Genomic DNA, 71,613 nt, shown 5'->3' on the forward strand with positions numbered 1-71,613 from the left:
AGCCACCCACCACCACCACCTGCCACCACCACCACCCACCACCACCATCACCCATCACCCACCTGCCACTACCACCCGCTACCACCACCCACTCGTTACCACCTATCACCCGCCACCGCCACCCACCCACTCACCCACCACCCGCCACCTACCTGCCACCACCACCCACCACCCGCCGCCACCACCACCCACCACCGTTACCCACCCACCCACCATCACCACCCGCCACCCACCTGCCACCACTATCCACCACCCGCCACCATCACCACCACCACCCACTCGTTACCACCCACCACCCGCCGCCGTCACCCACCCACCCACCCACCCACCATCACCACTCGCCACCACCTACCACCACCCGCCATCCGCCGCCCACCTGCCACCACCACCCACTTGCTACCACCCACCACCCGCCACCGTTACCCATCCACTCACCACCACCACCCGCCACCTACCCGCAACCACCACCCGCCACCACCACCACCATTACCCACTCGCTACTACCCGCCACCATCACCCACCCACCCACCCACTACCACCACCACCACCCACCACCCACCGTCACCATTTTCCACCACCGTCTTCCACCGCCACTTGCCACCACTCGCCATTTCTCACTCTTTTTTATATTTTAAATTTTTTTTAAACATTTTGTCAATTACCAAACACGTTTGTAGTTTATGTTTTTCAAAAAATAAACAAAAACCAGTTTATAAAATTTTTGTAAATATAAACTGAAAACGTAAACGTTACCAAACACACCCTTAATTTATTTATTTATTTTTTTATATATTTTCATTTTTATAAATATGGATCAACACAAATAAATAAATATGGGCTAAACATACATAGGCCCAATAAAATATTTTGGGCCTTTCAAATTAATCCTAAAAAAATAAAAAAATAAATAAAAATTGGGCCTATAACATTTTTTTAAATTTAGGGACTCTATTTTTGGGCCAAGATTGTGGGGCCTAAGGCACAGGCCTTACTGGCCTTAGGCCAGGGCCGGCCCTGTCCATATTTTAGAACTCTTCAAAATTTTCAATAATTTTAATGATGTATTCATCTATTTGATAAAGGCTCTAAGAAATGGCCCTTAGTTAAGCCTCAAATTGACAAAGTTCGAAAATTTATAATTTCTTTACGTTCCAAAAATAAAATATGTCAAATCTCACGTGATTAAGGCCTCATTTCGCAACATTATTTTTTAGCTTAAAAGCTAAAAAGTCACAAAAAAAAATTAAAAAGCCAACGACCTATATTAAAAAGTCAAAAATTCTCTTTTTTTTTTTTACTTTTTGCACATCTTTTCGTAAAAGACTAAAAAGTCATCACAAACATACTAATATTTTTATCTCATATTTTAGTTAAAAAGTTATTAAAATAGCCTGTTCTCAAAAGAGGCCTAAATAAAAAAGAAAAAAAAATCTTTTTATTTATTTATTTTTTAGAACACCACTACCAGAAGACTCGTGTGTTAAAAATTTTCAAATAAAATAAAATACCTTCTTTTTTTGGCTTAGAAGGGTGGTTGGGATTTCGCCTTGGGTACATATACACTCTCCCTATGTAGCATATATCATATTATAATGGAGCCTAACCCTTTGGGTGACCTCAAGGGGAATAAGTAATAGAACTTGAAATTGTTGGTCCACCTCTGGAGGTTCAAACTTATGATTTCACAAATGACAATCATACATCTTAATCAATTTGGACAACTCAATTGATAAAATTAAAAAATCTCTTCTTTTTAAAATATATATATATATATATATATATATATAAATTATATCTTATTGCCATTTCAGAAAATTAAAAACCAAATTTGTATTTGTGGGGGAGAATGTCTAACTCAGAAAAACAAATTGTTGTTGAAAATTCTTTTAAAATTTATTATTTCGTACATGTTGAAAGTAGGTTAGAACAATTTCAATAGACATGTTTAGTTTTAAAAATTATCGATTATTATAATTGAGGTAGTAAATAAAATTTTATTTCATTTACAATTAAATCAAATAAAAATAAAATTTTATTCAAGTCCTTATACGAGGAACTTCATTACAAAATTGACAAAGTTGTCTTTTTCGCTAGCATTTCCCTTCCCACTACAACCATCATCCCTTCCTCCATGTTTTCCATACTACTATACACAAAATGGGAATAAATAAATAAATAAATAAGTCTTATCTTTTGGAATCTTGTTTTTATTTTTTTGACAAGTTTGAACACATGAAAAATACTTGAATATACGTAAGTGTTTTACACAAGCCTAAAAATAAGATTAAATTCCTGCTGTTCAATTGAAATACAATTTTCGTAAAAAATTAAATGAACTAGCAACACTAACTGCCTTCATAAAAGATTTTGCCTAAGTCCTCAAAATGATTTTTCCATTTCTTGCTATAGTCAGGTCTTGTGTTTGTAGAACTTTTTTCTAAGTTAAAAATTGATAATCATAAAGCAAAAATTAAAAGTACTATTTTTCCAACTTCTAAATAATCAGTTTTTTTTTTTTTTTTTGTAAGCTTATTTAAGCTATTTTTATCTAATAAATTATAAGTAAAAGTTGTATTAAACAGTCTGACACAGGTTCTCAAATTAAAATAAACAATAATCATCTCTAAGAAACTATAACAAACAGTTGTTAAGTGTCAGTTTGGCAATTTCGCTTTTTTAGTAGTTTTTTAAACTTTTTGATTTTTTTTATGAAGGGAAATAAGTTAATGTGGAATGAGTTTTTTAGTTGAATAGATAATTGTAAGAGAAAAAATGATTGAATGATATATATGATATGGCATTTTAACTTTTTTAAATTTTTTTCTTTTTTTTGTGGCTTTATAAAAAAAATTTAACTAAAAAATCACAAATCAAACGAGCTCTAAGTAAAATGTGACTTTTTAAAGAGTAATTATATGGTCTTTCGAAAATTCCAATGTGATAGTGCGACCATTCAATTGGTAGAAGTTGTGTACTTACATTATTACATAGCCCCAAAAAATAACAACAATATGAGAAAATGATAAAACATGATTAGTTAGGCACACAAATGCATAATCTTTCCGAAACACAGGTAAGTTTGGGAATTAGCTAAAATAATCAAAGAGTCAACTCTTCTTTCTACTTTTTTTACACGTTTTTCATATAAAGCTAAACAATTAATTAAAATAAAGGGGTTTTTATGAGTTGGTCCCAATAATTGAATCTATTACCCATTAGGTCTTAAGTTGCTATCTCATGCACCAGGAAGTCCTATTATACTTTTTTATCTCGATTTTGCCCCTACTGTTGTACTACCAGAACCATTGATGAATTAGTGGTGTTGGTGAACATGAGAACTACCTCTGTGGCCCTTGGATTTGAGAGAGATGATGTTAGATCTGAGAGAGATCAAAAAAATCGACATGAATGGAGATGGGGTGTGTCGACATTGACGAGTTCCAAAGCCATTGATGAATTCGTTGGTGTCAGTGAACATGAGAACTGTCTTTATAGCCCTTGGATTTGAGAGAGATGATATTAGATTTGAGAGAGATCAAGAAAATCAACATGAAATAGAGATGGGTGTGTCGACATTGACGAGTTCGGAACTATGTATTGTTTAAACTAGTAATAAATTTGTTTAAACCAGTGATAAACCAATGATAAATTTGTTCAAACCAGTGATAAATTTATCACTGATGAATTTGTTAAAAGATTTACAAATAATAGACTTGATTTGAGAGAGTGGGGGGGCATTTCAACAAATTTATCACTAAATTAAGTAACAAGTTTATCATTCATAAATTAAGTAAAAAATTTATCACAGAATTAAGTAACAAATTTATCAAATAGCTACATGTCTGTAGAAGATCAACAACACCTTTCAATGCACTGATTGGACACTTTGCATCCCAAACTGGTGATGGAGGAAGATGGTGACAACGACGATGTCGAAGATGGTAGATTGATGATGGAGGGTTACGGTGTTGAAACTAGTAGATGAATGATGGGGGAGAAGCAATGGTGATGGCAACGAATGAGAAGGAGATGATGGTTTGTGATAGAGGAAGAGGAGAAGGAGAAAGAGGAAATGGTGTGCCAATAACAGAAATAAGAGAGAGAGAGAGAGAGAGAGAGAGAGAGAAATAGAGATAGGGATGTGTTTGAGTTTAGAGTAAAATCACTCAACTAAATGTAAGGGGTAAAAATGGAAGATGGACTAAATTATTTTGGGTCAAAACTTCCTAGGAATTAAGTCCGGTCCAAAGGACCGACCCGTAAATCTCTCGTAAAATAACTAGTTCTCAAGACAACCTTAATTTCTGCTTTTGATGTCTTTTATGAGTTGATAATAGAACACTAACAGCTGTACGATATTTTACAAACATACGTCATAAGGTCATTTGTTAATAAATTTCAAATAACCCTATATAACTTATAAAAATGAATAAATAAAGACTAAAAGAATTGATATTTTGTGATATATTTATATATATATATATATAATTCACTACAATAAAAGTGGGCTTAAAAGACGGAAGCATTTGTGACGACACACTTGCCATCTCAAAAAGTGACTTTTTGCGACGGCACAACTTGCTGTCACGAAAAAGGTGAGTTTGTGCGACGGCACAATTTGCTGTCGCTAAAAGGTGATTTTTTGAGATGGCATAATTGCTGTCGCTGAAAAATAGAGTATTTGCGACAACAGAAAATGCTGTCGCGAGAGTATTTGTGACGACACCAACTGTCGTCACAAAAAAAAAAAGAAAAAAAAAAGTGAGTTTTTTGCGACTGCAATAGGTATCGTTGCAAAAAAAAAGTAAAAAAAAAAATATTGTGACTTTGAGACGGCTTCATATATATACAGTCACAAAAAAAAATTTAAAAAAACGACGTTGTCTTACTCTTTTGATATAACATGCCTCTTTTCACCAATTATTTCATCTTTATCTTTCTCCGTCTCTCTCTCTGTTACTCTCTCTCTCTCTTCTCTTTCTCTCTCTTACTCATTCCTCTCCTCTCTCTGTCTCTCTGTCTGTCTCTCTCTCTCTGTGTCTCTCGCTCGTCTATCTTCTCTCTATCTCTCTCATTTCTCTTCTCTCTCTATCTCTCTTGGTCATCTCTCTTGCTCTCTATCTCTCTTGCTTATCTCTCTTCTCTCTATCTCTCTTACTTATCTCCCTTCTCTCTATCTCTCTCATTTTGCTTCTCTCTCTGTCTCTCTCGCTCATATTTCTTCTCTCTATCTATCACACCCTAAATTTTGGACAATTAAATATTAAATTAGGACTAAACACCAATCAATATTCCATCATCCAAATCCTAGGGGTGAAACAAAAAAACTGAACGCCAATCAAACCATCCACCATAATCTCATAACTAAACAATACCTCAACATTAAAGTAACAATGCATAGTCAAAATAACTTAAATAATGTACGGTTACAAACCATGCCAAATTATCTCAATACTAAAGTTATAAAAAAAAGAATAAAGATTGGGACCCCCTTTCCCCCACCCCCTTTTGACCCCCTTTCTTTTTTGATTGGTCACTTTTTCTTTTTGTTTTTCTTTTTTTTCTCCTCCTCCAATCACCACCCACCACGTGTGTGTGGGGGTGGTGGGGGTTGAAGTTTGAGGGGGTCTGAATCACTACTGTAAAAAAAAATAAGAAATACATAAACTAATATCAACCCTAAGCTCAAGAAAACAAAAGAAGTCCAAACGACAAGTTCAACACTATAGTAATTCCACGTCACCACCGTAGCCTCAACTAACCCTGCAAAGGAAGCTCGGCTGCGCTCAAACAGAACGCACCCGAGTTGCCAAGAGACAAAACAGGTCAATATACAAGTATACTGGTATGAGTACAAGATTTAACACCCACATGTCCACCAGACAACAAACAAAAATACATTTAACTCTTGTTACAGGACAAAACAAGTAGTTCCAACCGCATCGAGACGAATGGGCAGTTTCCCAAGATATGGTGGCATTTAGTTTCTTGCCGGTACACAACAAAATATAAATTGAGTATAAAATAAACAAAATAGAAATAAAAATATGGTGGGTCAGCCCTGCATAAAAAAAATTAGTAAGACCCACCATCCTGCAAAAAAAAAAGTTAGTATAATTTAATCATAAGTAACTTGTTGAAGAAGTATAAAAATACACCGTTTCATGCTTAAATAATTCGAATTGACCAAAACTTAAAAACAAAAGTTGTACAGAATCAAATTTCCTAAAAGGTAGTGCGGACGAATTTAGTAGAAATTGAACAAGTTGAGAGAAAAACTTAATAGAAAATCCTAAACGAAATTCGATCAAAAAATCTGAAACTAAAAACAAAAAGAAACTGTTATAAGATAAATTTTTTTTGAAAAAGTTCAAAACACAAACCAATAAAAATGAACTTGTTTCGTGAGTTAAAACAGCATCTAAAGCCTGCATTGCCAAAATGAATTAAAACTACTATAATCAAGATCATCCGATTATAAATTCTAATCGATCTTTTTAATAAAAAGTTAAAACACAAAAGTTGTCTAGAATCACGTATACATGCCTCTGCTCAAATTTCATAATTTATCGAGGTCGTTTACTATTTTTCAACCTGTACAAATCAATACAATACACACTATAACAATAAACTCATAATTAAATTCTTTGTACCTTAACTCCACCACTTCGGCCTACACATATATCCCATGTGCCTCCCGTATACCTAACACTGCTCTAAAGCCAAACTTGCACGGGGATATCATCCCTAGTTTGACCCACACTCCCCGGATGGTTAGAATATACGTACGCGCGTAAATTAAAGCACTCGTCTACTCATGAGAATGAGGCAACAATATACATATATAAAACATCTCACTCATGATAACGTACATAAAAATGCCAAGCCTAAGGCATTCAAATAAATCTCATAATCCTCACTTTTTTTTATACACTCTTTCTCACCAACACTCAAATAAAACAACAATCTATGAAGTCATGGTGGAGTATAATGAATTTATCTATGGGTTCTTAATTAATTTTAATTTCATATAACCATAAAATAAATCCATATAAAAATCTTAAACCTGGCATACACAACTAATCAAAATAATTAAAATCAATCAATCAACTAAAAACCCTAAACCTTACATACACAACTAAACAAAATAATTAAAATCGATCAATCATCTACATTCAAATATGAAATCAATTCAACATCAAATAAATATAAATAAATAAATAAAAACAAAGAATTAAATATAAATCAAGGGAAATGGGTTTTGTACTCACAATATTTTTTTGAAGATTAAAGAAATATTTAGAAGATTAATAAAACCACCAAAACAAAACTATAGACGTCCCCGAACGCCCCGGGAGGAACGAGCTCCCGTTCCGTTCATATTGGGGTCACTACAGCTCAGGACTCTCAAATTTGTCACGGTTCTAAGTCTGAACCAAAGAGTCCAAATCCGGCAAATCGTTTTGAGAAAAAACAGATTTTTGAAAGAAGTGCCAAACATGGACTGCTTTGCCAGATACAGAGTCGCCACCTAAATGTTTTTTTAATAGGAAATTTAGGAAACCCTGACTCGGTGCCAAAGGCCACGTGTCCGTCATCACCAAAGTTGCCTCGGCTCGGGAACTTGGGTACGATTGGGGAAGGTCACTTCGTGAGCACCCCCGCTCGCCCGATCAAAGATCGGCCTCTACTAATCATGATATCTATTTTTGAAAACATTGTGAGTTCTTATTCCGGTTATTAGCCTAGGTTACTATGTGATGCACACGGCATATAACTATAGACTGAGTTGCCTGAATTGGAACAAAACATTTCATGTTTGTTTATTTGAAAGTGGTTTGATGGTGCTACCCGCAAGTAGGCTAAGACGTGGATTTGCCACCCTCGGGTGGGCTTAGAAAACATGATTTTGCCACTATCTAGTGGGCTTAAAACTCGCAGTCAATGATTTGTTCCAATCCAAACAACCCAACCTTCACCCACAGGCACTCAGGCAGATATATCACATAAGCAATTAGCCTCATGGTAAGCATGCTATTCATGGCAGTCACTTACACGCATGCAAGGATGCTACAGCATAAAAACTCACCGAGTACTCCGAGCCAAAACAGAAACTACATTAGAAATCATGTATGATCCTAAGTATACAGAAATGTCTAATGCAACACATGCAAAAATGCAAACTATAGCAGGCTCGGCTATTCTAAACATGGCATATGAAATGCTACAACTAACATGTATTCAATTTGGAATTGAAAGTACGATGCAGTTAGTATGGTGCGCCGAGCCCGGTGCATGCAAAACAGATGAATGATGCAAACATGCTGTCATACTGTATGCTAATTGAAATATGCCCTAATCTAACCATTATAAGCGGGTAAATAAAAGGGAAGAAAGACGTGGGGTTGGAAGACATACACCACACGCACGCACACTTATTACAATTATGCCCTCGCGCAAAGGGTCCAAATAGATATACAGTCTCGAATAAAAGAATATTACAGTCCAAATATTACAGTCCGAATAATATACAAATTCCTAATTAATTAAAAAATTAACTAAGAAAGCTGTAAAACTGGCGTGCAAGCCAGGGACCGCCTTGCTTCTAATGGATGATGCATGTTCGGGTTGTCTTGCGCGGAAATCCACCGGGATGCCCCGATTAGCCTCTGTTTGCCTTTTTCTTGAAATACGCGCCAAACTCCGGAAAGTTGCTGATTCTTGATTTTTGCTGCAACAGAGAGCAGGAAAGGGGCATAGCAATGTATTTCACAAATATATGCATGCCTCGATCCTCGTGCCACCAATCACGCATACCGATGCATGATGGCAGAGGGGTCGAAATGTGCGACTCAATATAGAATGAATGCACGTATAAACACAACAAACCCTAACTCCATCATGGGTAATCCGGAGTGTCGGTGACTAGGGAATTGAGACACGTTCCGTCACTCGGAGTACGAAATGCACCTCGTTTCCCGTGCTCGGGCTAACTCCTATTCCGAACACGATGCAATATGCATGACATGCATGAAATGCGACTAAGATACAATCCTAACATACATAATGCTATGAAAATGAGATGCCTCGAAATGCGTGCACACGGGCACGCAAACCTAGAAAATGACAGAATGCGATCTAAGATACAACCTAGTATGCACTATGCTGTAAAAATGAGATGCCTCGAAATGCGTGCACACGAGCACGCAAATCGAGAAAATGACAGAATGCGATCTAAGATACAACCTAGCATGCACTATGCTGTAAAAATGAGATGCCTCGAAATGCGTGCACACGGGCACGCAAACCGAGAAAATGACAGAATGCGATCTAAGATACAACCTAGCATGCACTATGCTGTAAAAATGAGATGCCTCGAAATGCGTGCACACGGGCACGCAAACCGAGGCGATGGCATACGCAATGCAATATGGCTAAAATGGCATGGAAAATGTAACATGGACTTATACTAACATGAGAGAGCCTCAACCACACTCACATAAGAGGCCGGTAGATGAAAATGAAGTGCCTCGAAGTGCGTGCACACGGGCACGCAAACCGAGGCAATGGCATATGCAATGCAATATGGCAAAAATGGCATATAGAATGCAACATGGACTTATACTAACATGAGAGAGCCTCAGCCACAATCACATAAGAGGCCGGTAGATGAAAATGAAGTGCCTCGAAGTGCGTGCACACGGGCACACAAACCGAGACAATGGCATATGCAATGCAATATGGCAAAAATGGCATATAGAATGCAACATGGACTTATACTAACATGAGAGAGCCTCAACCACACTCACATAAGAGGCCGATGGATGAAAATGAAGTGCCTCGAAATGCGTGCACACGGGCACGCAAACCGAGGCAATGGCATATGCGATGCAAATGACATGAGAACATGATATGGGCTTATACCAACATGAGAGAGCCTCAGCCACACTCACATAGGATGCCGGTGGATGAAAATGAAGTGCCTCGAAAGGCGTGCACACGGGCACGCAAACCGAGGCAATGGCATACGCAATGCAATGGCATGGAAATTGATATGCAAACATGCTAATGGATTTTCAGCAATGAAAAGTGGGGGAAAACGGCCCCGAAATAAGGCGAAAACACACCCGATGCAGGGAATAGTCCCGAAATATGAATTTTGGCACCCGAAATGGCCTATAGCTATACCAAACATACAAAATTGGCACATGCAATGAATAGACAGAAGCAAGGCAGACCCTAAATAAGCACTTTTCCAGTTTATAGCATGGCCAAACAGCAAACCAAGATAGGGCAAAACTAGCATGCAAGAAATGGCCCTAAACATGAGATTAAGAAGCAACTCACATCTGCTGTCCTCAAACAGGTTAGGGCCCTTCAAAAAAATTGAAGAGGGGCCCAAAATAAGCATATTTTCAGAACTGTAAAAACTCTAAAAACAATCATATACAAGGCTAAGTTCTTATGCAAGAAAAAGGGCCAAAAGGTGGCCAAAGAGGCAAGTGGTATATGCAATGCCCAAACTGAAAAATTCCCTTCTACAACATTGAAGAGGGACCAAAAATAAGCATATTTCCAGAATTGTAAAAACCCAAAAACAGTATACAAACATGCTATAAATGCAATGCAAAATGAGGCTCAAAAGTGGCTACAACACAAAGTATGCAAAATATTCCACAAACAGCAAAAGACCCTTAATGAAACATGTTAATAAGGTCAAAATAAGGCCATCTCTAGGCCTGTAAATCGTCCAAAAATGGAAGCATGATAGGCAGCCAAAGCATGCAAGAAAACGGTATTTAAGGAGGATATTGAAGCAAGTGCAATATGGAGGGCTCAAACAGGGTTGAGCCCTTAATGAAACAAGAAAATGAGCTCAAAAAAATGACCTTTTCAGTTTTGGTCGGAGCTCAAATCAATAAGCATGTATGGCTTACAAATGTTGCAAAAATGAGCTAGAAAAGAGGGAAAGTGGACTTACCCTTGAAGACCAATGCTTTTGTTGCTTCTTGGACCAACATTGATGACTCTAAGCTGCTGTAATTCCTCCCCTTGCTGCTGGAATGGAGGGGTGGTGGTAGAGCTTGATGATGATGAAGAAATGAGGCCAAAACTTGGAAGTTTTTTGAGAAAATGAGAGAGATAGAGGGAGATTTGTATGTAAAGCCTCAAAGCAATTTTGTTCCAACCCCTATAATGCATGTTGGCAGCTGGTTATAAGGAACAAAAAGTGGGTGTAAAGGTGGGAGAAAAAGGAGGCAAGCTTTCCCCCACAAAATATCCCCCGGATTGGGATCTTTTCTGGGGGAAACAGCTGCACAGCTGTAAAGTACCAAGCATAAGGAACATGGCCGGCCCCTTACTTTTGCTGCAGGTGGCCGGCCGGCCACCCCCCCTAGCCGGCCAGCTAGGGGTCAAAAGGGTCAACTTGAAATAGTGGCCGGCCACCACATATTGGTGGCCTCCCAGGTCTCCTCTTCACAACCCTGTGGTTCGAATTTGGAAATTCTAAAACAGGAGAGAGAACAAGCCAATTTTAGGAGGGGTTCAAAAGGGTCAAAAGGAAATAGTGGCCGGCCATATGATATTAGGATCCTCCCATGTGTGTACAACACAAATATGTGGTTGAAAGTTCAAGAAAGTGGCCCCAAGGTGTTCAACATTGGCCCGGAAGGAGGGGTTCAAAAGGGTCAATTGGAATTAGTGGCCGGCCATGAACTTTTAGGGTCCTCCCATGTGTGTACAACACAAATATGTGGCTTGGGTTTGAAGAAAATGGCTCCAAGGTGTTCAACATTGGCCTGGAAGTGCGAAAAACGGGTGTCGGAGGGCGCCGGAGGAGTAAAAACTGGTTGTTGAAACAATTGCTGGCCTCCCACCCTTCCATGACCTTCCTAGTGATGAAACAGAGGTACCTGCCAAAAACGAATGAAAACCGATGCAAAACGAATGTTCGGGGGCCAAAACACGCAGTTCGGGGTCCCGAAAATGGGCTGCCAAGCACCGAAAGTGGCGTTCGGCCACGAAGTGGGTTTCTCAGGCCCCAGTGTCCCTTGAAAGGGAGAAATTAAGATGTATACCAAAAATCAGAGCAAACGGAGATGGTTAGGCGGTCCCGAACCGAGGCACACGGCAACGGTCCCGAAAAACCGGAAACCGGACTCCGAAATGGGAAAAATGGCCTACGGCCACAAAATGTAGCCCACGGCCACTGAGAGATGGTCTACAGGACCTCTCTCTCCCCTCAGGAAAAGAAACAAAGAAAACCGAGCCTGGTTCGCAAACCGAGGCAAAGCACAAAAGAGGGTTCGGAAGTCCGGAGGCAGGGCTCACGGCCGCAACTCGGAAACTTCTGAACGAGCACATTATGCAACATCACCAAGCGCTCAATCGGTGACGTCTGAGTCTTAAGGTCGGTCAAAAATGGGGTGTCTACAAAAACCCCAACTCTTTTCTTCCTCTCTTTCCCTCCAGTCCCCTCTCTCTCGGCTGAATCTCTATTTTGTGATTAATCTCCCCCCCCTCCCCGCGCGTAGCTGCTGCCTCTGCTTCTCTTTTTCCTTAATTTGGTTTATAACCTAAACACTTGTTATACAACCTAAACACTTGTTATAAAACCTAATAGTTATTATATTATATAATACAAATACAATATAAATACAACCTAAATAAGTATGATATATATTTTATGTTATTAAATAACTACAACATATATAAATATATTTTATAAAAACAATACATGTAGCACCCTCTCTTTTTTTTTTGTATATATGAATATATAAATATAAATATTCTGATTAATTATATACAATTAAATACCACATTAAATTAATTAAATATCACATTAAATTAACTAAACAACACATTAAATTCTCATGTAATCACGCAATTAATGAAGTCCAAAAATAAAATAAGGCAATAATAATAGATAATGAATTACGAAAAATCAGGGTCGCTACACTATCTCTCTCTGTCTCTCTATTTTTCTATGTCTCTCTTTCGTTTATCTCTTTTCGCTCTCTTTCTCTATCTCTTTGTCTATCTCTCGCTCATCTCTTTCTCTATATCTCTATCTTTGTCTCTCTCTCTCTCTCTCTCTCTCTCTCTCTCTCTCCCCACTGGTTCGCCTTGCTCACTCTCACTCTCACTCTCTCCCATCCCTCTTCTCTATTTACCGAGCTCCCCTTGATTTATCGATCCACTACAAGAAAATGCACTTTTAGCGACCACTTTGTCTCTTTCTCTCTCTTGCTCATCACTATTTCTGTCTCTTTCTCTCTCTATCTCTCTTCTCTATCTGTCTCTTACTCATCTCTCTCTCTCTCACCACCTATCTCTTTTACTACCTTCACCACTACTACAAATGTCATTCCACTACCACCACTACTGCCACTGTTGCCACTCCACCTCTACGACTACCATTCAGTGTATTTGGTTTGAGTTTTCTGGATTAAGTTTTTTAAAAATTAAGTTTTTTGGTTTTCGTATTCTTTTGTTTTTAGTGAATATTTTTTAAATTTTAAACATCTTTTTTACTTTTTTAGATACACCTTAGTTAGATGTATCTTAAAAGTAAAAATTTTGCGAAAAAATATTTTAAAAATTAATAAATACATAAAAATATATAAAAAAATGTACTGAATTCTTATATTTTTTTTTATATTTTTGGTATTTAGTGAATTTTTAAAAGATTTTTTTTACAATTTTTTTTACTTTTTAGGTGTATTTATGTTACGTGTGTCTAAAAAGCAAAAAAATTCTTAAAATATTAAAAAAATTCAGTAAAAACAAAAAAACACGAAAAATAAGAAAGTAAAATTTTCTGAAAAGTGTTTTCTGAAAAATGAAAACAAGCAAGCTGATTACTACCACCATCGTCACCACTCTACTACCACCACCACCACTCCTGCCACTACTACTACCATTACTTCTCCTCCACCACCGCCACTCCATCTCTTTTACCACTACCACAACTTTACCACTAATCTCCTTCACCATCACCACCATCACCCTCATCATCACCTCTTATCCACCACCTTCACCACTACTACCGTTCTCTCTCCTCTACCACAAAAAATTAGTTCTTGATTTTTAGTAACCAAAAAAAATGGGCCACAGAAAAACATTTTTCATTAATCAGAAAAAATTAACTTTATTTTGACTGAAAATATTTTTCATTAAAATATTACCCCTACTTCTACCAAATAAAAAAAATTCATTAAAATAAAAATGAAACAAATAAATTTTTAACTTTAGTAACTAAAAAAATTGAAAAAAAAAATTCATTAACTACCCAAAAAAAAATTATTTAAACAAAAAATAAATAAAACGACCGCCAATACCCTTTTCTTCTTTTCTTCTTTTTGTTTTCGTTTTCCGCTCTTTCTAATTCTCCCGGTTTCTTTCCCCCCTTTTGCTTTTCACGATCTCAAATCCCTACCTAATCCCTTAAACAAAAAAATCCCCAATTTCAAAAATCCCCAAAATACAATACTAAGAGAGAGAGAGTTGATCGGAGATTCAAAAATGGCAAACTATCACTTCGTGTACAAAGACGCGGAAGGAGCTTCGACTCAATGGGACGATATTCAGAGAAAATTGGGAAACCTCCCTCCGAAGCCCCTTGCATTCAAGCCCCCATCCTTCACGCCTGCCGAGGATGAAGCCTCTAAACACAAAGACAAAGCTCGAACCGATGGTAGGACCGAAGAACAACTCCAAGATCTCGAGGACGATCCCGATCTCGACGACGATCGCTTCCTTCAAGAGTACAGGTATCATTTTCCATCTTCTGATTCTCCTAACTATGTGTTTGGTTTCCCAAGAATCCGAAGGATACGCAAAAATAAACCCAGCTGTTTTCACTCATACAGTTTCTTTCTTTGATTTTTTTTTAAAATTTAAATTTACATATTTATTTTTTGGTTGTTAGGCCCTGGGTTTTTGATTGATGATTCAGACCTCTTTTTTTAGATGGTTGTATTGTTGTAGATGATTTTGATTCATATGATAAATTTGAGGAGTATAATGAAGAATTTGTTATAGATGATTTTTAGATGGTTGTATTGTTGTAGATGATTTTGATTCAGATTCAAATGATAAATTTTGATTGATGATTTTGATTCAGATGGTTGTTAGGCCCTGGGTTAGGCGTTGGGTTTTTGATTGATGATTCAGACCTTTTTTTTTTAAATTAAATTTACATATTTATTTTTGAGGAGTATAAATTTGAGGAGTAAATTAAAAATTTCAAATCCAAAAAGCTTAGAGCATCTCCAATCCTTAACTAAGTTTTTCATCTAATTTAATTCTAAATTTGAGTAAAAAACTTGATTTGATATCAACTATTTCAATCCTTAATCAAATTTTAGTGACTAAATAGACGAAAGTGATAGCTTAGGGATGAAATAGAAAAAATGGTGATAGTTTAGGGACGAGAGTGAAATTAACCTTCTTTTTTCCCTTCCTTTCTTTAACATGATAGATAGAGTTTAAATCAATTTGATTGTTACAATAATTAAGTTTCCTTAATTTTGAAAGATGGACTGTCGAATTTGAAATTTAATTAGATATATTCGGTCTTTGTGAGAACCATTTGAATCAAGTAATGTCCCAAATACTAGTTGCAACTGAAAAATTCGAAAGCTTTTCTTTGTGGCGATGATGCCAAAATATCAAGTTGGCTTAGTTGTCTTGTCTTTATCTTGATCATGGTCCTTAGAGGCCTGTCCGCATCTATGTGCTCAGAAAGAATAAAGGATTCATTGATTAAGGGGGGAGCCTCTGCCTTTACTCACCAAATACCCCTTGATTTCTAGTGGTTTGACTTTCCTTAGTTGTGCTTAGATTCTCTTGTCAGAAGTCCAACTTTCAAATCACTACTAGGATTGAATCTAGTGTTTGTCAAACTCCAAGAGTCACACACGCACTTTTATCATGGGATCTATGCTTTTCACATAATGCATCACTTTCTTTCATGAGGAATTTTCCACAGACTGTGCACATTGTGTTTACTAGTAATTGTGCTTCTTGGATAATCTTGTGTGTTTTAAGGTACAAATCTGAAATTCCTTGCTTGCTCCACCATATTATTTTTGTTAAGTGTTTGTGGTTGCTTTTAGTAAGAGGGAGTTTGGTTAATCTTGACTTGGCTTGGTTTATGATCTTGCTTTTATTGTTTGAGTTGTTTTTCATGAGTCTTAGTTTTTATCTATTCATGTTTTCCATCTCATGTTTCAAGATAATCGTGTCATATGTCTATTGCTTTTTCATATACTCTTGTGGGACTAATAGTTGTTTTGGAGATTATGGCACTAATAACTGTTTTACAGATCATGACCTTAAGGAAGAAGTTAGCTTTTGTTGGCTGTTATGGGTTGGGGTGTTTAGGATTTTATTTGTTAGGTGTGTTTTGTCACGGCATTGCCAAATGGGGAGATTGTTAGGTTTTATTCTTGGCAACCCCGTTTGACAAAACTCCTTTCAGTTGTATTTGTTTTTGCACCTTTTATTTCAGTGAGGCTATGAGTTTGTTAGATGCGAATCCAACCCGAATCGTGCCTTTGTCAATTTCCATGGATCAAAAACGAGGTTCTAACAGGATCTAGTTTTCTAGATTTTCCAATTTTGGTCGTCCCGCTCGAGCGAGAAAAGTGATGCTCGAGCGGGGATTGCAAGTTCACAGCATCTCTGTTTCGCCTGAAAAAGTACTGGATGGTGTGATTATCCGCTCGAGCGGGAATTACCACGCTCGAGCGGACCACGCGAACACAATTTCTTGGATTTCTATAAAGAATTGGTTTTCTTTAAGAACTAGGATTACTTTGGTTTTCTATAAGTAGTTGGGTTTCTCCCAAAACTTGGACAACTTCTCCAGATCTTCTTTTTGGGTTCTAAGGTTTATATCTGGGGATATTTTGCTAGTTTTCTTTGATGTTTTCATTGAGTATTCAACTCATGGTTTAAGAAGCATACATCAAAGGTTTGTTTGTTCATTCTACACAAAAGAGAAAGTTGTTCTTCGGTGGATTCTGAAGAATTTGAGCCTGAAGCTTTGGTGGATTCCGGAATGGCTCATCGTCAAGACAATTCCGAGGTGAAGACGGGGTTGGAAGAGACACATCGAGGTTAGTTCAATTTGGGCGTGGATTCGCTAGGTAATTGAGAGTATACCTGTGTAATTCCTTTATATCTTCTTAGTGGATTGTTTTGTGGCCATTGCCCGTGGTTTTTTTATCACAATTGGAGGTGTCCAATTGTGATTTTTTCACGTAAAATCGTTGTGTCGATTTGTCTTGATTGTTTGATTGGGATTGTTATATATTGCTTAAAATTGATACATAATCACAAATCAGCATCTAGGGGATTTCTAGATTTTTTCATGCTCTTTAAATTGTAACATGTTTTGATTCTCTTAAAGCTTAACAATGATTCTGTTACTTAAAATTAGTTTTTTTATGGTTGATTGTGTTAATTTTTTCCCCTGAGAAAATTACTTTTGTTGAATTTTTTGTTTTTAAAATTCACATGTTTGATTTTCACAAGTCTGCTATGTTTGGTTGTTCAACTACTATTTAATTTTGTGTCTTTATGGATATCTTTTCTATACTATTTCACCCTCTTAATGTTGCTTTTATCTTATCCTGGATATGAGTAAGTTTGAATGTTGTCAGCTTTTGTACTAATTTTCTTGCAATATTAATCATACTTAATTTGCACTATGGTTTATTTTATTGGTTAGGGAGAGTCTTGTTTGAGGTGGTAGTATGAGAGAACCAGTGGAAGGTAGTCAGCTGCTTTGACTAAGAAGTTTTGCATGACAGCTTGGGGATTTTCATATGGACACTGGTTCTCATGTATGTAGGTATGTTAGTTTCTGAAGATGTTAATAGGTCTGATGACTTGAAGCAGCTTTATCCAGCGCCATCACAATGTACTTGTTATGTCCTGGAAGATGTTTCTCTCAGTGAGCTTGGGAACAGTCTGACTAAATTTCTACATATGTAAGATGATAAAAAATTGGCATCATGCTCTGGTAAGAAAGCATCCCCTGCTGTGTCTGCAAATTGGAAGATGACATAAATGCTGCAGTATTGGAGCAAAATGGCCATGAATCTGTTAATCCTGCATGCCCTCAATCCATATCCTTGCCTGTAAGTTTGTACTATATTTGTTTTCATTTTATGTTTTTTTTTTCCCTTCATATTATTACCAAGTCATGATGCTTGGATTCCTATCATGTGAGTTTGATGATGGATCAATTCAAGACATAATCAATTGTCTTAAAAGTTGCTCGTATCATTTGCAAGTACTTGGGTAGTAGTTAAGAAACTAGTTCCTCAAGAAAAACTTAGAATTCGAGGTGTTGACTCCCCAAAATCAACCAACGGCGTTGGATTAGCACGAAACTTGGCACACACGACCGCTTAGGAGCGAGAGACTTGTGGGAGAAGACGGGACTTGAATCGGGTTCCCGGTTTGGGAGTTAGAGCTGGATTTCACTCTAAACAAACTAGTTTTTTAAAAAACTTAGAATTCGAGGTGTTAGCACACCAAAATCACCAAACGGCGTCGGAGTAGCACGAAACTTGGCACACACGACCGCCTAGGCACAAGAGACTGTGAAAGAAGACGGGACTCAAATCGGGTTCCCGGTTTGAGAGTTAGAGTCGGATTTTACTCTTAAAAAACAGACTAGTTTCTTAAGAAACTTAGAATTTGAGGTGTTAACGCACTAAAATCACCAAACGGCGTCGAAATAGCACGAAACTTGGCCCACACGACCGCCTAGGCACGAGAGACTTGTGGGAGAAGACGGGACTCGAATCGGATTCTTGGTTTGGGAGTTAGAGTCAGATTTCACTCTAGACAAACTAGTTTCTTAAAAAACATAGAATTGGAGGTGTTAATGCACCAAAATCACCAAACGTCGTCGGAGTAGCATGAAACTTGGCACACACGATTGCCTAGGCACGAAAGACTTGTGGGGGAAGACGAGACTCGAATCGGTTTCCCAATTTGGGAGTTAGGGCTGGATTTCACTCTAGGCAAACTAGTTTCTTAAGAAATTTAAAATTCGAGGTGTTAACGCCCCAAAATCACCAAATGGCGTCGGAGTAGCACAAAACTTAGCACACACGACCGCTTAGGCACGAGAGACTTGTGGGAGAAGACGGGACTTGAATCGGATTTCCGGTTTGGGAGTTAGAGTCGGATTTCACTCTAGACAAACTAATTTCTTAAGAAACTTAGAATTTGAGGTCTTAACGCCCCAAAATTACCAAACGGCGTCGAAGTAGCACGAGACTTGGCATACAGGACCGGCTATGCACGAGAGACTTGTGGGAGAAGACGGGACTTGAATTGGGTTTCCGGTTTGGGAGTTTGAGTCAGATTTCGGTCTAGACAAAATTATTTACTTAATTATCTTTGTAATTGTAAAGTAATTAAAATTTTATGTTTTTTTGTAATTAACATATTAACAGATAATTATATTGTCATTAATTATATTTATTTTTTGTTTTCAGATATTTCTCAAGTAGGAGTTTGTTTCTTGTGGATTGCATGTCTGTGAAGAATGTGACCAGCTTTTGTTTTTGTTACCTACGGAGAATAATGAGCAAAACTTGTAATTTTGGTTTATGTTATTTTGAATTATAAGCAACATTATGTATTTAAACATTATATATGTATTATGGAATATTATGTAGTGGGGTAATTTTGTTGATGTGTAGTTATGAATGAAAGAATATTTTTATTATGGAGAAATTGTTTTTTCTATACTGAAATTTTTATATTATTATGCAATTATTGGTTTCTCTTTCAATTGTTTTTCATTTAATACAGATAATTTTAATATTTTTAATAATTAATTTGTAGTTTTTTTTTTTTTTTTTGCGACGACACCACACCGTCGCAAAAAATATTAGAACCATTGGTGACAGTGGGCATGCCGTTGCAAAAAAACGAAACTATTCGTGACGGCATTTTTTGTCGACTCAAATAAAACTTTTAGCAACAGTAAAAAGGTGTCGTCGCAAAAGGTCTGACATATGTGACAGTAAGTTGCCATCACAAAAGGTAACAATTGCCGTCGCAAAAAAAAAAAAAAAGCGACGGCACGATGCCGTCGCTAAAAGGTTTTTGCAACGCTCTCTATTGTGACCTCCCTTTGCCGTCGCTAAAAGTTATTTGCCGTCGCTAAAAGTTTTTTGAAATGGCATTAAGAGTATTAGCGACGGCACCGTGCTGTCGCAAAAAACCGAGTTTTTTGTAGCGATTCTTTTATAAAATGCCTTCTCTTCTTCCTTCTTTTTATTATTTTTTGGCCTAGAAGGGTAGTTGGAGCCTAACCCTTTGGGTGGCCTCAAGGGGAAATAAGTAATAGAACTTCAAATTGTTTGTCCACCTCTTGAGGTTTAAATTTATGACTTTTCAAATGAGAATCGTAGACCTTAGTCAATTTAGACAACTCAATTGATAAAATTAAATATCTCTTATTTTTTAAGAAGTATAAAAAAATAATAAAAAAATTATATCTTATTGTAATTGCAGAAAATTAAAAATCAAATTTGTATGTGGGGGAGAATGTCTAACTCAGAAAAACAATTTGATGTTGAAATTTCTTTTACAATTTATTGTGTCTTACATGTGGTAGGTGTGCTATTTCATCAATTGAAAGTAGGTTAGAACAATTTCAATAGACATTTCTTATTTAATTTTAAAAATTATCAAATATTATAATTGAATTTACGATTAAATCAAATAAAAATATAATTTTATTTCTAGTCTTTATACGGGGAACTTCATTACAAAATGAACTAAGTTCTCCTTTTGGCTAGTATTTCCCTTCACACTACAACCATCATCGCTCCTCCATGTTTTCCATACCACTGTCCACAAAATGGATTTTTAAAAAAATATCTTTTCTTTTGGAAACTTGTTTTACTTTTTTTTTTTTGGCAAATTTGAACACATGAAAAATACTTGAATATACATAAGTGTTTTACACCAACATGAAAATAAGATTAATTTCTTGTTGTTGAACTAAAATACAATTTTCGCAAAAGTTAAATGAATTAGCAACACTAAATGCCTTCCATACAAGATTTTGCCTATGTCGTCAAAATGATTTTGCCATTTCTTGCTATGATGAAGTACTGTTTGGTAGAACTTTTTTTAAGTTAAAATATGATAATCAGAAAGTAGAAACTAAACCACCACTTTCCCAACTTCTAAATCATCAACTTTTTTTAAGCTTATTTAAGCTATTTTTGTTTAATAAGTTATAAATAGAAGCTATACCAAACAATCTGGTACAAACCCTCAAATTAAAATTAGTTATAATTATCTCTTAGAAACTGTAACAAATAGTGCCTAAGTGTCGGTTTGGCAATATCTATTTTTCAATAGTTTTTTAACTTGTTTGACTTTTTTATGAAGTGAAATAAGTTAAGATGGATTGAGTTTTTTAGTTGAATGAAAAAAATAAAATAAAAAAAAATGATTGATTGATATATATAATATGGCATGTTGACTTTTTAGATTTTTTTAGTTTTTTTGTGGCTTTATAAAATTTTTTAACTAAAAAATCACAAACCAAATGAGGTCTAATTATCTTATCTAGTCTTCCAAGAATTTCAAGGTGATGTTGTGCCCATTCAATAACAAGAAGTTGTGTTCTTACATTATTACATCCCCAAAAAATAACAACAATATGAGAATGATAAAATATGATTAGTTATGCACACAAATACATAATCTTTCCAAAACACAGGTAAGTTTGAGAATTATCTAAAATAACTAAAACGTCAACCATTCTCACTACTTTCTACACATTCTTCATATAAAATTAAAAATTCAATTAAATAACTAATTCTCAAAATAATCTTAATTTCTACTTTTTATGTCTCCTGTGAGTTGATAATAGAACATTAACAATTATGAGATATTTTACATGCACACGTCATAAGGTCATCTGCTAATAAATTTCAAATAACTATATATAAGTTATAAAAATTCGTAAATAAAGACAAAGAATTTATATTTTGTGATCTATTTTTGTGTATAATTCTTCTATAAAATGATGTATTTTTTTGTGAGCTTCGTTCTTTTCAATCAAACCGCTCATAATTAGGACTCGTTTGAAAATAGGCTATTTTAATTTTTTAATTTTTTAGTTAAAATATGAGGTAAAAAAATTAGTATGTTTGGGTTGATCTTTTGGTTTTTTACAAAAAAAAAAAAAAATGTGCAAAAAGTAGAGAGAAAATAAAATCTGATTTTTTTTGTATAGTTTGTTGGATTTTTTATAATTTTAATAACTTTTTAACTTTTAAATTAAAATATAATTTTGTCAAACAAGGCCTTATTTTCATAACTAAAATGCTTGGGACCCCAAAGTAAGGGACTCCCATAACCCCTTAAAATGATGTGAACCAATCATGTTTTTTTTTTTTTTATGTTTTCCGGATCAATCACAAGTGAATGAGGATGGTGGGGTTATGTTTTTTGGCGTCTGTAGTCATAATTATCATTGACTTCGACACATTATTCTAAGGGAAAATTACCATGTAGTCCTATGTAGGAGATCTATTTCCCTTCTAATCCCAATTTATTTTTAATAGTTTAATAGGTCCACAGTTTTTTTAGTTTTATACCCAGAGGTCCCGTTTTTTATTTTCGTATTTTTAAATGACTGTGTTACCCTTTGTTTTGAGATCTATATGTACGTGAGAAATCAAATTTTTGCTTCGTTGAAAAAAAGGAAATCAAATCTTCGTCTCCGCGATCTCGATTTCTCTTCGTTGTGGCGATCTCATTGTGCTGTGTGGTCGATCTCATTGTGCTGTGAGGTGGATCTGGTTGTGCGATTTGAATCTCTGTGTACAGGCGATATCTTCGTACGTTGTCTCTCTCTCTCTCTCTCTCTCTCTCTCTCTCTGGTGATAGATATATGTATGTGTATGTATGTATCTGTCGATACATAGATATACATATATATGTATATATATATATATATATATGTCTGTGTGTGTATGTGGTTTGTATTTTGTCGACATATTTGTATGTATATATATATAAGCAAATTTGCGTGATATTTGGTTTGTGTTTGGCGAATTTTGTTTGTTTGATTTTGATTTTGTTGATTTTGTTTGTCGTATAGTGTAATGTGTTTTGAAGTTGTATTTTGGAATTGTGAATTCTGGTGTTTTGATATTGATATGTCGTAAGTGTATAATTTTGCAGTTTTGGAATTGTAAATTGTGTACTGTTGTTATTGATATGTTGTAACTGCATAATTTTGCAGTTTGGAATCTGTGAACAATTGTTTGTTGGTTTCTGATTTTGTAGTATGGAGCGGTGTTTCATGTTAATGTGCAAATACAGTAATTGTTGTGCTGCTATTAAGATTAGTGACGGATGTAGTTATGATGAAGTTGTTGAGAAAATATGTGCGAAGTTCAAGGAGTTGAGTGTTGGTAACTTTTGTTTGTTTTTCTCTGTTCCTGGATATTCTAATTGTATTGTTGAATGTGATGATGATTTGGGGAATATGCTGTCAATGGTAGGTGGTAGTGGTTGTCATGTTGTTGATGTTATTGTGGGGGATAAGAGAGTTGTGGAGGTTGATGATGGTAATTCTTGTAGGATTGATTCTGTAACTTGTGAGAGTTCTTTTGTGAATGATAGTGATGATGTTGGTGGTTTGTTGCGTAGTTTTTATCCAGAACCAGAGAGAGTTTTGTTGTCTGCTAGTTGGAAGGGGATTATACATAGTGTTGGTCAAGAATTTGAAGGCGGAGTGTCGGGGTTCCGCATTGCATTGGCTAAGTATGCGGTTCAGTGTGGTTTTGCAGTGAATTATTTGAAGAATGATGCAACAAGAGTAACCGCTGAATGTATGATGAAGTCGTCTACGGGTTGTAAATGGTTTGTGCATGGAAGGGTGTTGATGGATTCTGGTGTTTTTTTTATAATGAAGTTGGATAATGTGCATACTTGTGGGGTTGTTGCTCGTAGATCTTGTAGCAAAATGGTTGGTTCTAGACTTGTGTCTGATATTGTGCAAAATGATATTAGTGATAATCCGTTGACTCGTCCTATTGAAGTTAAAAAAAAGTTGAAGAAGCAATATGGTATAGATGTTTCTTATCGGGTTGCATGGTTAGGAGTTGATAAGGCAAGAGGTGGGTTGTTTGGTGATTTTGCAACTTCTTTTGACCAGCTTCGATGGTACCTTGAGACGGCTATGAGAACGAATCCGGGAAGTGTGTTTGAATTAGATGTGGATGAAAGTAGTGGGTGTTTTCGGAGGTTGTTTGTGGCATTTCATGGATGTTTGTATGGCTTTCAATTTTGTCGTCCGTTGTTGTTTGTTGATGGTACATTTTTGAAGGGGCGTTACAAGGGGCATTTGCTTGCAGCAACATCAAAGGATGGTAATCAAGGTATGTATTTATTTGCAGTTAGTATTGGTTTAGTTTGTCAGTGTGTTATTGTATTGTGAGTCTGCTAATTTTTGCAGTTTCATGTGGGTTTGTTTGCAGGTTTGTTTCCTTTGGCTTTTGCGATTGTTGACGCTGAAAATCAAGATAATTGGATGTGGTTCTTAAGTCAGTTGTTGAAGGCTGTTGGTTCAGGCCGGAGATTGACTTTTGTGTCGGACCGTCAACATGGATTGCTAGACGCTCTTTCAGTGGTTTTCCCCAATGTACATCATGCTTATTGCTTGAATCATTTGAAGAGAAATTTGATTGACAAATTGGTGGGACTTCGTACTAACTATAAGCTGTGTTTGATGAAAATATTAGTTAAATGTGCTTATGCGCCAACGGTTGCTTCTTTCCAACATTATATGGAGAAATTGAGGCGTATTGCTGGGAATGGTAGAGTTGATAGTATGTTGGATGGTTTGCAAAATGATAAGTGGGCCAATGCATTTTTTAGAGGGAAACGATATGGTGAGATGTCATCTAATGCTACCGAGTCTTATAATAATTGGATTGGTGGGGCCCGTGAGTTGCCTATTACTTGTATGGTTGATATGATTAGGGTTCAAATCATGACTCAATTGTCGGATAGAAGAGCTGAATCTAGAAGATGGACTACGAAATTGTGTCCAGTTATGGAAAAGAAGTTGGTGGACTCTTTGGAGCTAGCTAAGTCTTGGGATGTGATTGTTGCGAGTGATACTGTGCTTGAGGTTCATTCTTCTATTTCTTTTTATGTTGATATTGGTAGACAAACTTGTTCTTGCCATGAATGGCAATTGAATGGTTTTCCTTGTTGTCATGCTGTGCATGCTTTGCGTAGTAGTGGTAGAGATGTGTATGGTTTCATTGATCCTTTTTTTCATGTAGATTGTTTTAGAGAGTCATACAAGGAATCTGTTTATCCAGTGCCTTCAAGTGAGAGATTTGACTTTGATGGTGCCAGTAGTTCGGTTATCAAACCTCCTATAACGAAGAAGCAGCCCGGGCGGAACAAGAAGAAGAGGATACCTTCAAGGGGTGAGAATGTGAAGCAAATCAAGTGTGGGAGGTGCTTGAAATATGGGAATCACAATAAGAAGACGTGCAAGGCTGCTATTTGAGGCCGCAATCTATTCTTTTGGATTTGTATTTGAATTTGAGGAATTATGATAATAAAAAATGTGATACTTGGTATTATGGAAGTAATGAATAAAGTTGGTTGAATTGTTTTTTGTTTGTTGATGTGTTTTTTACTTATTGAAGTTGTTTTCTAATAGTCTGGTTTTGTTTTTTATTTTTATGGAATGCAGAAAAGGTTGTTGAAAATTTCTTATTGAAACAGTATAATATGGAAACGCAGTTCATATTTCATAGCGATAAAACTGTATAATTTTGCAGTTTTAAGAATTATTAGAAACAACCTGATGAAACCGCATAATTTTGCAGTTTTAAAAATTATTAGAAACAAGCTGATGAAACTGAAAAATTTTACAGTTTGAAGAATTATTAGAATCAACCTTTACTGTATGAAAATATATGCAACCACAAACAGGTAGACAAACAATCAAAAGAAGAACCACAATAATAATAATAATAATAAGAAGAGCAACAACAACATCAATCATTTTCACCATAACCATGATAACCAGAAAAAGATCATTCCCAAAAGTATATAAAGTACTTGTCACATGTTAAAAAAGAAAAATAAAAAAAAATAAAAAAAGGTTCAAAGATATGTTCCCTTGAATATTTGTATTGTTAAGAAGTTTGTTCATTGTTTCTATGGTTTGGTATGTTTTGTCAACATTTGGTAGTGCTCGAGTTTCCAGGATCGGTTCTCATCATTGAGGAATTGATTGATGATTTGTGCTCGAAATTTGACCCACTCAGTTGGACGAAGTTTTTTCTGCACAGGTTGCCAGTTGAGATATTGGTTGATAACATTGCAGACGGCAATTGCACAATCATTCCTGCAATGTTTGAGATGAAGTTAATTAGTTAGGTGAAACTGCAAAAATTAGCATATTGGAAGATTAGTTTATGGATTTTGTATCTTACGAGTGTGGGGTTTGTTGTGGGCATTCCTCAATTGATGCAATTTCTGTCTCGCACTCTTGAGATGAAAACATGTTTCCCTGTTTGCTGAGTAATGCTTTATTCCACCTCAGTTGATGTTGTTGCTACAAAATAGTTAGTGGGTGTTTTTGTTAGTTATAGTGATGAGTTGAGATGTTTGTAAAGGGATGGAACTAAGTATGAAATTTTATTTTAACTTACAATTTGCTTTGCAATTTCAAAGTGCTTGTTATGGCAATGTTTTGCTGGTCTCAAAGAGTCATAGTGTCTCCATATTCCATCAGCATTGTCAAAGACCACAATTGTCCAATGGTTGTCGTGGTTGATTGGGAAATGGATATATCTGTTTTTCATTGCTTCTGGAAAATGGCTGTCCATTAGTTTTTCTCTCAGTGCTTGATCTTGGTTTTGTAGTGGAGTCTGTAAGTCATATATATGTTTGAAATATGTCATAAAACTATGTAGTAATACATGTTGATAAAGTAGAAAATTTTGCAGTTGTAAGGTATGTTAAGTTTTGCTTACATTGATGAGTGTTGAGAAAACGTAAGATCTTCCTGCATATGGATTGCTTGCAAAGACTAGATCGTTTTTCTCAAATTCTTCAATGGTTGGTTGGAGTGCCAATTGCTTTTCTGAGAAGGCATCAATGACCTGAAACATGTTATATATGAGAATGTGTTAGGTTTGTGGAATAGGTTATTGAATATGTACAGAAACTGTAAAATTGTGCAGTTGGAGACCTACATTCCCATATAAGGGTTCCCTGTTGGTCAATCTGCATATATCTGAAAAGTATACGCAGTTTTCATCTTCGCTGCCAGACCAGACACAAGCAGTTGATTGTGTGTTGTTGATGAGTTGAATTTGGTCTTGGTCTTTTTTGGATAGGCTATGCCAAACCTTGTTTGTTTTGCGGCATGAAATGGTGAGTGGCTTGTTTGGGATTGATTCTTCCTGGAAATCATCATCACTTTCCAATACTTGAAGATTTGTCTTCTTTTGATTGGCATGCTCTTTTGGGTTTGTTTCAGCAGCAACTGGTTTCTCTTGGCCAATATGTTCTTGCATCTTTTCTTTCTGCTGTTGTTTTGCTTCATGAGCACCCTCTTTTTTGTTGTCATTCTTCTTCTGTTTTTCTTCATTGGTACCCTGTGTTGGTTTGGGTACATCAGCAGCAGTTTGTGTCTTGTTTGTTGCATCTTCTTTGGGTTTGGTCATTGGTTGGTATTCAAAATCTGGGTGATGTGCTTGTTTTCTTGATTTTTGTTTGATTCTCTTGACCATGGATCTTTGTTGGGGACTGCCAGTTTTTTTGGTGGACATTTCCTTCAATTGATCTTCTTTTTTATGCAATTCAGCCATGAATTTTTGTTCCATTTCTTGCATTTGTGCTCTCAGGGCTGATATGAGCTTGTCCTTGTCGTCCTCTTTGGTTGGTGTTTGTGGTTGGTCATGACCTATAAAAATGTTGGATTGTGTTTTGGTTAGTTTAATGAAATTTTGCAGTATGCTTTAGTATTAGACAATAGTTTATCTTGTGCATGAAGTATGTCAGATTTCTCTTGCAGTTCTTCTTGTTGGTTTGTCAGTTCTTGTTCATTGACTTCTTCGTGTTGGTTTGTTTGTTGTTCTTCTTGTTCTTGTTGTTGGTCTTCTTCTTGATCAAGGTGTTCTTCTTCTTCTTCTTCTTCTTCTTCTTCTTCTTCTTCTTCAGTTTCAGTTTCTTCTTCTTCTTCAGTTTCTTCTTCATCAGTTTTTTCTTCATCAGTCACTTGATTTTTTTCATCATCACTCTTTTCTTCTTGTTCATCACTTTGTGGTTCTTGTTGTGGTTTTTGCTTTCTTTTCTTTTTTTTTTTGTTGTGCTTCTTTTTCTGATTGTGATTCTGATTCTGAATGATGTTCTTCTTCGAGAAAGTCATCCTCATCACTGTCTAGAAGTGTTCTTTTTTTTGTTGCTTTTGTTTTCTTTTTTTGCTTATTGTCCTTTTTGTGGTCTTGTTTCTTTGCTGAATAGTCTGTTGATGTGCTTTGATTGATATGCAATAACTGTATTTCTTGTTCAGTTGGGGTTAAAGCACTTTGGTTAACCTGCATTGGAACAATGTGGCATATATCAGTAATACTGTAAATTTGGTCAGTTTCATAAGATGAGTTGTACTGTGAGTAATGTGGGTTAAGTGTCGAAATATGTTTTTTGAAACTGAAAAATGTTACAGTTTCATAACATGAGTGATGTTAAAGAAGTGTGTGCTTTGAAACTGAAAATTTTCACAGTTTCATAATATGATTTGTACGACAATGAATATGAAAGGAGTGTTGAATAGATTTGTGCTAGGATAGTATAGAAGAGTTTGAATACCTTTTCAAAGTGAGCGAGGCTGATGTGTTTCCACTTGGAGTACATTTTGCCAAGGTTCCATTTCATAAACCTTGGGAAGCCTTCTTTGTTGGATGGTCGGAGGAGTTTACTGTGCTCACAGTACCAGTACTGTAAAAAAAAAAAAAAAAAAAGTTGAAATATGTTAGATAGTTAGAAATAGGTGAATGTCTGATATTTTTGTGGGAAGTAGTTGAGTAATGTGTTTACCAAGAGTAACATGACGCATCCAGTGACATGCCTTGGGTTGTTGTTTGCATTTGCCATTGAATTCATCAGTGTGTCTTTTATTGCCTCAACCCAATTGTACTTCTTGATGTTGTTGAGATTGTCAACATAGTTGAGGAAACTCCAACTGAGTGTATGGCCTGTTGTGGGCATGAGAAGTTTCAAGCACAAGTAAAGGGTGATTACCCTTGCAAGATCTTGACAATCATTGGTTGATTTTCCTTTTTTTGTTTGTTGAAACATTTTGGTCAAAGACTTGCCATCCAATCTCTTGACTGATTTGCATCTTCGTTTGTAAAATGGAAGCTCAAAATCCTTTGGTCTTGCATAGGATTTGGTGGTGATGCTGTCTTCTCCACAGTCGATACCAAAAATGAGCTTGACATCACTGGTTCTGAGTTTCATTTCCTTTTTGCCAAGTACAAATGATCTTTTTCTTTTGTTGTAGAGTGTTGTCATTTCTGCTACAATGGAATTGTAGCATCTGCACCAAGAGGCCTTCAGTTGTGTTGAGGAGAGAGCATTTATAAGGGGCCAAAAAGGGGTTTTTTGCAGCTCTGTATGTTGGGCTTTTGTGAATTTGACCCCCTTCAACAGTTTGATTACCGTTCCGATGTTGGAACGATAATTAAATTGTTGGACTCTCTTTGCAGGGACTGCTGGTTTTTTTTCTTTTGATGCCTTGGTTGTTGTTTTGGGAGTTGATTGGCTTTCTTGGAGCTTTCTTTTTTTGGTTGGAGGAGCTTCTTGGTTTTTTGTTGGCTTTCTTTTGTTTGTTTTTGTTGTGGTTGGAGGTGTGGTTGGTGTTTGTTGGGTGGGTGGGGTCTGTGGTGTAGTTCTTGGGCTTTTTCTTGTAGGTGGTGTGGTTGTTTTGTGGGTTTTTTGGTGGGGTCTGTTGGATTTGGTTGTTTTTGGGTGTGGTGGTGGCATTTGAGTGGATACAGGAGAGGGACTTTCAAAAGGGGAGATGGTTAAATCCCTGATTGGATTTGTGGGCATACGGGTTTGTTTCTTCCAATATCTTCCAACAGCTATTTCTGAAAAAATGAAAGTGACAACAGGGTATGAGTAATATAGTGACAAAACTGTATAATTTTGAAGTTTTATATGCAGTTTAATATGAAGTTATATGTATTTTGTTGGTAAGAGTTACGAAACTGTATAATTTGACAGTTTGATTTGCACTTTATAATAAGTTAGCTATTTGTTTTGAGTAGTGGTTAAACTGTGTAATTTTGCAGTTTCATTTGCATTTTGAATAAATTTAGATATGTTGCTTGTATAGTGATGAAATGAAACACTATGATGTTGCAGTTTTTATAAGGAAACAGTATGAACAATAGGAACAGCCCATTGTATTTTGTAAAAAGCAACAATAACAACAAGAAGATTAAAAATTCAAAAATAAGAATAAGAGAAGCCAATATTGAACAACAAGAATAAGAATAAGGTTTTGAATGTGTAAAAACAGGGATTTATGTGCAAAAACAGTGTTTAGAATGTTGAAAAACAGGGGACTATATATATATATTAAAAGAGGGTTTATACATTTGGAAGTATGTAAAATGTGTATATAAGAAATATTAAAGAATGATGTACAAATGTGAAAAATAATGAATAGATGAAGAGAGATGTTACTTTTTTTCCCCATTTTTGTGAATCGGAAGTCAGGAACTATGAAATCTCTTCAGAGTGGTGATGGTTCTTCGTGTTGTTGAGAGTCGCCGATTGGAGAATATGAACGGCTTGGTGTTGTGTTGAAGTTGAACGGTTTGGTTTTGTGGTTAGGGTAGGGTTTCAGAGAGAATGGAGTCGAACGGAGGAGAGATGGAGGATTGAGAATGCGATTTCGAGCGGCGGAGATGTAACAGTGTACTGATCAGACTGAGATGATTGTGGGTGATGAAGATGAACGGTAACGTTTTCTGGTTAGAGTTAGGGTTTCAGAGGGGATGGAGTTGAACAGAAGAGAGGTGGAGGACTGAGGAGTCGATTTCGAGCGGCGGAGACGTGACAGTGTAGTGATCGGACTGAGATGATGGGGACGTGGGAGATGGTTGCGCGCGTGTAAATTGGATGATATATTGTGGGTATTTTCGTCTTATTGTTAATTTGAGGACTTAATGGAGTATTAAATTTGTTTTGGGTCTAAATGGGGTATGATATGTTGGGCTTGGACCTTTGGGTCAGTCTCCCTTATTCTAAATGCATTTTATATAATATGAACTTTACACTTACCAATCATTTTCCATTTAATGTTTCTTTATGATGGCCCGTTACTTCTGTCTTTGTGGGCCTAAATTAATTTCCTGGTAGTTGGTTTGTTAAGCCACTTTCATTAGGACCCATTACTTTTGTCTTTTTGGCCATTCACAATTCCTTAGCCCTTGAACTGCATGTATGTGTTAGGATTTAGAAGTTTAATGTACAAGTTTTATAGGTTAATTTTTTAAAATTTTCTTAAGAGAAAGATGAATTTGGTCTTGCCATGTTACCTACGTAGGGTTGGTTTGGGATTATTTTATTTTTATTTTTATTTTTTTTGGGGGGGGGTTGGTTAAAATATGAGATGAAATAAATTGAAATGTTTGAGAATAACTTTTTAATTTTTTTTTTTTTTAAATTGCAAAGTGAAGCAAATGAAAATAAATCTTTGAGTTTTTGTATGATGTTACTTTTGATTTTTTTTCTCCCACTTTTCTAATAACTTTTTTTTTTTTTTTTGACTAAAACCATTTCATCCCAAACGGACCCTTAATCACAATAATTTGTCTTCCAGTAAAACTAAGGGCACCCTCTTTGATTTTAAATATATTATTAGTTCTCAATCAAGTATAAACCAATACTTATGAAAAAGTGGTCGAAACATATCAGATAATACAATATTATCAACCACTATTTAAAATCTTAAATAGCGTGCATTAAATCCACTATTGTTAGTCATGATCTGTTTAATTATCTCCAAATAAACTATTTTTTGGCTCAATAAAGTTAAAACTAAATAAGTTGCTTAGTTTGGTTGAAAAAGAATTGGTAACAGTTTTTAGAATCTTATTTCATGCTAACAAAGTTTCCCAACACTGTAAGGTAATATGATAATTTTTCAATACAAGTAAGAACTTGAAAAGATTCTCAAAATTTTCTCAATGATAAAAATGAAGAATAAAAAATTAGCAATTACTAAAGCATCAATTTTTTTAGATTCTAAAAAAAATAACAAAAAAGTTACAATAAGACATAGTTTTAATCTCTAAAGTATTCATTTTGTTTTTCCATTTTTAGTCTCTTAAGTTTCAGTTTTTTCATTTTTATTCTCGAAATTGTCAATTTAGTCTTAGATTTAACGTCCGTCTAAATTTATAATAAAAATATGAATAAAAACTAGTTTTGGTCTCAAAAAGTTTGTGTTTATTGTCATTTTAGTCCCTCAAGTTTTATATTTTGTCATTTTGATCCTCAAAGTTGTCAATTTGAACCAATTTGATCCTAACTCAAATTAACAACTTTGATAACCAAAATTATAAAATTTAGAAATTGGGAGATTGAAATGATAAGAAATGCATACTTTTAGGATCAAAACTGTCTTTTACCCAAGGATAAAATATTTTTCCTACTATTAATGTAAACAAACGTTAGAGATAGGACCAAAATGATAACATTGAAATTTAAGTGACTAAAATAACAAATAACGCATACTTTAAATATTAAAATTGTTTTTTATCCAAAAGGATATGTTCAAAACTCTAACCATACATTCCATTAGTTGAAATATGAATGACTGACAATGGACTTATTTAGTACAACTTACTATGTAATAAAAATTGATAATTAAAAAATAAAAGTCGAAAGCGCCCTTCCCCCAACTTTCTGATAATTATTTTATTTGAGCTATTTCTGTCTAATAAGTTTTAAGCAAAAATTATACCAAACAATCTGACACAGACTTGCAAAATAAAATAAATTATAGCCAACTCAGATAAGTTATACTAAATAACCCCAATATACTTCGGCCAATGCAGATGATAGCAACACTAATTGGTATTTCTCCCATTCTATTATGGCCCAATTTCGTTTATGAATGTTTTTTTTTTTTTGGTGAATAAACTGTTCTTTTATTATTTATTATTTTTTGTTTATGAATGTTGCTCTGTTTCCTTGTAGTATCATGACATTTCTCCTTCAACTTCCGACATTAAACATACGAGGCAATTAAAAAAAATAAAAAATGATTCACAAGTTTGCATATTGATTATATAAAATGACAACTGAGAGGATCATCTCTTGCCCAATTTGGCAACAACCTAATGAAATGATTCAATTATAAATACCTCATAAAATGGCATTATATAGTCCCATAATACCATATATCATTATTTTTATACGAACTGCAAAACGCACTATGTGAGTCGTCCTTTATCTCCTAACTACTTAATAAAGATGGGTTAAAATTGTCCCACCCATAAAGATTTATACACGTGAACAATATTAGATAGTATTCTAGAATCACCACTTTGGCCATACCAGTAGACATCATTTCCATTACAGTTAAAGCATCAAAATCAACAAAAACATCAGGAATTACCCCTAAAAGAAGTCCTATTGTCCCTTTAACTAGATCGCCAGACAAGCAAAACTTAAGATTCCACACAAAAATGATTTATGATGGTATGTTTTTCAACTTCCATAATTCCATAAAATGAGGCAAATTAAAAATATATATCCTAGAGAATTAATACATGTACTATGGACATCTAACAATGTAAAGAAATCTAGAATAAATCATGATTTATCCGATCAGTAAATCACACCACAGTCTAAACCCTTTAAAAACTATCATTTGCCTTCCCATAGAGAAAGCATCAATCTTCAAATCTCAAAATATAGAGAGCATCTCCAAACAATCATGAACACGAAAAATCTTCTATCAGTGTAGGCATCGATAAATCTTCTTCTTCATCATCGTTTTCATAAATTAGCTTCAATTTAAAGTAGGATACCCTGTGATTACGACTAGGAGCCGAATTGCTGCTAAATTGCAATACAGAAGCCAAAAAAGTGTCAAGAAACGGTTACAAGTCCTTGTTTATATAGATTCATATATAAGCAGTTGAAGAGAATCAATCATAAATGTTAGATATTTTAATGGAATAATTTTAAGTTATTACTAGTGTGTTTCATGACTGCATCAATGATCTGTCTTGCACGTCACAACTATTGTTAAGTTAACCTAATAATTTTTTCAATCAAGTCCAAATCCAATTGGCTACATGTAAAATGTGATATCTGTTGTTGAAGAAGCTGCAAGCAGTGAAGCAATCCGATGGGTTTAATTTTTCTTTTATCAAGAAGGTTTGGAGCATCATTAAAAAGGATGTTATGGTCTTTGTTTTAGGAATTTTACAAGAATGAGAGAACTGTAAAGGGCCTTAATGCTACATTCATTACCGTAATTCCTAAGGTTGAAAGAGATTCATGCTTTGAGGAGTCCAATCCCATTTAGTATATATGGTAGGATTTATTTACAAAATATTACCCAAGATGTTATCAATCAAATTAAAGAAGGTACTTTCAGAAGTTATTAGTGTACCACAAGCTGCCTTTGTGGGATAGTGTTTAAAACTGATTTTAAAAAAGGCACATGATCATGTTAATTAGCCTTTTTCTCTTATTGGATATGCTTGACAAGTGTCTTCGTGTGTCTATGGGTACTAGGGTTGTGTGACTTGAGAAAAGACTGACATACCTAGGCAATCAAAAGCAAAGACCCAATAATCAATCATGGGGAATTTTTTTTTTTTTTCATTAAAAAAAAAATCGCTAAATATGTTTGTCCTTCAATGGATTGGAGACATTTCTAATTCTGAAAAAGAGGAATTACAGCTGAAAAATGTGTCACCTGTTTTACCATAATGCTAAGGAGATCATCATCCAGGAAACTGCCCTTTTCGGATTGAGTCAATTGGTTCTTCTTTTACTTTGAGATTAGCTAAATTTCTTCCTTCATGTTGCCATGAAATTGGAAAACAGCAGAATGATGAGCTCTATAAAACTCAAAATTGTTCACTCGGTACATATATATGTAGCTGACTTAATATCCATACCAAGTAAAAGAATAATAAAAACAAAGCAAAGACAGTGTCTACTGAAACTCCATCAATCAAAAATTTATTAAAGGAAGAAATACAGTGAAATCTGCTCTCAAATTGAAGTGTAATATTTGATATAACATTCTTATTTTATGGTCTGAAAGCTTGAAATTCTGTCAATTTATAGGATTATTTCAATTTTGGTTTCATTGATATAGGAGTGGAAAAAGAAAAATTAGCAAAATACTAAAAATCAAACAGAATTCAATGATATTGGGGAACAAAAATAAAAAGAAATATACCAAACAGAAAGATAAAGTGAGGATAACTAACATGGAAGCAGCATGGCAAGAGAATCAGGTTGAGAAATTGGATTCAATTGATTTGAAGCAGCTCCAAGCATTTGAAAAGGATGAATATGGCCCAAAGCCAACAGGCATACTGCGTGGACCAGATTGTCCTGTGCTAAAGCTAGGAAGATGAGAAGAAGACATCTTGACATTGTCATCAAACATCTTTGCTCTCAAATTAATAGAGTGAAACCTCATCCCATTCAATTCAAAAAATGGAGATGGAGGGACACTTCCAATCACGGTTGGGCTCATTTGATCTGTTACTACTTTGGGAGGTAGTTGGTTTTGTTGGAGGAGTTTTGCATTTGATGTAGAAGCACCAAATGTTTGAAGTTGGCTACCAAATGAGGTGATCCCAGTACTTATGTATTGTTCTGCAAATCTATTGTGATGATTGATGGTGTTTAGGCCTTGATTAATACAAGATGTGGTGATTGTATCGGATAGAAGCCCGTTTGTTCTGTTTGAATCGATATTGTCCTCGCTTTCTTGGCTCATTTTAGCTTTTGTGTTCTCCTTCCTTAAGGCATTTTTGTACCTCTGCAATCAAGAAAAAGGAGTATCAAAAAACAAACAGTTAAAGAATCACAGTTTAGTTTCACTTGCATTACATATCTGACTAGTCCATGATGCAGGATATAGAAAACAGAGGACTCATAGCCTAGAATGCCATCTTGGAAGCTTGATGGAAAGACCAAACTCACGTAAAGGTGGCTAGCAACACTACTTCGAGGGATCATCGGTTCATTCATGATTTGGAGTATCTTCTTTGGAACTGCTTCTGCAAAGGTACAAAACCACAGACCCAATAATGTTAGGATACACCCCAATACATACCTTTGTCATGTTTGTGTGATATTAGCAGCTAAGCTAGTGCAAGGAGCAAGGTTTTACATAGTGGTATCGAAAGACGATTAAGTATGGATTACAGTGTAACCTTATTGGAAGTATCAAGCCATATGTATTGGGAATCAATCTGGTGTAAATTTTTTAAGCTTGTAAAATAAAATAAAATGAAGATCCAAGACTTACTATCTACTCCTAGCCACCGAACAGCATCAACAAATTTGTTATGCAACACTCCAGTCCAAATAACCCTCTTCTTCTTCTTCTTCTTCTTCTTCTTCTTCTTCTTCTTCTTCTGAGCTGAAGATTCCTCGTTAGAATGAGTGTTTGTTTCATTATCTTCTTCTTCTTCCTCATTGCTCTTTTCCCTTTGCCTCTTTGAAGATGGAATTGGGGGGTTTTGATTTGTTCCTGCTTGCATGGTGCCAAATTTCATTGTATTAAATAGATTTTTCCGGACCACATGCTGCCAAATATTCTTCACTTCTTCCAACCGAACTGGCTTTATCAAGTAGTCTCGAGCTCCATGTGTTACCCCCTTCATCACCGATTCTTGGTCATCGTTTGCAGACATCACTGCAATTCCAAACTTATGTTTAAGATTTAATCTCATCCAAGTTAATGTATACTGATTAAGAAATGATGAGCTTACTTATTACTGGCACGTCCATTTCTAGGCCTATTATCTCCAAAAGCTCGAAACCGTTCATATCAAGCATTATAACATCAGTAATCACAATATCATAGCTTTCTTTGTTCTTCCTCAACATTTTAAGAGCTTCTGTTGCTTTTGTTGTCGCCGTAACTATAGCGATCCCGGGTTTACCCTTGTTGTACAGTGATCCGGACATGTGTCCGTAGATGTTGGTTGTTGTTTATTTTCGTGTTTGCATCCTTTGTACTTTGTATTTGAGTTATAGGATGTGTTGGGCAGGTTTGTTACAGGTTGGTTGTGTTTGGGAGCCTAGTGTTGCTGCCCAGATTTTTGGTCCTTCGCTCGAGCGAGGAGTTTGTCGCTCGAGCGAGAGTAGTGTTGCCCCGGTTCTGGACCTGAGAGTTGTAGTTTCTGGCTCGAGCGAGCTTTTCGTGGCTCGAGCGGTCTGGGTTTTTATTCGCTCGAGCGAGTGTTTCTTGGCTCGAGCGAGAGTTTTCTGTGTCTGGTCGCTCGAGCGACCAATCCTTCGCTCGAGCGAGCGTGTTTTATATCAGCGGACAGCAGCGATTTTAAACTTAACTTTTTCACTTTCTTTTGCATCCAAAACCTAAATCCGAGCCTCTCTCACTCTAAACTTACACTCTCTCTAAGATTTGATCTCCCTAGGGTGTGAATCTAGCCTAGGGCCTTTGTTAAAAAGATAGAGGGCGTTGAGAGCTTCGATTTAATCTGAAAAAGTTTGGATTTGGAGCAAGTTGATCTTGGAGTCTTCATCTCCTTTTTGGCTTAAACTTCAAGGTAGGGATAACCTACTCCTCTCTATGGGTTTTGTCTTTAAATTTTGGTATTTTGAGATGTTGGGCTTGGTTTGGTAATTTTGTGAAAGTTTGGGGCTTTTGTGTAATTTTACAAAAGTTGGGGTTTTATTCATAATAAACCTAGATGCATGTTTGGCATAGAAAAATGGAATGATTGTTGAATCATTGATGAAAATGGAACCTAAGGGTTGAAATGGTAATTATGGAAAATGGCCTAATTACATTGTTTAATTAATTGGGATAATTAATTGATGAGAAATGAGGAAATGAAATGTTGATTGAATATCCATTTGTGCATTTATTTTCTGTTTTAGAAATAACTGCTTTGGGCTATCGGTGGAGGATAGTCGTGATTGTTGTAGACAATGTATGTTGATTAGGCAAACTGAAACTAATCAATGGAATGTGTTATGGAACTTGACAGTTGCTAGAATACATTAATTGTTTGTATTGTGTGATTGTATATAGAACCAATGTGTTTATATACGTTATGTGTAGAGGAGGAGATAGGGGATGTACTCCGCGGTTTAGGGGAAGATAGGGGATGTACCTCTAAACCGGATAGGTATTTGGAGGAGATAGGGGATGTACTCCGTAGACAGAGCTCATATGCTTATCTAGAGAAGTGAAGATAGAGCTCATATGCTTATCTTTGTGAAGTGAAGTGTGGATACAGCTTGTATGCTTATCTGTGGATATTGTTGATATACATATCTGTTGTAGAGTGTGGATACAGCTTGTATGCTTATCTGTGGATATTGTTGATATACATATCTGTTGAGATTGTGGATATAGCTTTTATGCTTATCTGAATGTGAGATATAGTTTTTATACATATCTGTGGAAATGATGATAGAGCTAGCATGCTTATCTGTTGAAAAAGGAAAAAAAAATGAAAAGTAAATGGGACTTGTAAGTCGTTGACATAAATATGTAATTTATGTGATTGTATCAGTGTTGACCAACTATCAATTGCTAATGTTTTAGTCATTGTCCATGGTTGGTTTAGTGTATTTCTACTGGGCTGTGGCTCACCCTATATGGGAACATCATTTTCAGGTACAGGAAGCATGCCACCTCCAAGGACATAGCTGGGAGGCTAGTGGCGGGCATAGTTTTGTCGTTTTACTTTTGATGTATTACATGTAATTTCAAGCCAAGGGCTTAATGTGTAAACGAGTTAGACCTCTTTGTTGTAACCAAGTGTTAACTTGGAAAGCTGTAAGCCCGTAGGGCATTTTGTTATGAGATTAACATGTAATACTTATGTAATGGAATCCTAATGAATGATAGAAGGTGGTTAGTTTATCTATCAACGCTTGTCTTATTTGTTGGGTTTAATGTTATTATTTTGAGGGCGTTACAACTTGGTATCAGAGCGTACCGGGTTCGAATACTTTGGGTACGTGGGAAGTGATTAGGATCACAATGGGTTTGTCTCGCTTGATAGAGACTTAGATGTAGTATCATATGCTATGTGCTTAAATGCTAACATGCTTATGTGACTATGTGGGTATGGGATTTAATTTCTAGGATGTTGATTGGATCCTTGAGTTTCTGGGAGTCTTGTTGGAAAAGCACTTGATCAATGCTATTTCTAACCGGAACTCTAGTAACGTCTTGGGACTATCATTATCCGGAAATGAAATTCGTAAGTGCTTATGTGTTTATGTGCTTATGTGGAGTGAATTACACTTGTCCATGCATTAGGACGTGAGTGTTTAGTTTCGGCACACCTATGAATGTGCTAACGTTCTGTGTTGCCTTTATTAGGATGTCAGGACGAGGAAGAGGTGCTAGGCGAGGTAGACCTGCGAGGCAGGAAGTACCGTTACAGGGTGAGATTCCGGCAGTGCAGGAGGGAGTGGGGCAGGCCAATGTGGCTGAACCAGTGGGTCAGCAGGCTATGGGTGCCTTGGCCAGAGAGTTAGCAGGAGCTTTGGGTATTCTTAGGGCTGAGAATCAGGCAGCTGAGACAGGGCCTTCCTTCTTGAAAAGGGAGTTCTTTCGGTGTAATCCGGACGAGTTTATCGGGGATCCTAAAGAGCCGCTTAAGGCAGATGAATGGCTCGAACAGACAACGAAGACGTTTGAGATGCTTGGCATCGAGGACGGAGCGCTGAAAGTGACCTTGGCATCCTTCCAGCTGAAGGGAGATGCGGGTCAATGGTGGAAGTACGAGAAGGCTCGTGTTGGTGGGACTTGGGAGGCGTTTGTGAATGCTTTTCAGGAGAGGTTTTTATCAGCAGCAGCTAGGGAGAAGCTGAGGGATCAGTTTAGCCGGCTTAATCAGCAGGGCTTGTCAGTGGCCGAGTTTGAGGCTACTTTTACCAGTCTGTCTAGGTTTGCACCTGAACTGGTGGCGTCTGAGGAACGCCGTTGCTATGAGTTTGAGCGGAAGTTGAGGCGGGGCCTCAAGTTGAGAGTTGGTGGGTCTTATATCCGAGAGTATAGACACCTGGTAGATGCTGCAGCTCATATGGAGCTTATGATGCAGGAGGAGGATGAGGGGCAGAGAGGCTCCAAGAGGAGCCAAGATAGTCAGAGTGATGGCAGGAGGCAGAGGGGTTCTAACCCTCAGCAGTCTCAGGGTGCAGTCTCTAGATCGACCTTTCCAGTGCCTAGTGTGGGCTCGGGGAGAGGCAGTCAGGGAGAATTCACTTGTTACAAGTGTGGCCAGTTGGGTCACAAGGTTTCTGTTTGCCCGCAGAAGGGTGGGGGTCAGAAAGCTGTTTCTTCATCAGCTAGACCGCAGAGTCAGAGTTTGGGCAGGGGGCAGCTCTTGACTTGTTTTCAGTGTGGACAACCTGGGCACATGAAGAGGTTTTGCCCACAGTTGTGTGCCACTTCGGGAGCGTCTGGTTCTAGGCAGACGCAGGGTTTTCAGCCAGCTCAGTCTGTGCAGGCCTCGAGGGCCAATCCGGGAGTTTCGTCATCCCAGTCTGTGCAGCAGTCTTTTGCTCCGAGAGTTGAGCAGGTAGACCAGGGGCCTACGGGGCGCGTATATGCTGTTACCGCGCAGGATTTAGTACCGGCTCCATCAGTGGTGAGAGGTACTTTTCTGTTTTGCAACTCGGTTGCTAGTGTGTTGATAGACACGGGTGCATCTCATTCTTTTGTGTCTGCTGCATTTGCATCTGTTTTGGAATTGGAGTTAGCACAGTTAGCATCTCCTATTTGTGTGGTATCGCCTTTGGGTGGTGAGTTGATCCTGAAACAGGGTGTTAGAGGATGTGATATAGAGGTCGCCGATTATAGGCTTCCTTTTCCGTTTGTTGTCATGCCCATGAAGGGTTTTGATGTTATTTTGGGTATGGACTGGTTATCGTCATACCGGGCTGTTATTGATTGCTACCGCCAGAGGGTCACGTTATGTACCTTGAGCGGGGAGTGGTTCCATTTCTTGGGAGACCGGGTTGGTAGTGTTTTGCTACCGGGGTATGATTCGCGAGGGCGAAGTGAGCTTAGTGGGTTACTTGCTAGCTTTGAGAGTAGCGAGTGTGTTGAGACTCAGATTGTGTTACCGAGGGTGGTTTGTGAGTATTCGGATGTTTTTCCCGAAGAACTTGTTAGTTTGCCACCTCACCGAGAGATAGAGTTCTCTATTGATTTAGTGCCTGGTACGACGCCGATTTCTATGGCACCTTACCGTTTTGCTCCAGCAGAGTTGGTTGAGTTGAAAGTTCAACTCCAGGAATTGCTCGAGAAGGGCTTTGTTCGCCCTAGTGTTTCACCGTGGGGAGCACCGGCACTCTTTGTTAAAAAGAAAGATGGTGCCTTGAGATTGTGTATTGACTATCGGAAGTTGAATCGGGCTACGGTTAAGAATAAGTATCCTATGCCCCGTATAGATGATTTGTTTGACCAGTTGAAGGGTTCCCGTTGTTTCTCTAAGATAGACTTGAGATCGGGTTACCATCAGTTGAGGGTCAGGGAGGAAGATGTTCCTAAGACGGCATTCCGTACGCGGTATGGCCATTATGAGTTTTTGGTGATGCCATTCGGGCTTACCAATGCACCGGCAGTCTTTATGGACTTGATGAACCGGATTTTCCGGGAGTTCTTAGACCGATTTGTGGTTGTCTTCGTGGATGATATTCTTATCTATTCGTCTTCTGAGGAGGAGCACGAGGCACACTTGAGAGTGGTGCTTGAGTTACTTAGAGCCCATAGGCTGTATGCCAAGTTTGGGAAGTGTGAGTTCTGGCTGGGGGAAGTCAAATTCTTAGGCCACGTGGTATCCGGGGAAGGGGTGTCTGTTGATACATCCAAGGTTGAGGCAGTGCAAGATTGGGCACAGCCTAAGAGTGTGTTTGAGATCCGCAGTTTTTTTGGGATTAGCTGGGTATTACCGTCGGTTTGTGAAGGATTTCTCCAGGTTAGCGTCACCGTTGACTAGACTGACTCGGAAGGGAGTCAAGTTTGAGTGGAGTGAGACTTGTGAAAAGTCGTTCCAAGAGCTGAAAGTTAGATTGACCACCGCACCGGTGTTGATTATTCCGGAGAGAGGGTTGGGTTACTCGGTTTATTGTGATGCCTCACGAGAGGGTTTGGGTTGTGTGTTGATGCAAGAGGGGAAAGTGGTAGCTTATGGCTCACGTCAGTTGAAAATACATGAGAAGAATTACCCCACACACGACCTAGAGTTAGCAGCTGTGATCTTTGCCTTGAAAATCTGGAGGCACTACCTTTATGGTGAGAGGTTCGAGGTATTCTCGGATCATAAGAGTTTGAAGTATCTGTTTACACAGAGAGACTTGAATCTGAGGCAGAGGAGATGGATGGAGTTCATCGAGGATTATGATTTTGAGTTGCATTATCATCCGGGAAAGGCCAATGTTGTGGCCGATGCCCTTAGTAGGAAAACCATTAGTGATGTAGCTTGTATAGCCATCCGGGAATGGGAGATGTTGGGAGCACTTGGCGAGTTCGATTTGCTACTGGGCGAATCTGTCGAGGCTGCGGCCTTGTTTTCTGTTGTTGCGCAGCCTACACTTGTGACTAGAGTGTTGGAGGCACAGAGAGGTGACCTTGAGGTAGAATCCCTCCGAGAGAAGATCTCCAGTGGGAAAGTTGAGAAGGGTTTGACGGTGTATCCCGACCTGAGTGTGAGATACCAAAACCGTTTGTTTGTACCGGAGTCTTGCCGTGAGGAAGTACTCCGAGAGTTTCACCATTCGCGCCTTGCGGTGCATCCGGGAGGTACTAAGATGTATCAGGATTTGGGTCGCCAGTTTTGGTGGCGGGGTATGAAGAGAGATGTGGCTGTTTTCGTATCGAAGTGTCTTACTTGCCAGCAAGTGAAGGCCGAGCATCAGAGGCCAGCGGGTTTGTTGCAACCCTTGCCTATTGCCGAGTGGAAGTGGGAGCATGTCACTATGGACTTCGTTGTAGGTCTTCCGAGGACTCAACGGGGTAGTGATGCTATTTGGGTGGTTGTAGACCGGTTGACTAAATCGGCGCACTTTATTCCTATGCGCGTGAGAGATTCGGTAGATCATCTTGCCGACTTATATATTCGGGACGTAGTGAGATTGCACGGGGTCCCAGTGACGATTGTCTCAGATAGAGATCCTCGTTTTACTGCTAGGTTGTGGCAGAGTTTGCAGAGTGCCTTGGGCACTAAGTTGACCTTTAGTACGGCTTATCATCCTCAGACTGACGGGCAGTCCGAGCGTACTATTCAGATCCTCGAGGATATGCTTCGGGGTTGTGTCCTGGACTTCAGTGGGACGTGGGAGAGGCACTTGCCATTGGTAGAGTTTGCCTACAACAACAGTTTTCAGTCTAGCATCGGTATGGCACCGTTTGAGGCCTTGTATGGCCGACCGTGTAGGTCTCCAGTTTGTTGGGCCGAGGTGGGTGATGCACCTTTGTTGGGTCCGGAGTTGGTTAGGGAGACGACGGAGAAAGTTGAGCTTATCCGTAGGAGGCTTGTTACAGCCCAGAGTCGACAAAAGAGTTATGCCGACCGTAGGAGGAGGCCTTTGGCGTTTGAGGTAGGTGATCATGTCTTTTTGAAGATATCACCTAGGCGAGGTTTGATGAGGTTTGGGAAGAGTGGGAAGTTATCCCCTCGGTTTATTGGTCCTTTTGAGATCCTTGAGAGGATAGGTGAGGTTGCTTATCGGTTAGCCTTACCGCCGCAGTTGTCCGGAGTACATGACGTGTTTCATGTGAGTATGCTTCGGAAGTATGAGCCAGATCCATCACATGTGTTGGATTGGACTGATTTAGAGGTAGATGAGGATGCCTCGTATGAGGAGAGACCGGTTCGAGTCTTGGATAGGCGGGAGCAGGTCCTGCGTGGCAAGACTATTCCTTTGGTGAAAGTCTTGTGGAAACATCACGGAGTGGAGGAAGCCACTTGGGAACGTGAGTTGGAAGTCCGAGAGAAATATCCGGACTTGTTTGTTGATATGTAATCTTGTATTTAAATTTTTACATTTTGTTGAACTTAAGAGCTTTTATATATGTCTTAAGTTGTGAAACATTGAAAATGTTTTAGTTATTGGGAGTATGTTTTGGAACTTGCCTCATATGGAAGTTGAATATAACATTATATGTGTTAAATATATTGTTGAAATTGGAAAGATAGTGCATAATGTTGATGCATGTTGAAAGTACATATGTTGTTTACATATTGTGTAATGTCTCTTGTTAAAGGGATGGGATGACCGGTAATGGGTCGAATTGTTGAATGTTAAATTGTAACATTGTTTAAAATGGAGGAAAACCTGTTTTTGAAAACTTGTGCTTAATTTCGGGGGCGAAATTCTTTAAGGGGGGGAGGTTATAGCGATCCCGGGTTTACCCTTGTTGTACAGTGATCCGGACATGTGTCCGTAGATGTTGGTTGTTGTTTATTTTCGTGTTTGCATCCTTTGTACTTTGTATTTGAGTTATAGGATGTGTTGGGCAGGTTTGTTACAGGTTGGTTGTGTTTGGGAGCCTAGTGTTGCTGCCCAGATTTTTGGTCCTTCGCTCGAGCGAGGAGTTTGTCGCTCGAGCGAGAGTAGTGTTGCCCCGGTTCTGGACCTGAGAGTTGTAGTTTCTGGCTCGAGCGAGCTTTTCGTGGCTCGAGCGGTCTGGGTTTTTATTCGCTCGAGCGAGTGTTTCTTGGCTCGAGCGAGAGTTTTCTGTGTCTGGTCGCTCGAGCGACCAATCCTTCGCTCGAGCGAGCGTGTTTTATATCAGCGGACAGCAGCGATTTTAAACTTAACTTTTTCACTTTCTTTTGCATCCAAAACCTAAATCCGAGCCTCTCTCACTCTAAACTTACACTCTCTCTAAGATTTGATCTCCCTAGGGTGTGAATCTAGCCTAGGGCCTTTGTTAAAAAGATAGAGGGCGTTGAGAGCTTCGATTTAATCTGAAAAAGTTTGGATTTGGAGCAAGTTGATCTTGGAGTCTTCATCTCCTTTTTGGCTTAAACTTCAAGGTAGGGATAACCTACTCCTCTCTATGGGTTTTGTCTTTAAATTTTGGTATTTTGAGATGTTGGGCTTGGTTTGGTAATTTTGTGAAAGTTTGGGGCTTTTGTGTAATTTTACAAAAGTTGGGGTTTTATTCATAATAAACCTAGATGCATGTTTGGCATAGAAAAATGGAATGATTGTTGAATCATTGATGAAAATGGAACCTAAGGGTTGAAATGGTAATTATGGAAAATGGCCTAATTACATTGTTTAATTAATTGGGATAATTAATTGATGAGAAATGAGGAAATGAAATGTTGATTGAATATCCATTTGTGCATTTATTTTCTGTTTTAGAAATAACTGCTTTGGGCTATCGGTGGAGGATAGTCGTGATTGTTGTAGACAATGTATGTTGATTAGGCAAACTGAAACTAATCAATGGAATGTGTTATGGAACTTGACAGTTGCTAGAATACATTAATTGTTTGTATTGTGTGATTGTATATAGAACCAATGTGTTTATATACGTTATGTGTAGAGGAGGAGATAGGGGATGTACTCCGCGGTTTAGGGGAAGATAGGGGATGTACCTCTAAACCGGATAGGTATTTGGAGGAGATAGGGGATGTACTCCGTAGACAGAGCTCATATGCTTGTCTAGAGAAGTGAAGATAGAGCTCATATGCTTATCTTTGTGAAGTGAAGTGTGGATACAGCTTGTATGCTTATCTGTGGATATTGTTGATATACATATCTGTTGTAGAGTGTGGATACAGCTTGTATGCTTATCTGTGGATATTGTTGATATACATATCTGTTGAGATTGTGGATATAGCTTTTATGCTTATCTGAATGTGAGATATAGTTTTTATACATATCTGTGGAAATGATGATAGAGCTAGCATGCTTATCTGTTGAAAATGGAAAAAAAAATGAAAAGTAAATGGGACTTGTAAGTCGTTGACATAAATATGTAATTTATGTGATTGTATCAGTGTTGACCAACTATCAATTGCTAATGTTTTAGTCATTGTCCATGGTTGGTTTAGTGTATTTCTACTGGGCTGTGGCTCACCCTATATGGGAACATCATTTTCAGGTACAGGAAGCATGCCACCTCCAAGGACATAGCTGGGAGGCTAGTGGCGGGCATAGTTTTGTCGTTTTACTTTTGATGTATTACATGTAATTTCAAGCCAAGGGCTTAATGTGTAAACGAGTTAGACCTCTTTGTTGTAACCAAGTGTTAACTTGGAAAGCTGTAAGCCCGTAGGGCATTTTGTTATGAGATTAACATGTAATACTTATGTAATGGAATCCTAATGAATGATAGAAGGTGGTTAGTTTATCTATCAACGCTTGTCTTATTTGTTGGGTTTAATGTTATTATTTTGAGGGCGTTACAGTAACTGCATACATATCAAAATGCACAAAATTTTAGAATAAATAAGCCTAACAGTTCAATGACCCTTTCAATAGTCAAGATTTCTGTATCTCTGCTCTCTAAAGTAAGGAATGTAGTTTTAGAAAAAAAATTCTATGAAACAGTGAATTAAATTCAATTTGTTTGGCTTTATATGTTTTGATTGAACTCCCTTTGAAAATTTTGTAAGAGTAACTAAACAAAAATATTGGAATATGAACCTTGATTGATAGGGAAGACATGATCTTCTGCCTAATTCCCAAACTGTAAAATTCAAATTCATTTTGTGTTTTTATAATCGAGAACTAGTCAGACCCACAATAATGGTCAATTTTGAGGGGGACTCTAGTTTGACCATTGTAATAAAATAAACATTATTTTTTAATTTTATCAATTTAAATCATAAATTTTTTATTTCTTTTTCAATCTAAACCATCTACCTCCCTATTTCCGATAAGTAAAATCAACGAAAAATATGATATTTTAGTCATTAAAATCAACAAAAAAAAGTGTTTTATATATTTTATGTACACATACATTGAGTTTGATGACTAAAATACTATTTTTTTTCATCCACTTTACTTAACAAAATAGGTTGATGGTTTAAATTTAAAACAAATTAAATTTTAAAACTTAAATTGACAAAAATTAAAAATTCAGATTCTTTTGTAATTTTCTTTAAATTTTAATATCCAACAATTTAGTAACATTATACTTCCTTAGCTGTTGGCTTTAAAAATAAAGAGAGAAAAATAGAGCAATTGCCCAAATTTGCCTCTTTTTTTTTTTTTGAAACAGCAAAAAAGCACTTTATTTATAATAAACAAGCAACAATACATTGACATCAAACAATAAAAGCAAAGGATGCCAAGAACATCATAGCAAAGATACAACAAAAATGCTATAACTCCATTATGTTCACAAACCCAAAACTAGCAAAATCATTTTAAAAAAAGAAAAGAAAAATCACAAGCAACCTAATAAGATGTCCACAATTAATTTATAAATTCTACAATTCGAAATTATCAATTTATGTAACTATTATAGTTATGTTACATACAATGTATACATTTAAAATTAGGAATCACACGGATACATTTAAAATTCAAAGAAAAAAGTCTAAGAATTATATTCTATAAGTACTCTCTACATAAAATTTCGTATCTTCTACTTACCCAAAAAAAAAAAAATTTCGTATCTTCAAGAATTATGAACCTGTTCAAATAATAAACCAAACCCTATTTGTGATCTTCAAGCATATATGTCTATATATATATATATATATTGGGATTGAGAATAGAAACCTTTATAGCGACACTTGTTGAGAAGAGCAGCAACAAGTTTGAGGCAGACAACGTTGTCATCAACCACAAGAACTCTCAAACCCTCCGGAAAGTTGGCATTCACTCTGCTTTGCGGTGGTGCCGCCCGGTTCAGACTCACATGAAGATCAATCTTTGACATAATGAAATCACTTTTATTATTATTATTCGAAGAAATAGAATATCTTCAGCAAGATATATGCAATTTGCAAAGTGGGTTTTGTTTTGGTTTTCTCTTAGGATATCACTAGAATTTTCTCGGGAAAATCAAGCAGGAAAATGGCTCCATGAAAAAGTTTATGAAGAGGGAAAGAAATATAGGAGAAGCAAATCTAAGGGGGATCACTATGATTGGGGAGAGGATGTCCAAGTAACGGTCCAAGTAACGGACAAACTAAAAGGGGAAAATATTGAAGTGGAGTTTCCTGGTAATACAAGTAATAAACTTGAGCTTCACTCATCTACGGATTGGTTCCGAAGCAGACAAAACCGGATCCAATAACCCTTTGAATTTTATTTTATTTATTTATTTATTTATTTATTCTTTTTTTTTTTGGGGGGGGGGGGGGACACTAAATTTATTTGCATCAATTTTGATCTTAAAATTTTCATATAATGTCAATCTAATCCGATTGATAATGTTATTTTAGAAATTGAACTAAAATCGATGATCAAAATAGTTATTTACTATTCTTACAATAATTGAGAGGTCATTAGCATCTAATTCAAAATAATATGTTTCCTTTTGAATTGAATATTTTATCATTGATTTTTGTCAAAATTCTTAACAAATATTATCAATTCAATTAAATTAAGACTATAAAAAATTAAAAAGTAAATTGATACAATTACAACCGCAAAAACTAAATTGACATTAAAAATTGATTAAAATTTCAATACATCAATTACTTCATTACAAATGTTGACGTGTAAGCCCTGGGCAGAGGTGGGCACCACATATAACACTGTGGTGTCAATTGAGCTCATTTACACTTAAAATGTTACTAACTCTTTAATAGGGTTAATTACAGCTGGCGTCTTCAATTATTAAATCAAATCAAATCAAAACTTAAATTTCATTCACCTTTAAAACGTTACTAACTCTTTACAGCCAACGTCTTTAATTATTAAATCAATTCAAATTTAAACTTAGATTTTATTAAATGAGATCAGTTATATGAATCTTTCTTATTTACTTGACTCAATCAACGGTTATTTAGTTAGTCAAATTACGGAGATTCATATATTTATTTATTATATGTCAATCTAGCCCTACCCCTTTCCATAACATTTCTATCTATCGTCACTGTATCATATATGTTCACTACTGCCTCTGTTGATCGTTGTATATAACCAAACCATCTCAATATATTCTCTCTCAACTTATCTTCTATCGATGCTACTATGGCTGGGCATAGGGTTATCCGATCCGCAAAAGCTGCCAAACCCGAACTGCCCGCACCTATTTGAGCGGTTTTGCAAAATCGTTAGGGTCGGATGCAGGCTAGGATTTTTCTATTTTGCGAGTTACAGGTGGGTCGCGGGTTTTACCTGCACGTGTACTTACCCACCCGCATCTTTATACATTTTTTTTTTTTTAAATTTGGACCGTTAGATTTTTTTGCAAGTTTTGTAGAAGAGAAAGATAAAATTGGTGGAATTTTTTTTTTTTAATCTCAGAATCCTTCTCAGCATTTGAGTTCTCTGTTATCTTTGTACAAAACTTCAAGGTTTGTTTCACAAATTATTTTCATTGTTTTCTAAACCACAAAACAGGAGTATAAAACCTTTATTTATTTATTTTTTCTCTTTCTCCTGAAGAAAATTCTTAGAAAGAGTACTGAGAATTTCTATGAAGATTGAAGATTAAAGATTAAATAAATTACGTAATTTTCATTTTCTATGGAGTTTGCGAGTTTGCAAATGTTGTTATTTTATTTTATTTTATGGGTTTGGATAAAGTTCGACAACAATTTATTTTGGTTCCTGTAGACACCCCATTTTTGACTGTCCTCATGACTTGGACGTCATCGTTTGAACACTCGATGATCATTCATGCTCGTGTTCATTTTGAGTTCCCGAAGGTCTCGGCTGTGCGCCTTGCCTTATGATCTCTCAACTTGTCTGTTTTGTGCTTGGTTGTGAACCAAGGACTTGTGGTTTTGCTTCTGAGGGAAGAGGGTGGCTTGTTGGCCATCCTTGCAACCCATCAGCTAAGGCATTGTGCCATCGGCCTTGTTTTCTTGCCATCGGCCATAAGTGGTGCCCGATCGGCACTCTTTTTGGTCGATCGGCCATAATTCTTAGCCAAGACCTTTCCACCTGCTTTTGCAGATATTTTTGTGCCAGCTGTGACAGCTGGTGAGCACAATTCTCATCCTCCATACACGTGTATGGAGGGATTGAATCAAGACTCAAGCTTGTTCAACAAGCTTGAGAATTGATTTTCTATAAGAAGGGAGACCCCTCTCCCTTTCCAGAGGTTCTAAAAAGTTGATATACAAAACATATATCACTCTCTCTCTATATTTTACCTCTCTCTCTACATTTGCTCTTGTTTGTGCTCAAAAGTGTAAATTCTTCATACTTTTGCACACAAACACCTACTAGAACACCATCCTTTTGTTGCTGAGGTACTTAGGAGCTGGTGTTAGAGTTTTTGGTTTGGTTTAAACTCAGAAAAGCTGCTGGAGTTGTGTTCTTGAAGGTGTTCTTCAAGTGTAACAACCCACATTTTATGTCCTAGTCATGTTTGCATACATTTGTATGTTTTGCCATGTTAAGATGCTGTAACGACCCATATTCATGTCATGGTCATATTCATGTTCATTTACATAACTTTGTCTTGATAAGTTTGCATTCATGAATCTTGACTTGTTTTGCCTAAGTAAGGTCCATGCCTTGTTTTGTGTTTATGAGATTTGCCTGAGTGTTGTGTGCATGTTTTGTCCCTTTCCTGTTATGTTAAGCCTAGATCATTCCAAGCCGAGGTCATCTTCAGTCTAGAAGTATCTTGGAACCCCTTTGTTTGACCTCCATCTTCGCCTTGACATATTGGCCGAGATGTCATTATCTAGGCCGAGGTGTGAATCACCAAGGCCAAGATGTGTATTATCTAGGCCGAGATGTTACCTTTGCACCTGAGTGACCTTGTCCTGGAGTGGTATGACCTAGACCGAGGTGTGGCACATCTAGGCCAAGGTGTGGCACAGCTTAGTCAAGTGTTGTCCTTCCTAGCCGAGGTCATTGTCACCTTAGTTGCCGAAGCTTTGTCCTTAGCCGATGTCATCACTTGCCGGAGTGCCTTACCGAGTAGCTTGTTAGATACGCTTTGTCATAGTCTTGTCTTGTCAATCTATCACCTTTTTGAAAAGAACCAACCAGCCGTTGCCACGTGTCCGAGCTGAGAGTTAAGTCAGCCGGCAGAGAGAGAAACCCATGATTTGTTTCTGTACTTGTTTTGAAGAGGAAAGAGAAGCTCTAAGAGAGGGAGAAGAGTTCTTGAGGGAGAGTAGATTTCCAAGCTTGATCCCTAGAGATCGAACCGTTAGATCCGCGTTCTAAGGTTAGATTCTTGATCTACTCTTGTCGTTCTTCATGTTCATGTTATTGCATTGCATGATTGAATATGATTTGTAAGCCACGCATTGCTTTGAAGTTCGGTTTTAGAAAGAGAAAATATCATTCATGTGTTCTTCAAGAAAAGTCATGTTTTGATCCGAAAGCTTATGCCAAGATTCATGTTTTTGTGTTTGTTTTCACATGATTTTCAAGTATGGGTACCCAGGTCCATGTTTTCAAACTCATAGCATGAAATCCCAGATTTTGTAAATAAAAAAGTTATGATTTTAGCATCCATGTTCTTCATGTTCATGTTCTTCCTGTCCTTCACGGGTGGAAACCCAGATCTCCAGACCTCACTTCCCGAGGTGTAGTCGCCGAGATCACTCTTACCTAGAACTCACACTTAGGCCAAGCATCGCATCTCACCTTGGCCTACCTTGCATGATCACTTACACCCTTAGTTTGTCTTGTGCGCACCTCAGTATGCAGCCGCACGCCGAAGCCTAGGTAGCCACACCTCAGCCAGGAGGTGTGGGACCTCAGCAAAGACCTGGTTGGTACCCAGCATGTCTCCCTAACATGTAAAACAGTATTTTGACTTCCAGCATGTTTTCCCTAGATGTTTCCTAGCATGTTTTTCCGATATCATTTGCATGCATGTAAGACTTGTTTTGAGAAGTATGTTCAGTAGATTTTGCCATGTGTTTGTAGGACTTGGACCTTTGCCTTGACCCCGACGTCCCAAGAACTATGTAAGTGGTATTTTTAATAAAGTTATGTTCTTAAGGTTTTGATAAAGCTTTGCCTTGTTTTGATGAAAGTATTTGTTAAGCATGAATGATATCCCTATTTTATGTATCAAGTATAAGCTTTGTTTTGAATGGAAATGTATCAAGTAAGCTTTGTTTGACGACATTCTCGGAAAGTCCCTCGTGCTGGAGGACTCTAAACTTTCGCAGCACCTCTTGATTTGAAAGTCCCTTGTGTTGGAGGACTCTAAACTTTCGCAGCACCCTCGTTTGAGATATCTCCCTTGCCACCGACTGCCTTGTGCGGGTGGGTTTGTCTAATCGATTCCAGGTCGATTATTCCCTTGTTTTGGAAGTCCCTTGTGCTGGAGGACTCTAAACTTTCGCAGCACATCTTGTTTTGAGGGTCCTTTCGTGCTAGGGGACTTTAAGCCTAAGTAGCACCGTCCTTTCGTGCTAGGGGACGTTAAGCCTAAGTAGCACCCTTGTTAAGATATCGGCCACCTACGGACTATGAACGGGTGTGCTCGATGCCGAGATTATGCTTTTGTTTGGAAGGACCAAGGTTATGCCGAGGTCACGTTTTAAGATTTGACGTATGTTAAGTAAGTAAGTTTTGAAAGACCAAGTTTCGAATGATGTTTTATTTCAAGCTAAGCTATGTTATGTATGGTTTGACAAGGATATAATATGTATTGTTTTGAAAAGATCTCGGGTATCATTCATTTAACCCCTTTATTACTTGTACCATTCACTGAGTATCCAAGCTCACCCTCCCTATGTATGTATGTAGGTAGCAAGCAAGAAGTTGGCTACGCCGAGATGTGTGTTTTGCAAGATGTTTTAGATGCATGTTATGTCGGCAATGTTTATGTCGGCAATCCTGTATATTATGTATCTTGACTTGTATTTCATGTATTTTGTTTATGTCGGCAATTTTGAAGCTTATGTATTTTGAACATGTCGGCTTGAGAAGCCTTTTACCAAGATGCAATATGTATTTTGTACTTCATTTCTATTTGTATTCAAGTTGTAAAGCTATGTAAAGATGTATGCCATTCCATTTGACTTATGCACTGCTCTTATGGACCACTTGTATTTTAGATTATCGCTTCCGCACTTGTGAGCCCCTATATCTATACTCTGATTGTGTGTGAATTTTGAAAGTTAGCCTTCGGTAATCTCGGATTACTGGCCATCACGGCACCAAACTACTAGGGACGGTTTGGGGTCGTGACATCAAGGGTGAGTCAACTAGCCCTTACACCTTTGTTTTGGCTTAAGCTTTTGGACCTATTTGCATGCTGATTTAAGCTTAACTTTCTACGATAAAAAGTTCTGATTTTTCATACTTGTAATGTTTGTTTAAGGTTACTTTTGTGTTGGGGGTAGTCTACCCCCTCTTAGGCCTTGTTTGGCCTTGTTCTTGTGCCTTCCTTTTAAGCTATTGGGACCACCTTATTTTGGCCTTCTCACCACTGAAATCCAGAGGATTTTCTGTGATGGAAAGGTGGTTTTGAGGTCCCAAATAGGAGAGGGTCATCCCCTCTCCTTGTGTCTTGTATGCTTGTGTTGGTAGCTCATAAAAGCAACATGTTTGTTAAGCTTGTTTTGGCTCCATTTCAGCAAGTATTTCGTGTTATTTTGCCATGCTATACCTCTGTCTAAGGTTGGTTTAATAGCCTCTTGCATGCACCATGCACTTGTAGTGCAATCCTCTTTATTGCCTTAACATGCATCTTGTGTTTGGATTATCATTCTTGCATGTTTTGGCTCAACTCAAAGAAGTTTTCCCTCATGTTTTACCATGCTTGAGCTCTGTTTGATATTGTTTTAGTCATGCATGCATTGCTTTGTATAGCCACAGTGCATTCTAGTTTGTTAGCTTTGAGTGTCCAAGTCACTAGCATGCATTGCTTAGACCATTTTCATTATTTGGCATCATTTCATATGTGATTTCAGTCCATATAGTGTGGTCATGCACTCACATTTGTCACCTTTTCCATGCACTGGGAGGTTTGTGTTTTAAGCCTTGAACATGAGCCATTACGCATGTCTTATTGTTTAAGCTTTTGGGATGCCATCTTAGTGGATTTTTAGGCTTATTTTGACATGCCATAACTCTGATTTTTATTGGTTAAGTCATGCCATGCTTGGTCTTGATAGGTGTAGTGTAATACCCCTTACTGGTCTTACATGCATCTTGCCTTATGCCTTTCATGTTGGCTTGTTTTAGCTTTGGTGCATGCATGTTTTAGACTCATTTTGGCATGATCTAGGACTGCTTTGGTTGTCCTTGGCCCTTTGGGGTTTGATTCATGTGGCCTTGGTACAAGCTCATTGGCTAGCCTTAAGCTTTGAACCTCCTAGCATGCTATGCTTGTATTATGTGCATGATTTGGCATCATTCCTCACATGATTTCAGAGCTTATTTCATCGCCATACTCTCATACTTGTCACTTCTTCATCATGATTGAGGATTATGCATTATTGCCTAGCTTATGGACCAATATGTGTGCATGCATGTTTTTCCTTTTGGTACCTTAGTCTTGGTGTTATTGGCCACTGATTTGGACATGTTTGAGGTCTGTCCATTTTAGTTTAAGTCCATTTCGCATGTTGTTGCATGCTTGTCATTTTGCATGTTGTTGCATGCTTGCCACATTGCTTGTTGGTTGCATTGCATTTTGCATGCTTGGTACATTGCATAGTTTGCAAGCCATTAGCTTTGTTAAGTTGTGCATGCATTGCATTGTGTTTGGTTTGGGTGTTAAACCAAACACCAGGAACGAGGGACGTTTCGTACTTGAAGTGATGAAACGTGCCTCAATTCTCGGTTGTCGACCCTCTTGATCATGCATAATAGAGGTTAATGCATTTATGTATTTGTGTGCATTCATTTGATATTGATTTGTGCGACTCGGCCTCTTTGGCCATCATGCATCGAAATGCGTGATTGATGGCTCGAGAGTCGAGCACTATACTCCTTTGAGCTTTAAACATGATAAGGAGTGTAGTTGCACAATATTTTCTTGCAAATACATTGTCGTTCCTCTGTTTGTGCTCTGTTGCAGCAAAAGGAGCAGTTTGCAGGAAGAGATGGCCGATCGGCTATCTGGTGTGCCGATCGGCTATAAGTATTTGGCCGATAGCTTCAAAACTGGTCGATGACCCTCATCTCTTGGCCGATGGCCTTACCTCTTGGCCGATGATCTCTTAGCATATCCCTGAGGTGGATCAGAAGTGTTTCAGAAGTTGGCACAGTTTTCAACAGTCTAAAACAGTGCAAACAGAGGCAACATGAGGCATGGCAACGGATTTTCGAGCGAAGCCGACCGAGCATGCATCATTCATCATTCCAAGATAGGGCTGTGGCAGCTTGTTTTAGCTTCTTTCTTTTCTTACTTAGTTGGTTTTGTAAGCTAATTAATTTGCTTAATTAGTTAAGGTTTTTGTAATAATTAATTAGCGTAGCGTAGCTAGCTAGTTGATTTATTTGGACCCTCCGTCGAGAGGGCCAACTGTTGTAATAAGTGTGCGTGAGTGTGTGAATGTCTTCCAACCCCACGTCTTTCTCCCTTTTACTTAACCACTTACGATGGTTAGTTTTAGGTCATATTTCAATTAGCATACTTATGCTAGCATGTTTGCATACATTCATCCGTATTGCATGCACCGGGCTCGGCGCATCATACTAACCGCATTGTGTTTCAATTCCGATTTGAATACATGTCATCAAGTTGCATTTCATAGGCCATCTTAGAATAGCCAAGCCTATTTTAGTTGCATTTCGCATGTGTTGCATTAAGAATCTTAACATAGCTAGGATCATGCATTGATTACTAACTAGCTATTGTTTTAGCTCGGAGTACACTGTAAGTGTTTAGGCTTTAGCATCTTGCATGAGTGTAAGTGTTGCCATGTTTAGCATGCTTGCCATGAGGCTAACTGCTTAAATGTTTAACTGCATGAATGCCTGTGGATGAAGGTTGGATTGCTTGAATTAGAACAATTCATCGAAATGCGAGTTTTAAACCTACTTGATGTGGCAAAATCATGTTTTCTAAGCCCACTCGAGGGTGGCAAATCCACGTCTTAGCCTACTTGCGAGTAGCACCTTCAAACCATTTTCAAACAAACAAACATGTAATGTTTTGTTCTAATTTAGGCGATCTAGTCTATACTTGTATACTGTGCGCATCATGTAGTAAGGTTAGCTAATGAACTAGAATAAGAACACATGTGTTTTCAAAAACAAAATATCATGTTAGTAAAAGCCGACCTTTGATCGAGCGAGCGGGGGTGCTCATTGCATGACCTTCCCCTCTCGTACCCAAGTTCCCGAGCCAAGGCAACTTTGGTGATGACAGACACGTGGCCTTAGGCACGAGTCAGGGTTTCCTAAATTTTCCAAAAATAAAACATTTAGGTGGCGACTCTGTATCTGGAAAAGTAGTCCAGGTTTGGCACTTCTTTATTAAAATCAGTTTTTCAAAACGATTGCCGGATTTGGACTCTTTGGTGATTTATCAATCTTGCATTGCACTTTGCTAGATTAGATTCAGAACTGTAACATTGAGTTCGAACTGTAGTAGCTAATGAACAAAATGATTTCGCGCCTTCGCGCGCGGAGCCTTGACGTTCGGGCACGTCTACAGTTCCTAACTGGTTATTATTATTGCATTTTGGTTTTTGGATGAATGTAAAAGTTAATGAAGAATTACTTTTAAGTAAGTTTAGGATTTTGAATAATTTTAATTTAATTGTGTTGTTGGGTACTAGATTTTGAATGAATTTTTAAAGAAAAAAAATTCAATCCGTAAATTGGCCGCAACTGCTTGTACGTCAGGGAACCTTATCTGCACAAACCGCAACCTGCACTGCGGGCGGTTGTGAATTCAATCTTTCCCAAACAGCAGACATGCAGGCGAGTCTAAACTGCAAACCAAACCGTCAAAAAACAATTTGATACCCATAGGTGCCACTCCTACCCATTTATGAATATACTCATTTCTAATTCTGTCTTTTCTAGTCTTGCCATACATCCACCTTAACATCTTCATCTTAGCAACACTTATCTTATTTACATGTTGTTTCTTAGTTGTCCAATATTCCGTCTCGTACAACATTGTTGGTCTAATATCCATTCCATAGAACTTTCATTTTAGTCTAGTGGGTACTTGTTTATTACACAGTACTCCAGACACACTCCTCCATTTAAGCCATATTGCCTTAATTCTATAGATCACATGCGCTCCAATCTCCCTAACCATTGTGATAATCGATCTTAAATAACAAAAATATTCACGCTTAGGTAGTTATTGGTTCTCAATCTTTACTTCTCATCTACTTCCATTGTTATTGTTACTAAAATTACACTTTATGTACTCTGTCTTAGTTCTCTTTATCCTAAATCCTTTAGATTCAAATATTTCTCTCAAAGTCTCCAACTTAGTGTTAACTGCTTCTCTAATCTCATACATTAACACAATATCATATATAAAAAACATATACCATGGCACATCATTTTGAATATTTCTCGTTAACTCATCCACAACTAAAAGAAAAAAGATAAGAACTTAAGGTTGATCCTTGGTGTAACCCCACAATAATTGAAAATTCACTTGTCTCTTCAACATGCGATCTAATAGTGGTCATCACACATTCATACATGTCTCAATCACATCAATGTACCCTTTTGTCATCCCTTTCTTCTTTAACACCCACAACATTATATCTCGAGGCACTCTATCATATGTTTTCTCAAGATCGATAAAAACTATATGAATATCTCTTTTATTTTCTCTATACATTTATATTACTCTCATCAAAAGATAGGTCGCTTTCATTATTGACCTACCCTACATAAATCCAAACTGATTCTCTAACACCTATGTTATATCTCGCAATCAACATTTCATCACTCTCTCACACACTTTCATTATATGATACGTTAGCTTAATTCCTCTATAGTTATTGTAATTCTGGACATCTAACTTATTCTTATAGATTGTCACTAAAATACTCTTCCTGCACTACTCTAGCATTTTCCTCGTCAACAAAATCTTGTTAAATAACCTAGTCAACCAAGCAACCCCCTTTTTAACAAGCATTTCTAAACTTCGATAGGAATATCATTAGGTCCGAAAGCTTTATTTGATTTCATCTTCTTAAGTGCAATCTCCACTTCAAAGTTCCTAATCCTGTAATAGAACTTGTAGTCTTGGTTTTTTTTTATTACTGACTAGTTCATTCCCTTTTGACCTTCCTCCATGTTCCCCTTTTAATAACTTCTCAACATAGTTCTTCCAACTCTCTTTAATCTTTTTATCTTTTACTAACATCGTAGAGTCCTCACTCTTGATGCACTTAACCTAATTAAAATCTCTTGTTTTCCTCTCTCTTATCTTAGGAAGTTTGTATATCATATTCTCTCTATCCTTGCTATCTAGTCTGGTGCATAGGTCATCATAGGCTTTCAATTGAGCCTCTCTCACTACTTTGTTAACCACCTTATTAACCAATCTGTAGCTCTTAACGTTTTTCTCAGTTCTATGCTTTTGCCACCTTTTACAGCAATTATATATATATATATATATATTTATCTTTACTACTGCTTAAACCCCATCCCTCCACCACCAAGTTTCCTTAGAGTTGTGTCCCTTTCCTTTCGACTCTTCAAGGACTTCCCTTGAGATTCTCCTTATATAATTGGTCATCTAGTTCCACATAGTATTACCATCATCTTTTAAGTTCCAAGTACCTTCTATATCTGTTCTATTCTTAAATATTTCTAGTTTATTCCCTTTTAGGCCCCACCATCTCGTCTTATGATGCCCACTATCCTTCTTAGCTTGGTATTACCCTTTGAGACGTCAGACTCTCTTCAAGAATCACCTTACAGTCATTGCATTTTAGACGGTCCACTTTTCTTATAAGAAAGTAATCTATTTGGCTCCTAATTGACCCATTCTTAAAGGTTATCAAATGCTTTTATCTCTTCTTATACAATGTATTGGCTACCACCAAGTCATAAACTAATGAAAAATCTAAAATACACCCTCTCATAACCTAGTTTATCGATTCCTACATGGCCGTTGAAATCTCCACCGATAACTAGATTCTCTCCTACGGGTATATCTTGTAATACCTCATCCATTTGGTCCAAAAAGTCTCTATTAATCTAATCATCTAATCCTACTTGGGGACGTATACACTAATACCGATCACTATATTATCTCCAATAACTAATTTAACTAACATAATCCTATTATCTTTCCTAATGACCGCAACTACATGTTGTACAAGACCCTTGGAAACTACATTTTGTACAAGACCCTTGGCAACTACTATTCCTACCTCATTCTTGTATCTATCATTGCCACTATAATATTGTTTAAAACAGTTATCCTTTATTTCCCTAACTTTCTTACCCGTCCACTAAGTTTCTTGTACCCAAGCTATACTAACTCTCCACCTAATCATGATATCTACCAATTTCATAGTCTTATGAATTAAAGTTCCTACATTCCATGTGGATTCTCTAAACCTATAGTTTTGGAGTAGTTTCTTTATCTGCACTCGTCCAGAAAAAATGTGACAAACTTTGCTCATTTTTCACTGTACCCAAGCGTCAATGCGGCACCCCTTACTCATTTTTCGAAACACTCGAAGGCAAACGCAACGCGTCATTTAAGGGGAATGACCTAACATTTAATCGATTCAAAGTAGGATTCATTTTTATAAGGGATCCGAGGAACTTTTTTTATGTATTGATTGTCGATTACCTAAAACACAACCTCCTTCTTTACCCAAGCATGGGACTGACAGTGTTGTTAAACAGTGTTGTTAAACAGTCTTGACGGATTTAAGAGTCCTCAATTATTTGTAAATATTAATTTTCCTTTATCTATAAACCCTTATATTTTAACTCTTTAAAATTTGAAAATATATTACTTTCATTCTCTTTAGACCACATTCAAAAGAGGTATATTTCTATGATTTTTAAAATTGAGAGAGTTAATTCATATGCATTTATAAATAAAAAGATAAAATGATTCTCACTAACAATTGATGGAATTACGGTATAATTAACCTTTCTAATATTTGCTTCTGTTAAAAATAAATTGATCAAAATTTGTAACCATTGTTTAAAATATTGATCCTAGTGAATCAATTGAAAAGAAAGTGTGCATTGGTTCAATAAGGGAAAGGCAATGGAGAATTGCATCACTCAAGTAGTTTTATATCACAAATTTGTATCCATTTTTTTTTAATTTCAATTAATTCAATTTGAATTCATCGTACATTTTATGAAGGCTGATTGTTGATTTAATTGAATTTTTAATGTATTTTAATACGTACACAACACTACTTTAATTAATTTTTTTTTTCTCAATGACAACTGTCCATTAGATATTTGTTGACTTATTGTTTTAATATAAATAAATAATTACATAATTTTTCTTGGGATTAAAAGTTATGTGTCATATGCGAGTTAAGACATTTATGGAGTTAATTATAATAAATGTCGTAAGTAAAAAAATTTAAAAATAACCGAAAAACATATAAGGTATAAATAAATACATTTTGAATCAAAATCAAAATAATTATCATAACTAATATCATAACGAGTCATAACTAACACCACAATATATGTAATTAAGTCATAATAACTAATATCATAATATATCATAATTAAAAATTACTAACATCATAAGTAAAGGCCTATAATATATGCCCGGAAAGGAGGAGTGTATTACGGAATTTTTATTTCTCGCAAGTATTCATATTTTTTTGAGTATGGCTATACAAACAAAATTTGTATACATAAAACTCATACAGAATGATATCTCATTTATAGTTACTCATCAAAACACCCATTATTTTGGTATATAATTGCAAAAATATCATTACCATATCATTTTTATCTTAAATTTTATATGAAAATTATGTATATATATCATTTTTCTATTTTTTTTTTTTCAGTTCAACTAACAACATAATTGACAGTGTTGATACAAACACCCGATCCAAATCCAACTTGTGCTCTTGCTATTCCAATTATTAAGCAACAAAATATGTAACGTTGTCGATGATAATTGTAAAACTATATATTTTTTTTTCTTTTTTTTTAATTAGAAAAATGTCAATATATGAAGATTTTTTTTTAGGGAATTTATTAAAAAGTCCTGATTTGGGAATTGTTGCACCAGTTGGTTCCACGTTCCAAATGTTTGATTGCCAAGTACTTTGCAGTGGTAAATTGTCACCAAGAAGTCCTTTTTCAAATGTAGCTAGATATTGGTTGGATGGATATGTCCTCATTAGTTTATTTGTAGAGAGTTTCTGTGGTTTTGGAACGTGCCATCACACAATTCTGGCGAGGGGCATATTCTGTTTCTAAAGATTGCAGAGGAGAGGGGAAGGAAAAGGGTTTTGCATCACTTCTGTGCGCGAAGTGGACGAGGGTTTTCACAGGCGACGTTAATAGTGTCGGTTGTATTCAGGTATGCCACATTTTTAATAGTTCATCACGTTTGTTGCACCATAGGTGAACACTGGTCGTATACACGTTTACTTCACATCGGAATCAATCTCTTTTTTTAAATGTCAATGGTGAATATTTTGGGAAATCTGAGTTCTAGTAGTGTCACACCAACATGTCAATGAGGGTGTTGCCATGTGTGGTCGTACGGACAATGAGGGTGTTCATTGTCCATACGTTTGCATTCATTACTATTTATACACCATTGTTTGATTGGGACATGATCTCAATCTGTGTATCACACATCTAACACAATAAACTAATGCTTCCATCAATTTTATAACGAACGCTGTTAAAATATGCTTACTGTTACGGGCATGCATTATCCAACACATACATGGTCGTATTTGTTAACAATTGCATGTTTACTCTCACAAATGGAATCCTTTTTCATGCTTATGTGCTATTACCACTCCATCAATGTTGCATACGAATTGCAATCGCCATACAATTTCACAAACCTTTTCGATTTCGTGTGTACCAAATACAATGGGCTACTACCGAGGGAAGTAGAGTTGTTTTACAAGATTCCGGGTTACAACAATTTTGCTCTACAGAACGACGTGGCTATGCGGAGCATGGTGTGTCTGGCCCATTCATTCCATGTGTAGATGGTTGACGTGATCATCAAACAACATCATGGGGAAAAGAACAGTCCTTGTGGTGATGAACAGTCCAACATGAGGGCAAGGTCTTCGGACTAGACAAGGGCACAGACCAATTTGGATTTCGATGATGAGGTTGACTTGCTGCCAGCTTTTTGCTCACACAATGAGAAGGTGTTCCTTTCAGCATTTTGAAGGTGGAGCTTCAGAGTTCCATAATGTATTACGTAAATTTGCTGTCGAATGTGGGTTCCAGTTTAAATTCAAGAAAAATGACTCCATTTGTATAATAGTTGTTTACGGATGCACGAAACTAATGGGTGTACATGGTTTTTTCATGGTCGAAAATTAGAGGCGAACGGGTTTTTCTACCTGCGCAAGTGCAGCGCAGAACATATTTGTGGTGTCTCCGTTCTTACTTCGAAAAACCTGCTTGTTGGGTCGGAATTAGTTATGGACATTATCACCGACCGGGTGGGTGACAGGCAACTCACACGCCCCACTGAAGTTATCCTTGATTTGCAACAAGATTACGGTTTGGACATTACTTACCGTGTCACGTGGTTTGGAGTCGAAAAAGCTAGGTGTGATCTCTTTGGTGCCCATTCAAGTTCGTTTGATCAGTTATGGTGGTACAATGACGCTATCATGGAACACAACCCCGGAAGCTACATTAACATGGAGTATGATGACCACACACACAGGTTCATCTGATACTTCATATCATTCAAAGCTTGCATCGACGGGTTCAAACATTATCGTCCCTTGCTGTTTTTGGACGCCACATTCCTCAAGGGTCGATTCAAAGGATTCTTGCTCGCCGCCACTACGAAAGACGGCAACCAAGGTCAGTCCATCTTGCTGCCCAATTACCAATAAACCATTAACCTTGTAACTAAACAAGTTGCCCACAAACTCACGCCATTTCTCCCACACAGACCCCAACACATGTCACTTATACCCCATCCTCAACACTAAATGATCAACACACACTTTGTGTTTGGCAGGTTTATTTCCACTTGCATATGCAGTGGTTGACTCCGAAAATACCATGAACTGGGCATGGTTCCTCCAACATCTTGTGTAGGTGGTCAACGTGGCCAGACCACTCACGTTCATTTCAAACCATAATGCGGGTTTATTTAAAGCGACGCCAACCGTATTCCCTAATGTGGAACATGCTTTTTGCCTCTAGCATTTGCAACGGAACTTGAGGGACAGGTTACGTTATTCCAATAGCATGCATCGTGCTGGTCTGATAAGCAAACTACGCCATTGCGCATACGCACCAACCGTCGACGCATTCAATCAGAAGGTTAAACAATTCCACAAATCAGGACGTGTGGTTGCAACCCAATTTCTTGAAACTGTGCACCTACAACATTAGGCAAATGCATTCTTCCGGTACGCATCTTTGGCTTTACCAATAAATCTCTTCACCCAACTCATGTTCACATACCCACTACCCCATAACAACACACACCTAACTACTACTTGACATTGTCATCTACAGTGGCAGACGCTATGGAGAAATGTGCTTCATCGCCGCTGAGTCATTCAACTCATGGATACACAAGGCATGCAATCTCCTAATTACCTGCATGATTGACAGCATCAGAGCCAAAATAATGCGACAAATATCAAAACATTGCGTGGCAACCCAAATATGGACTGGTGCTATCTGTCTGAAAATGGAATCCCGTTTGGCAAAAGCTTTCAACAAAGGCAGATCTTGGAAAGTTAGTCAGTCAAATGCAGACGTATATGAAGTCCATTCATTTCCATCGGTCACTGTTAACATCAAAAGGCGTGCATGTTCGTGCTTCCAGTGGCAACTCAACGAGTTCCCCTAGGCGTATGCTATGGTCGCCATTTGAAAAGGTGGTAGGGATCTTAATCACTTGGTCGAACTGTTTTTCCATGTGTATGAATACCGTGCGACTTATGCACCAGCCATTTACCTAATACCTACTGTGGAACAACCACCGTTCAACCCAAATGAGTACATCATCAAGCCCCCTACTGTGAACCACCCACCAGGCAGGCCAAAGAAGAAGCGGTTCCTATCAAAAGGGAAGCACGTCCAACAAATCCATTGTGGACGTTGTTGTCACACCCCAAACCAGGTATGACCGGCCATGGCCTACAGGGCCTTAGCCCAAGGCAAACGTAAGCTTAACCACTAATCCATAATCACATTGAACAACTATACAAAAGTCCAGTAATAAATAACCAAACACAATCCAGTGACATGCCACAAGTATAAACGGCAAAACCAACCGTAATCAATATCACCGAAACTCATGGGATATAAACAGTACACATATTAAAATAATCCTAAATGAACCTCAATAAAAATGAAAAGAAATACGCACAAACTTGACATAACAATCTAAAACAAAATAAATGAATGTCCTAGAGGTCCATGCAATTGAGTCCCCACTACACCATGAGTCCACTCTAAGTCCTTCTAACACCTGGAAATGATAAACAACTATGTCAGCTGATAGCTCAGTGAGTAGCAACATGGATAGTATATACAGTTTTGAAAACAGGGATCAATTCCAAAATAAGATATATCACAAAAACTAGATTGGCATATACTTTTGATAAAGATAATCTGTTTCAAAAAGAAGATTCTACAGTTCAACAGTTAAAATACTTACATCTCTCAAGAACAAGATAAATGACATTTTTTACTTAAAACATATTACAACATGAACACCAATAATTTTCTGGGTACCAAGAATAACAAGTAACATGCCACACAGTTTTTGAGGTAATAAGCTCGTTGGATCCAATATCAAAGCAAGAGTCATCCTCGGGGAGGCAACTTGGGCCTTTTCCCTAAGACGATCCAATTGAAGGTCACCTAGCCCAACCCAGGTCTTTTCCTTACAATTGTTGAGCACTAGAGTCATTATGGCCCAACCCGAATCTTTTCCCTAGTGGCTAGAGTCATCATGGCCCAACCCGGATCTTTTTTATATTAATTTTCTTTTTTTGACTTCATATTATAAACTTGTTGTAATCTAACTAGAAGTGGGTAATTCAGTCACCTACATATTCCCTATTTATTCTTTTTTCAGTGTTGCAACAAAACAAATTTTGCTAAGCCTAGTTGGCCGGTCGGCTAATTATTTCGTCAGCCGACTAACTTCTTTTGGATAGAACAAAGCAGTCTTCCTGCATTGCACATAATAGTTTTCGGCGATCCTTAAGACCTAGATCTTTTGTTTTATTTTCATTTGAGAGATTTGTGAGGTTTGTATTTTGTTGTAATATTTTCTTCTTCTCCTCCCTTATTCAGATATGTAATTATTCAAGTGTTGTAATAATCTCCCTCTCCGCTTCTTTCTATCCCATTCTTTTACTTGCTTTTCTTATTTGTACATAAACATCATATTTTGCTTTTTGTCATATTCATGCTTTGCATCCATGTTTCATGCATCTTGATTCCATTAAATTTGCATTTATGGATTTAATCAATTCTTATGTGATTATGTGCGCTACCTCATGTTCTTGAGATGATTCACATGTCATATATTAGAATTTGAATCTTTAGTTACATTTCATGAGCGAATTGCATTAAGATTTTGTATATAAGATCATGCATATTTTATTAACTTGGTTTTGTAGTTATTCGCGGGACGTCAGTAAATATGTAAGTTTTTATGCTTTAGCATCCCACTTGTGTGTTTTCCTTACTATGTTTGGCATTCTACCATGAGGCTATTTTCTTATTCGATATAACTCTATGAATGCCGATGGATGGAGGTTGTGTCACTTAATTTGGAATGATGTTGATTTTCATGTTTGTAAACTCAATTTCTTTGAGTTGTGCATCTTCAAAACTATTTCAAAATACATGAAATCAAATTATTCCAAAATGAATGACATAGTCTATGCTTGTTTGCTACACATAGTAAATTTTAGGTTTTAGTAAATAAATTGGAGTATGAACATATAAAGTAAATAAAACTCATATCATGGTTTAGTAGATGTTGATCTTTTAATTGGGTGAGCGGGGGTGCTCAATTAATAACCTTCCTTGCTCATACATAAGGTTCTGAACCAAGATATCTTTGGTTACGATGAACAGTGGCCTTGGCACGAGTCACAGGTTTCCTAATTTTCCAAAATATTAGGTGGTGACTCTGAGATCTAGTAATGCAATCCATTTCTGGCATAGGTTTTGCGATAAAATGGATTTTCTATAAAAGTTGTCAAATTTGGACTCCCATCCATGTTTCACATTGCACTTATGAGATTAGATCAAAGAAATCGAGAGTCCGAACTATTTTATACGCACAGGTAGCCCCTAGGCGATGTTACAGTTTCTGGAAACTCTGTTGGGGATATTATGAAGCCTTGATTCGAACTTCATGATATGACTTTTATTTTCAATTATATGTTTATTTCATTGCATGCATTGGTGCACTTAAAGTTCTTATGTTGCCCAAGTCCTAGTTGTAACACAGTCAAACTTTTTTGTGACACTATACCATCTTCGCGTTACTTTTGAGAAATTGTGTTAATACCTCTTAAAAATCTGTCAAAAAGGTTGCTATCTAGGGTTATCGGACTTAGAAGAGAGGTTATATTGACTCTTCTGACTTCCTAGGATCTTACTCGATTATTAACCAAAAGGCTCTTTAGTGACGTCACCTTGACTTCAACCCCTAGAGTAGAGCCGACTTTACACATATAGTGAGCTATAGTACTTTCCAAAATTAGGACAGAATGCTATCCCATTCTAGGGTGTATGATACCACTTATTTGGCTAGTAAAACACTAGATCATTTCAAAGCTAGGATAGGATGACCATACCCCCCATAAGAGTGTTTGTTCTCTTTCCTACTATGTGCAATGTATAGGATCTATATGGGGATTCTCAAATTGTAGATAAGTGGTTCAAACATTTTAGTTTGTGGGGTTGAGTTCAGTTTTTCAGCATGATTTAGCAGTAATTAGTTAAGCTAGAATGATACTGAAAGTTTGATGGGGGGTTCCGTTTTATTTTGGTAAGGTAGTTTGGCACTGTAGCTTCAGAGCGGTCTAATATCCCCCAAGTTCTATTGACTCGCGTTGGTAGACTCTATAAGACTACAGATTTGGTTCAAGGATATCCAGTGTTAGTTTCTTTACCGCCAGTTACAAGAAGAAGAAGCATCAAATCCTCACCAACAGTCCAAAGTACCCCTCATTCACCAACCAAATTATCCCCACTAAATTCACCAGAACCAGTGATGGCGTAAGTTCCAGAAAATATGGTAGACATGTTTTTGGCTCTTTAGCGAAGCATGGATGCCATTGCCAATACGGTTGCCACTCGCGATGATGCTCTCGTTGAATTACAATGCCTATCTGGGATGTCTACTACTCAACTACCTCCAGTGACTTATCCAATTCCAAATGAGGAACTTCTTGAACCCAACTTACCAAAAGACTTAAGGGTTCTCGCGCAACCGTCGGGAGGACCTTTTCTCTTTCCACAACCAACGAGAGGACTTTTTTCCATAGACATGAATGAGTTCGATCCGACTACACTACAACTAGCCAAGCTAGAAAAGATGTTCAAAAGGTTGCAAGGAATCAACTCTGTCCCAGAAATCAAAGATAGGTATACAAAAGCAACCGTGCAATTGTCTGAACGATTTAAGATGCTAAATATTGACAAATATCTTGAAGCCTATGGGTTTAACCCGTTCTCAAAAGCTATCTCTATTCGGGCGAACTTTGTCAAGAATGGCCGCCATTTAGTATGCAAAGCTAGAAGACTCAGTAAAACAGAGTTGAGAAGAATTAGTTGGAGCTTCCATCATCCAATATGCATAAAACATATCGAAGTGACCAGCCAGGAGTTGAAAGTAACCCATCAAGAACCAAATGAAAGTTTTATAGCCTTCATTACTAGATAAAGAGCCAAGGCGACAATGATGACTAATAGACCACCTAAGAAAGACAAAATTTGTATGGTGGTAAGAAATTTTCATGGTAAGATGTTGCAAAAGATAATAGTCCTTCCACTATTCACCTTCAAAGAGCTACACGAAATGGAGGTCTAGATAGAGGATACAATCAAGCAAGGAATCATTGTCGATGACAAAGAACCTGCACAAAAAACTTTTGGTCATAGTTCTAATGCTACTACTATCTCCATACACTATCACCCACTTTCAACCCAAGCATATACATCACACCCACTTATTTACCTAAACATGAGGTACATATTCCTGAAAGCATTGATTTGTGCATGATGGATCACCTCCAACTCAACCAAATCCCAAGAGTTTAATGGTGGTGGAAATGGAGCCCAGAAAAATAAACAATTGAAGTGACTATGACCAAAATCATAAAAATGTCAGAGAAAGGATATGATCCCACCAAATACATTGTACCTATCGATCATCCAAAGCCTAACATTGTGTTACCTAAGTTATTTGCTATTAATGCCATCTGAGAGGATACACAACATCATATGGGGATGATTCATTCAGTGCCAAATAATTGTCTGTTAATAAATGAAAGAGGGTGTTATAAGGATAATGATCTGAACTTTGTTTATACTGACGAAGATTGGAGAACCAACGTTCCTGATGATACCAGGTATTCTAAGGAAACTGATCATATAACTAGGAGCGAGCATTACTTCAAGCCCCTACACCTAGACTAATGTGAACTATCTAGAAAAGATACCGAGAAAGAAAAGAAGAAAGAAAAGGAGAAAGAAAAAAAGGTGCAAGAAGACTTGGTTCTTGAACAGTTGAAAAAGATCCAGGCAAACATTTTTATTTTGGGGCTTCTCATGGCATCTAGGGAACATCGTCAGGCAATGTTAGCTGTTTTAAGCAAAGCTAAATTGTCTATTGACTCCATAACAACTTGCGGCATTGATTACCTTGAAGGAAATAATCCCCGCAATGACCTTTGTCGACAAAGAATAACCACTAAAGGGACTAGGACACAATAAGCCTTTATATGTGTCACTGGAATGTCAAAAGAAATGGCTCGTAATTATTTTGGTTGATACCAGGTCAGCTATCAATGTTTGTCCTTCAAGCACTGCCTATGCCATAGGGCTAAAACTGTTGGATTTCACACTCACTACTCACTACTCACTTGATTCAAGGTTATGATAATACAAGTTGGGAGGTCATGGAAACAATCAAAGTGTAGATAATAATGGGCCTGTCCGAGCACAAAGCCAAATTTCATGTCAAGGATGTACCCGCAACAATTAGTTTGCTGTTAGGAAGGCTATGGCTCCACCAAATGAAAGCAGTATCCTCCATAATGCATCAACTGTTAAAATATCCATATGAAGAAAGAATTGCCACTGTTTTTGAAAATTCATCCATTCATCCTCTTTTAAAAGTCACAATGTCGTTGTTAGAATTACAACATGGAGAGGATGATGTGTTCCTCTCAGGCTTTACATTGGCAGAAGCCCAGCTAGTTCAGACGATCATGGCAGAGGATGAAGGGGTGTACGTCAGCGCCTAGTCAATCTACTTCATGAGTAAACTAGGTCACATTCCTGGGATGAGATTAGGAAAAAGTGGCAAGAAAGATATTGCTATAACCAGTGAAGTACCCCACAACTTGCATGCATTCAAGCTAGTGTATGCGCATGCAGAAGATGACTAGAAAAGGAAAAGCGAAGAGATCAATGAGAGGATCAAGGCAAAGAGAACTAGGTGACAGTTTGAATTGGTCGATAAGCCAATTCATGGAACCTTGAATGGACGCATTGTCCGTAAAGGAGAGGATTTCTCCTTTTGTGGGTTTCCCAAACCATGAATTGACCAAATGGAAAAGAAGAGATACCCCCAGTTTGAGATCTTCTTCGATCATCAGCTCTCTAACAAGGACGAGGAATGGGTGGATCCTAGTATTAATGATGGGAAAGAAAGAGAAATTGGCTCATAAAGTAGTGTAGAGGAAGTCCTGGGTCTAACACTAGCTGATTTACTAAAATAGTCTGATGCTAATGCTGTACCAATGAACTTGGGGGATATGACCATTTCTGTGATCGGGGAAGGACCATCTATTGATTGCTCAAGCTTCATCATGGATGCAGTGAATGGCTCACAAGCAAATTGGCATTTTGAAAAAAGTTTTATTGAGAGTTTTGAATTAGTTATTGAATTTGAGTCCGATGGGCTTCTGGGGTTGGAGTTCGATTCGAGTTTGTTTAGGAAGTCAAAGTTTTCTTTTTCTTTTTCTTTTTCTTTTTCTTTCCTTTTGAGTCTATTTCAATTGTTAAGCCCAAGGTTCTGAATGAAGATGTTGTGATTTCCGCTTACTACTTTGTGCCTACAGTTCATAGCATTTTCAAAATTTTGATGAAAATGAAGAGAAAGAAATTTCTCGAGTTTTGAAAATTTTAATCAACTAAGAGGAAGAAAGGCGTGTAAAGCCATTAATAGATGAAATTATTTCTGTAAATGTCGGTGTTGAGAAAGATCCTCATTTAGTCCAGATTGGTTCCACTTTATCTTCAGAGGAATGCGAGCAATTAGTTGCTTTATTAAAAGAATTCAAAGATATTTTTGCATAGCCCTACGAAGATATGCCTGGAATCAATCTTGAGATTGTCCAACATAGGAGTCCTCTTAATCCTGAGGCCCGACCCGTCAAATAGAATATTCGCAGAATTCGTCCAACTTCGGCATTGAAAATCAAATAAGAGGTTACTAAACAAATCAATGTCGAGGTCTTGCTTGTAATATAGTATCCGACTTGGTTAGCCAAAATTGTCCCAATCTTGAAGAAAGATAGTGGAATCAGGGTTTGCGTTGACTTCCCGAATTTGAACAAGGCTAGTCCGAATGATGACTTTCCATTACCACATATTGATGAATTAGTAAACTTCACTGCAAGTCATGCCTTACTGTGATTCATGGATGGTTTTTTGGAGTATAACCAGATCTTTATGGCTTCAGAGGACAAAGAAAAGACTACATTTACCACGCCATGGGGGACATATAGTTACAGGGTCATGCCATTTGGTTTGAAGAATGGTGGGGCCACTTATCAGAGAGTCGTTACCACACTTTTG

General features: G+C 37.2%; 5 protein-coding genes across 5 annotated transcripts; 2 read left to right on the forward strand and 3 right to left on the reverse strand.

Moving 5' to 3' along the window:
• The first annotated feature begins 14,526 nt into the window (after positions 1-14,526).
• Positions 14,527-19,541, forward strand: LOC145799705 (uncharacterized). The gene is made up of 4 exons (XM_082889334.1): positions 14,527-14,815; positions 17,864-17,980; positions 18,091-18,152; positions 19,527-19,541. The coding sequence occupies exons 1-4, from the start codon at positions 14,527-14,529 to the stop codon at positions 19,539-19,541; spliced, it is 483 nt and encodes a 160-aa protein (XP_082745460.1).
• A 3,699-nt stretch (positions 19,542-23,240) lies between these two features.
• Positions 23,241-25,705, forward strand: LOC145799164 (uncharacterized). The gene is made up of 2 exons (XM_082888708.1): positions 23,241-24,449; positions 24,549-25,705. The coding sequence occupies exons 1-2, from the start codon at positions 23,354-23,356 to the stop codon at positions 25,592-25,594; spliced, it is 2,142 nt and encodes a 713-aa protein (XP_082744834.1). The 5' UTR covers positions 23,241-23,353; the 3' UTR covers positions 25,595-25,705.
• Positions 25,706-26,741: 1,036 nt separating this feature from the next.
• Positions 26,742-28,082, reverse strand: LOC145799706 (uncharacterized). Its single transcript, XM_082889335.1, has 3 exons — positions 27,297-28,082; positions 27,075-27,203; positions 26,742-26,969 (listed from the first exon to the last, which is right to left on the reverse strand). Exons 1-3 carry the CDS (start codon positions 27,936-27,938, stop codon positions 26,742-26,744), a joined length of 999 nt encoding a protein of 332 aa, XP_082745461.1. The 5' UTR covers positions 27,939-28,082.
• Positions 28,083-28,092: 10 nt separating this feature from the next.
• On the reverse strand, positions 28,093-30,227 carry LOC145798733 (uncharacterized). The gene is made up of 3 exons (XM_082887519.1): positions 29,143-30,227; positions 28,915-29,043; positions 28,093-28,643 (listed from the first exon to the last, which is right to left on the reverse strand). Exons 1-3 carry the CDS (start codon positions 30,157-30,159, stop codon positions 28,362-28,364), a joined length of 1,428 nt encoding a protein of 475 aa, XP_082743645.1. The 5' UTR covers positions 30,160-30,227; the 3' UTR covers positions 28,093-28,361.
• Positions 30,228-34,071: 3,844 nt separating this feature from the next.
• LOC145798734 (two-component response regulator ORR24-like) lies at positions 34,072-48,624 on the reverse strand. Its single transcript, XM_082887520.1, has 6 exons — positions 48,067-48,624; positions 37,098-37,250; positions 36,632-37,021; positions 36,304-36,380; positions 35,580-36,139; positions 34,072-34,185 (listed from the first exon to the last, which is right to left on the reverse strand). The coding sequence occupies exons 1-5, from the start codon at positions 48,224-48,226 to the stop codon at positions 35,603-35,605; spliced, it is 1,317 nt and encodes a 438-aa protein (XP_082743646.1). The 5' UTR covers positions 48,227-48,624; the 3' UTR covers positions 34,072-34,185; positions 35,580-35,602.
• Between the last annotated feature and the right edge of the window lie 22,989 nt (positions 48,625-71,613).

This window comes from Camellia sinensis, chromosome 9 (assembly GCF_055761805.1).
Source record: "Camellia sinensis isolate YWXY chromosome 9, ASM5576180v1, whole genome shotgun sequence".
NCBI lineage: Eukaryota > Viridiplantae > Streptophyta > Magnoliopsida > Ericales > Theaceae > Camellia > Camellia sinensis.

What these genes read in the sequence shown, in the direction of transcription:
- LOC145799705 (XM_082889334.1), top strand. Translation starts at nt 14,527, where the DNA reads ATGGCAAACTATCACTTCGTGTACAAAGACGCGGAAGGAGCTTCGACT. An exon ending in TTCTCCTAACTATGTGTTTG is followed by an intron (nt 14,816 to 17,863) that starts GTTTCCCAAGAA and finishes TCATGTATGTAG; the next exon opens with GTATGTTAGTTTCTGAAGAT. An exon ending in TCTCAGTGAGCTTGGGAACA is followed by an intron (nt 17,981 to 18,090) that starts GTCTGACTAAAT and finishes TAAATGCTGCAG; the next exon opens with TATTGGAGCAAAATGGCCAT.
- LOC145799164 (XM_082888708.1), top strand. Translation starts at nt 23,354, where the DNA reads ATGGAGCGGTGTTTCATGTTAATGTGCAAATACAGTAATTGTTGTGCT. An exon ending in ATCAAAGGATGGTAATCAAG is followed by an intron (nt 24,450 to 24,548) that starts GTATGTATTTAT and finishes GTTTGTTTGCAG; the next exon opens with GTTTGTTTCCTTTGGCTTTT.
- LOC145799706 (XM_082889335.1), bottom strand. Translation starts at nt 27,938, where the DNA reads ATGCAAGAAATGGAACAAAAATTCATGGCTGAATTGCATAAAAAAGAA. An exon ending in GGGAACCCTTATATGGGAAT is followed by an intron (nt 27,204 to 27,296) that starts GTAGGTCTCCAA and finishes AACATGTTTCAG; the next exon opens with GTCATTGATGCCTTCTCAGA. An exon ending in TTTTCTCAACACTCATCAAT is followed by an intron (nt 26,970 to 27,074) that starts GTAAGCAAAACT and finishes TATGACTTACAG; the next exon opens with ACTCCACTACAAAACCAAGA.
- LOC145798733 (XM_082887519.1), bottom strand. Translation starts at nt 30,159, where the DNA reads ATGCCCACAAATCCAATCAGGGATTTAACCATCTCCCCTTTTGAAAGT. An exon ending in GATGCGTCATGTTACTCTTG is followed by an intron (nt 29,044 to 29,142) that starts GTAAACACATTA and finishes TTTTTTTTACAG; the next exon opens with TACTGGTACTGTGAGCACAG. An exon ending in GCCTCGCTCACTTTGAAAAG is followed by an intron (nt 28,644 to 28,914) that starts GTATTCAAACTC and finishes GTTCCAATGCAG; the next exon opens with GTTAACCAAAGTGCTTTAAC.
- LOC145798734 (XM_082887520.1), bottom strand. Translation starts at nt 48,226, where the DNA reads ATGTCAAAGATTGATCTTCATGTGAGTCTGAACCGGGCGGCACCACCG. An exon ending in AATGGACGTGCCAGTAATAA is followed by an intron (nt 37,022 to 37,097) that starts GTAAGCTCATCA and finishes TTGGAATTGCAG; the next exon opens with TGATGTCTGCAAACGATGAC. An exon ending in TCGGTGGCTAGGAGTAGATA is followed by an intron (nt 36,381 to 36,631) that starts GTAAGTCTTGGA and finishes GTACCTTTGCAG; the next exon opens with AAGCAGTTCCAAAGAAGATA.